This window comes from Diadema antillarum, unplaced genomic scaffold (assembly GCF_040938485.1).
Source record: "Diadema antillarum isolate AM-2024a unplaced genomic scaffold, OU_Dant_1.0 seq00000134_RagTag, whole genome shotgun sequence".
NCBI classification, from domain to species: Eukaryota; Metazoa; Echinodermata; class Echinoidea; order Diadematoida; family Diadematidae; genus Diadema; species Diadema antillarum.
In genome coordinates, this window is record NW_027271211.1 from 687 (window position 1) to 72,775 (window position 72,089).

Genomic DNA, 72,089 nt, shown 5'->3' on the forward strand with positions numbered 1-72,089 from the left:
TAGATTAAGCAAACCGTACTTTAATTGAAGACAACCCAACGTTTACTAACTATAAATCTCGCAACATAGGCCTACATATCAGAGCACTTCTGAAGCCCAGGTCTATCAGATGTTTACATACTGTAGCCTTTGAAAGTTCAAACATAATTGAGCATATGATGCCGACAATTTGAATAATTTCCTGAGATCTTTTCTTAAAGATTCTTTTGTATATTTTATTACCATTTAAACACCATTCATATTTACAGAAATCAAAATGAGTTCTGCCCTTCCTTTTCGTAGAGATAATTCTATTTATTTTGCTTACCTTTTTTCCATCTTTGTCAAGTTAATGGCTTCATATCTGGCCCCTACTAAGCACAATGACATGATAAGCAACGTTATTTTTGAACAACATTACAGGCTCATAAATACAGTTGTAAAATTCATTAAGGATCACGGCACTTCAGGTTTTATACATTCTTACCAACGTGTGAAAATGATTTGGTAAGGTACAATATCCGCTTCAGTACTCAATTCCAAGTAGGTCCTATTCACTGGAAAAAAAAAAGTGAAAATCTTTTCGTACTATTCTGGCAAATTGTTAGAATGTCTTGCCTTTTCTGTGGGATTGTTTAATTAGGGATTAAAGAATCCATTTTTCTGTTCGTGAGATGAATGTTGCATATCAATAAGATTGGCTGCGAATAAACTTGTCTTATTAATCTATTGATGTATGTTTGTTAACAGGTGAACTTTCTTGTGTTTTTTGCACATCTCCCATGAAAACAAAAAAGAAATCTGGTTAATAGGTCTGAACCATTAATCTAAAGCAATGTTCATTAGATTAAAGGAGGTACTTGCATATGGCAAAATATGGTAATCGACACCCGTTCCTTTTGTTTTTTCTGGAGGCAAACGAATTATACTAACTGAGCAAAATCACTGCCAATATGGAGAGGGTAAATGTGTTGCAATTCCTACGACTGAAACTCGTACAAGGCTGTTAACGAACTCGTTTGTTATCTAGATCTTTGGATAACTCATGCGGAGCTCGACGTGAGTCGTATCGCGCTCGGCATGGTGCACTCGTTCACGCCTACCAGAAGCGGATCTAGAGGGGGGGGGGGTTGCAACCCCCCCCCCCCCCCAAAAAAAAAAAAAAAAAAAAAAAATCCGGGGACCATTTTTTAAAAATCTTATCTTTTTTTTAAACTTGTAATTTTATTTTTTTCTATTTATGTATTTATTTTATTTATTATTATTATTATTATTAGTGGTGTTTTAGCAAGAAAATGCCATTTTCACACACAGATTTTCAAAAATTCTCCCCCCCCCCCTCGCTCGCTACGCTCCCTCCCATACTGCCCAACCCCCCCCCCCCCCCCCCTTTATAAAAAGCTAGATCCGCCCCTGCCTACGTCCATGGCCCTACAGACAGTGTTGCATCAAGGAGGTGGGAAGAGCACCTCCCTGGTTGCATGCAGCTGGTTGCCATCTGGTTGTGTGGCTACAATAGTAGTTCAACATCCGAAGCATGCATTACGGTCGATATTGCTCTACATGCATTGGCGTGCGAGAGAAGTACGCGAGCGCTGCTAGCACAGCAGTATGCTCTCGTCACGAGTCGGGCGTGCGAACGTCATGGCTCATGCATTACAGTTTGTAGCCTATAACCTAGGCGGGGATGCAGCTGGTCTGATGCGACGAGACTACGAACAGTGGATGCGCGCGAATACAGTGCCTATGATCCAGTTGTTTGTCGTTGTTGTTTTTTTAATCGGTGGCAGTCTTCTCGGAAAAAAAAAAAACTGCCACCGATCGTGGCGCCTAGCGGACGCGGTAGATGCGTCCACTGTTCGTAGTCTCGCCGCATCAGATGTATCGCTTGGCAAAGACAATCATCTCGCTGCATCATACGTTTAGCTTAACAGCAAATTACAAAGACAATAACTGCATTCTCCGCCTAGATTATAGGCTATGCAATAATCCATCATGCTGAAATCAATATCACCACATCCCTTTTTGTTTGTTTTTTGTTCCTACGTCTTCTTCTTGGGAGAATTTCAGGGGGGATATTTGTACAGGCCATCCCCCCCTCCTTCAAAAGTGGGGGGATATATCCCCCCCATCCCCCCGGGATTTACGCCCATGTATATATATACAGTCAAACCTGCCTTAGCGGCCACCTCTCTATAGCGGCCACCTGTTTATAGCGGCCACTGAAAAATCCCCCCGAGAGAAAAGCCATGTTAAAGACCCTGTGTATAGCGGCCACCTGTCTAACGCGGCCAGCGGCCACAACTTTTGTTTCCCGCGGTAGATTTTAACCTGTCTATAGCGGCCAAAAACCCGATGGAGCCGTAGCCGAGCTGATAATTCAGGGTGTTTTTCTGCTTTTTAGCCGTGCCAGTCATTTCTGGGCAACATTCAGTGATCGCCACCGTTGCATTCATCACTTATTCAGTCACAATAATGCACTAATTCATGACTGTGCACATGCTACATCTAGTGTACTGTGCAACAATTTCATAAACACCGGCATTGTTCTATGCATGATACACACGTGTGCATACGTACACACATAAATGTACATGGATATACAACAATGATACATGTACATGTAGGCAATGCACACAAAGTTGACCCGATTACCTGTCTATAGTGGCCACCTGTCTATAACGGCCACTTTTTCCGTATCCCTTGGGTGGCCGCTATAGACAGGTTTGACTGTATATATATGAGGGGTTTTCGTTCGGTTCCGTTCCCCACGCGGCGATAAGTTTTGCTCTTCGCTGGTACCACGTTCCCGACACGTTTGTTGATCTCATTCAATCTTACTACGCCGGATTGTACGCGCGCTTTTCGGTGAAGGATTGGACCTCGGACTGGCAGAAGTTTTCAATTGGCATTTTCATGGGTTGCACCTTGTCTCCTATTCTTTTTGTTTCGACTTTCAATCTTTTGAATGACTTTGTCAGCCAACTCTCGACGAAGCAATATCTCTTGAAGAAGAGGGGTTTTCGTGTTCCTGTCTTAAAGGAATACATGGATGATATAACCATCTGCACTTCTTCGGTGAATTCGGCGCAGGAGGTTTTGGACAAAGTGAATGAGTTTATGACATGGAGCCGTATGAAAATCAAGGCAGCGAAATCGCGATCGCTTGTATTGGTCCACGGGAAAGTTCGACAAGAAGAACCCTTTGTTGTGGACGGGCAGAGGATCCCTGGGATTCATAATACGCCAGTCAAATTCTTAGGACGCAAGATCAATGGAGATTTGAATGACAGGCAGGCTCGCTTGTCCATTGAGAACTCCCTTAGAACTTGGATGAAGCTGCTGGATAAAAGTGTGCTGTCTGGAATCATGAAAAGTTGGTGCTATAATCATCTTGTTCTACCTCGGATTCAGTGGCAACTGATGATATATGACATTGCGCTTTCACACGTTCAACGAATGGAGACTTTGGTGTCGAAGGTGCTTCGTAGGTGGCTTGGGGTCAGCTGTAATCTATCTTCTGTCGCGCTCTACTGTAAACAGTCGACTCTTCGCTTACCGTTGGACAGTCTTACGGGAATTCTGAAGAGAACGGCAGTTAATAGCTTACTCCAGCTTCGCGACAGCGCTGATGAGACGGTACAGAAGATGAAGCCTACGATTCGATGTGGGAGAAAGTGGAGTCCTGAGGAAGCTGTGGAGAGAGCGGAAAGCAGATTGCATTTTGAGGACATTGCAAGGGGACAAGTTGGGCGTCAAGGGGTAGGAGTTTCAAAATCCCGCCCATCGCTGGAGAAAATGAGCAAAATGGAGCGGCGGTGTGAAGTTGGCAAAATTGTGGCTATGGAGCATGATGACGAATATTTTGTGCGTGCAGTTCAGATGGGGGTGCAGGGGAGGTGGACTTCGTGGGAGAACGTCAAACATCGCGATCTAAAATGGAAGACTTTGTTTGATATGAGTCCAAAACTTCTACAATTCGTCATAGGCACGACATATGACACCGTCTCATCCCCTAAAAACCTTAAGAGATGGGGCCTCGCTGCGAGTGATGCCTGTGCCCTGTGTGGAGAGGAATGCACCACATCACACATCTTGGCTGGTTGCCCTTTGAGTCTACAACAGGGTCGGTATACTTGGCGGCATAATCGTGTGCTGAGAGTTATCCTTCATGGTCTTCAGGAAGAAGTGAGCGCCAGGTCGGAGAATCCAGTTTCTGGAAGCCCCTCCCACAACATACGTTTCGTACGCCAGGGAGAAACAGTAACCAGGAGTTCGGAAAGAAAGCATATGGGCCTACTGGCTGCAGCAAGTGATTGGAAGGTGAAAGCAGATTTGGACTCTAGACTTGTGTTTCCAGAGCAAATCGCTGTCACAGATTTGAGACCCGACATTGTACTTTACTCAGATGAGAGGAAATTGGTAGCCATGGTGGAACTCACAGTATGTGAGGAGGGAAACATGCAAAATGCTCACGAGCGAAAAGCAAGGAAGTATGAAGAACTCCAAGCATGCTGTGATGAAAATGGATGGGCTGCATCAGTGTGGCCGGTAGAGGTAGGGTGCAGAGGGTTTGCATCTCATGCTCTTCTACCTTCCCTCTATCGCCTGGGTGCTAGACGTTCAAAGGCAAAGGCTCTGGAAAAGGTAGCGTGTAGCGTAGCAGAGAAAGCCTCCTTCCATCTGTGGCTGCATAGACATTCACAGGTGTGGGGTATTCCCCATGCCTAAGCATTGTGACGTAACTATGGGATGCGCGGATGCTCCAGACCGCTTGTGTTGCCGATAGTGATACGCGATCTTTCACCATGGAGACGGTACTGTGAGCTGCGTGCATCATTTCGAATCAAACAGGTTAGTGAGAAGAGTCGTCTTGCCGGGATCGGTCATGTTTGCAAAAGCATGCCCGATTCTGAAACGATTCTTTCCTACCCTTTTCACATTCCGCTCCCCGGCAACTGATGAAGAGAGCGGTGTTTTGGGACTAACCTGTTTTTCAATTTCACTTGTTTTGTTTTGGCTAACTCCTGTCGGGGTGTCGCCGTTTATTTTGGCCATTGTTTCGGTATTTCATATTCCCTCCTGATCGTAAGTTTCAGTGACCGCCAGGAAAGACTGGATGACTATCAGGAACAGACTGATTGACAGCTAGGAAAGACTAGTGTGATTTATCATGGATACAGTTACTTCAGAGAATTTCATACCGGCTGGGAGGTCGCCCGGGTTAACAAGCTCCCATGTTTCGACGACTTTGGACCTGGATTTTGACTTAGACGACGATTTTGATTCAAGCGATCTGAAGCTTGCGACCGAAGAGGACACTTGTGAAATTTGTCACCGTCAATTCAAAGGGAGGAGAGGAGTCCGAATTCATCAGGGCAAGACAAATTGCGGTGAGTCTTTGAACCGTATCTTGTTTCATAACTTGAGTAAATCGGGGCAGAACGGGAACTTGGTAAACGAAAACCACAATGTTCATCGTATGCCGTCAGAGGCTCGAGATCGTTTTGTTTTGTCAAAGCAAGAAAGAAACCCTTCGATAAATTGGCCAAATATGAGTAATAATCATGAATGGGAGAACTTTGATGAGGAAGCAGAAAGAGTGGTGAAATCTCTCATGCATGGTTCCACCGAACAAAAGCTTAAGACTTATGAGAAGATGGTGCATGCTATTGCTGTGGAATACTTTGGTACAAAGGAAAAGGTCAAGCGTGTGATTAAACCGAACCGACGAGCTCTCCGGCTGAGAGAACTTCGTGAGGAGAAGAGGAGGCTCCAAAAGAGGTTGCGGACGGCACCGGATGAGGAGAAGGAAGGTTTAAAGGACCTGTGTGATAATCTGCATGTCGCGATTCTCAACCTACGTAAAGCGGATAGGGCTTGTAAGAGGAGACGAGAGAGAAGAGTGGGGAGAAGGAGCTTCATGACAGACCCTTTCCGTGCAGCCAAAAAGATTCTTGATCCGAGCCCGAAGATTGATCTTGACTGCTCGAGGCAGGAATTAAATAACCATCTTCAACAGACTTATTCATCGGACGCGTCAAATGTTTTTGAAGAATGGGATGGCGCAATCAAGCCTGACCCGCCTTCACAACCTTTCAGAGACACTGCCCCATCTTTCCGGGAGTTGAAAGTAATACTTGGGCGGACAAGAAATGCTTCTGCTCCGGGGCAAAACGGTCTTCCATACAGAATGTACAAGAAGTGCCCACGTCTTCTTCGCGTGATATGGAGTCTTATGTTAGTTGTATGGAGAACAAAGAAGATCCCTATCCAATGGAGAGTAGCAGAAGGTGTGTACATTCAAAAATCGGCGACTTCCAATGAAAAGACAATCACTGATTTCCGACCGATTTCTTTGCTTAATGTGGAAGCTAAGCTGTTTTTCGCAATTCAAGCCAAGAGATTAGAACATTATCTTCGAGCGAACGACTATCTAGATGTCTCCGTGCAGAAAGGAGGAATACGTGGCCATTGTGGCGTATGGGAGCACGTATCTACTCTGTGGGAAACCATCAAAGATGCCAAAACCTGTCAGAAGAACCTCGCCGTAATTTGGTTGGACCTTGCGAACGCGTTCGGTTCCGTTCCCCACGCGGCGATAAGTTTTGCTCTTCGCTGGTACCACGTTCCCGACACGTTTGTTGATCTCATTCAATCTTACTACGCCGGATTGTACGCGCGCTTTTCGGTGAAGGATTGGACCTCGGACTGGCAGAAGTTTTCAATTGGCATTTTCATGGGTTGCACCTTGTCTCCTATTCTTTTTGTTTCGACTTTCAATCTTTTGAATGACTTTGTCAGCCAACTCTCGACGAAGCAATATCTCTTGAAGAAGAGGGGTTTTCGTGTTCCTGTCTTAAAGGAATACATGGATGATATAACCATCTGCACTTCTTCGGTGAATTCGGCGCAGGAGGTTTTGGACAAAGTGAATGAGTTTATGACATGGAGCCGTATGAAAATCAAGGCAGCGAAATCGCGATCGCTTGTATTGGCCCACGGGAAAGTTCGACAAGAAGAACCCTTTGTTGTGGACGGGCAGAGGATCCCTGGGATTCATAATACGCCAGTCAAATTCTTAGGACGCAAGATCAATGGAGATTTGAATGACAGGCAGGCTCGCTTGTCCATTGAGAACTCCCTTAGAACTTGGATGAAGCTGCTGGATAAAAGTGTGCTGTCTGGAATCATGAAAAGTTGGTGCTATAATCATCTTGTTCTACCTCGGATTCAGTGGCAACTGATGATATATGACATTGCGCTTTCACACGTTCAACGAATGGAGACTTTGGTGTCGAAGGTGCTTCGTAGGTGGCTTGGGGTCAGCTGTAATCTATCTTCTGTCGCGCTCTACTGTAAACAGTCGACTCTTCGCTTACCGTTGGACAGTCTTACGGGAATTCTGAAGAGAACGGCAGTTAATAGCTTACTCCAGCTTCGCGACAGCGCTGATGAGACGGTACAGAAGATGAAGCCTACGATTCGATGTGGGAGAAAGTGGAGTCCTGAGGAAGCTGTGGAGAGAGCGGAAAGCAGATTGCATTTTGAGGACATTGCAAGGGGACAAGTTGGGCGTCAAGGGGTAGGAGTTTCAAAATCCCGCCCATCGCTGGAGAAAATGAGCAAAATGGAGCGGCGGTGTGAAGTTGGCAAAATTGTGGCTATGGAGCATGATGACGAATATTTTGTGCGTGCAGTTCAGATGGGGGTGCAGGGGAGGTGGACTTCGTGGGAGAACGTCAAACATCGCGATCTAAAATGGAAGACTTTGTTTGATATGAGTCCAAAACTTCTACAATTCGTCATAGGCACGACATATGACACCGTCTCATCCCCTAAAAACCTTAAGAGATGGGGCCTCGCTGCGAGTGATGCCTGTGCCCTGTGTGGAGAGGAATGCACCACATCACACATCTTGGCTGGTTGCCCTTTGAGTCTACAACAGGGTCGGTATACTTGGCGGCATAATCGTGTGCTGAGAGTTATCCTTCATGGTCTTCAGGAAGAAGTGAGCGCCAGGTCGGAGAATCCAGTTTCTGGAAGCCCCTCCCACAACATACGTTTCGTACGCCAGGGAGAAACAGTAACCAGGAGTTCGGAAAGAAAGCATATGGGCCTACTGGCTGCAGCAAGTGATTGGAAGGTGAAAGCAGATTTGGACTCTAGACTTGTGTTTCCAGAGCAAATCGCTGTCACAGATTTGAGACCCGACATTGTACTTTACTCAGATGAGAGGAAATTGGTAGCCATGGTGGAACTCACAGTATGTGAGGAGGGAAACATGCAAAATGCTCACGAGCGAAAAGCAAGGAAGTATGAAGAACTCCAAGCATGCTGTGATGAAAATGGATGGGCTGCATCAGTGTGGCCGGTAGAGGTAGGGTGCAGAGGGTTTGCATCTCATGCTCTTCTACCTTCCCTCTATCGCCTGGGTGCTAGACGTTCAAAGGCAAAGGCTCTGGAAAAGGTAGCGTGTAGCGTAGCAGAGAAAGCCTCCTTCCATCTGTTGCTGCATAGACATTCACAGGTGTGGGGTATTCCCCATGCCTAAGCATTGTGACGTAACTATGGGATGCGCGGATGCTCCAGACCGCTTGTGTTGCCGATAGTGATACGCGATCTTTCACCATGGAGACGGTACTGTGAGCTGCGTGCATCATTTCGAATCAAACAGGTTAGTGAGAAGAGTCGTCTTGCCGGGATCGGTCATGTTTGCAAAAGCATGCCCGATTCTGAAACGATTCTTTCCTACCCTTTTCACATTCCGCTCCCCGGCAACTGATGAAGAGAGCGGTGTTTTGGGACTAACCTGTTTTTCAATTTCACTTGTTTTGTTTTGGCTAACTCCTGTCGGGGTGTCGCCGTTTATTTTGGCCATTGTTTCGGTATTTCATATATATATATATGTGAATGCTTGGCGGTTATGATATTGTTATGAGTATTACTGCTGAATATAACAAAGCAAAACACTAAAGTAAAGTAAACGTATTAAAAACAATAACTGACTCATCAAATGTCAAAGGGCAAAGCACATGGAAAACCACTCTTTTTCCATCTTTACTTATTATCAATTTATTCAATAATCAACAGTTGCACATTTATCAAATAATTAGTAGTGGGATGATCACAATCTATTCATCACTGAATTATGGGTTACATACACTGTTCATCATCTCAAGTCGTCACTAGAGGTCATCAGTGAATCCAGCATCAACAATTTAATGGCAATTCATAAGCTGCCCCAACTTGTACGGGCAAGCAGTCTGACTTTGCACCATTCTACAACAATCAGTAAATACTGCCTAATTGTCAGATCACATTGACTCATTATGTGACATGTCTGGTGGTCTTACTGGCCAAAAATGCCCAACTGTGAGCCATACCACTTTGTCATGTCAGAATGCCTAACTTTAAGACTTTTACAAATGGGCAGGTTAAATGAAACTTCCCAATGAGCTAAAGACGCTTGTCCAATTAGCCAAGTCAAATTGTTCTGAGCTGCATCCAGTGATTGCTCATGTCACACTGCCTAACTTCAAGGCTCAGCACCTAACAAACTTGAGGCAAATATTCACCTGTTGTTGTCACCACGCCCCTCAACTTTCAAGTTGAAGCAGTCTGGAATGAGGCAACAAGATCTAAATAAGTGCATGCTGTTGTTGCAGTTTCATAGAGCCTGGAGAGAAAGCTGTAGAAGGTACATTCTATTACCTTGTCAACATTACAGGAGAAAATATCATTTAGGTACACTGGTGAGTTTTTCATGCATTGCACTTTAAACACTTGTACTGTGGGAAATATTTTACTTATCAACCTGCACCCAAGCCCATGATATGGACTCACAGTTTAATAGAATAGAAAAACAAGCAAGCATGCACTGCAATGCTAAAATATGATTGAAAGTTGACCATTGCAGCGCAGTAGATGGCCCCTGTACAAGGCATGTACATCATTTGTGCATAGGAAAGTTTAAAACTGTTACACAAGTACAGATACATACAAGATTTAAATCATAAACAGATAATACACATTCTGTAACTTCTATTTTCGATATTTTCATTCCTCTGAGTCCTCTCCATCTACTAACATCATAATTTTGATGATTTCTATCATACCTCAATCCCTGCATTCACACAAGGTCCTGCATTCACACTAGGACCTGCATTCACACTACTGTAGGTCCCACAAGACTTTCCCCTTCAAAATCACAGTCTGGACGCTCACCAGGAGAAGTCCTGGTGAGTGTTCACACTATGGTTTCGGGGGAGAAAGTCCTGCAGAAACTATAGTGAACGTCGGGAATGTTTAACATTTTAAATGATTTTCCTTATCATCTTTAAAGTCATCAGCAATTTCATAATTCTGCGACATCTGCGTTTCAAGTTGGGCAGCAACAGAGGAAATATTTTTTTTATACATTGTATTTGAAAAAAATGCATGTCTGTGCACAGATTCACAGCAAGGAGCAGATTACACTCCCACTCAAAAGAGAGGACCTTATTACGGAGTTTGCCTTTTGTAAGGGGCAACTGCAAATATTCATTCATGCTACACCTAAAACTACCTCTACTACATACATACATACTGATCCAAAACCCTCGTAAAATACAGACTGATAGATGTGAAAGTCTCATGGACCTGACATAACAAAGTATTTAATGCAACTGCTAGACAGAAGTCTGCTTGACATGTTCTAAAACTGAAGAAGTGACTTCTAGACATGACTAACATTCAATTCTACAAAGAGTGTCTACAGATTTCTTGTTCTTATTTGTTTGTTGGTATTGCTTGTTTTCATTATCTTTCATTCACATTTGTACATTTTTTTTTGTCATTGTTGTTGTTGTTTACAGTCAATTAGCCCACATTAGGAATAACTGTGCACTGAAATTAGGAATCCTACATAAACTGAAATTCTCAATTGACAGAACTGGATTCCAAAGAGAAGAAAAAATTACTGATCACAACGCTTGCCTTTAAAATCAGGAGTCAGCTCCAATGCAAACACCGCTTGACTGGGGCAGAGTGTGAGAGGAAAATAACACTTTTGGCAATAGCACGTCAAGAAATTTGGCGGGAAAGAGACTTCTGCAGTACACATACCATCACAGGTAATAATTGAAGACAACCACTTGAGACAAGGCTACTCCCAAAATAGTACCAAATGTTGCCCTGCTTCTTTCAGAGAACAAACCTGCACATGCAGGAGAGGATATCACACACTATAAAAAACAACACAAACCTATAACTGTTGTCCTTATTTGCATGCTCTTCTCTATTATAACGTCTATTCACTCGCAGATAACTGTTGGTAGAATAGCTCGTGTAACACTTTAGGTCAAACTGATTGAATAAACCTTGCAATGACAAATGAACACTCTTTGAACTGACGTCTCTTACCATATTTCCTTTGAATGTACAGAACATTTTTAAATCATCTGAGATAAGACTCCACGCATCTATATCTCATTCTGACCGTGAATCTCGGCTTTTAGATTTTTTATGACACAAGATGCATTTAATTCAAGACTTGTGGGGTGTTTCTTTTTGAGGCCCCCTCCTATGCGGCCCAAGTGAGAGTAACTACCTTTAACATCTTCAAGGGAAAAGCAATCCCACTGACTCACCTGTCATGTGACTGCCTATGTCACCTGACAGAGCAGTTTGCCTCATTTGTGTTGAAGGCAAACATCAGCTACCTCATGATTTTTCTAGGATTTTCTTTCCCTCGGAATCGACACTCTCTTAACTCCAATACCAAAGGACAATGCCTAATTATTGCAAGATCTTATAACCAATTTTTATTGATACAGAATGTATCAATTTCTCATAATTGAAAAAAAAAAACCACAAATTATCTTTTTCTCATACAAAATGCAATACAGAGCACTCCCATATAATGAACATGGTTATAACGAAATTCTCGTTACAACAAAGTAAAAATTCAGGTCTCAAAATTGCCATCTATAAATCTATATCTTTACGTACTGCACTGTTTGACAATAACAAAATGTTGATATAATGAAAGAAAACCACCGGTCCCAAGAAACTTTGTTATAACAGGAGTGCGCTGTAATGACATCACAATCACATGTCACATGACAAGACTGACCACAGGCACATACCAAAGTATGGCACACCATAAAGTGACTCATTAATATGTCCACAATCATAACTATTCCCAGATCTATGATTTTTCTATTTCTAACTACGTATCTAACATCAGGAACAATTTGTCTGACTGAAAGAACTTTCCATAAGACAATAAGATTTATAAAACAAATAGCATCATAGTTTCTACAGACCACATAGAGAAAATGGGATATCATAAAACTAAATGCATACCAAACAACATTTCCATTTCCTACACACTACAAATGAGAGTGCTGTCATGTTTTCCTAGATTTCACTTTCTTTCGCTGCCTTGAGGAATCGACGTCACCGGTGCCAGGGTCGGATCTACTGGCCCCACTGCCCTGCAGACCCTGCATTGACTGACCAAACTGGAGTAAGATTGGTAATATCTGGAAAGATGAAAACAGAAGAAATGTAGAACATAGTATCTGAACTGTCACCAAAAATCTCATCTACCTTTGCTCAATCCAAAGGAAAGGCAATACAAAACCTTTTTCATTCATCAGTATACAAATAATTTATGAGTTGTGAGTGCATAGGGCACGAATATCGCACGAGGCGCGAGATAAGCCACTGGGCTATTCAACAAGGCGCGTAGCGCCGCGTTGAATAGACCAGTGGCGAATCTCGCGCCGAGTGCGGTATTACGTGCCCCAATGCACGAACAAAATCATAAATTATTCGTTTTATACAACACCTTGTCCACAATCACAGTACTAAATTAGTGACCGCTAACTCAGGAAGGCCCAAAAATAAATGTAACAATTAGGCCGAGAATTGTAAACCACCCTGTGTACTGCTTTCAAACACTCGTCATGATTCGACCACACAGTCACAGGAATCACAAACTCCGCAGGGTCTATACCCATTCTACGCTAACGTTAGATCGAGTTAGGCCTGACTGTTAAGCCTACCTGAGATGTCGGTAGATCTAGTAGTAGGTCTAGACTTTCTCTATTTCCGAAAATGATTTTGTATAAAAACACAGAAAAATAATCAAATTACGGTTTCTCAACTTGAAATGAAGTCTTGATTTTGGGATCACTGTGGTCCACATAGCAGATCAGAGTCAAAACTAAAAACACAGCAGTAGGTAACTAGGTAGGCCGCAATACATGCAACTAGCTAGGTAAAGTAGCTGCGCGTACACGTTAACGTTGCAGTACTCCGCCGCGACTGGTCTGTTTACCGGCAGCGCATCGCAGCGCAGCCGGCCAGCACGTACAATGTAGTTTGCTGGCGCTTTGCTGCTGTGAGCCACAGAACTCTGTGAGCGGCCATGCATTAGTAGCCCCCCACGAAGCTGTGCTATAGTACCTTCGAGCCATGCAATAGGCCCATGCCAGGGGCCTATTGTATGGCTGTCACTCTCAATGAGTTTGGTAGGTATTTTCTATTGAATGTCATGTGACATGTTCTTGGCCAATCACAATTCGACATCATTCTGAGGTGTTGTACAATACACCATAACTTGACTTGCTCTTTTACTAATCACTCTATTTTACCAGCTCAAAACAGTACTAATGCTCTGAAAATACTAAATTTTATGAATAGTTGGTAGCTATGAATTTGTGGCTTACCTTGGCATGGTTGACTCCGACGGCGACCAGGGCCACGATGAGGGGCAGTGCTATGTACGATCCCTGCATCACCTCCTGCTCAACAGCTATTTTCTGATGGTAAAAGGGGGAAAAGATACACAATGGAGTATCATCAACACTGTTCAACATCAGACGATAAAACACCTGACTGTAAACCACTTGACTTGATAACACCTGACTGTACAACACCTAACTGTATAACACCTGACCTTAAAACATGCCCATTTTCATTGTGGCTACTACTAGAAGACTGAATAATCGGTGTTCGTTATTGTTGATGAAGGGTTAATCAGTTGCAAAGATTGTTCTTTCCTGAAGTAAACAAACAAACTAACAAACAGGAATACTCCCATGGAAAAATAACGGTTGGTATGTATGAATTCACCAGTCCTTTACAACCTTATGATCATTGCATAAAATATGTCAAATACAGCGTGCTCCTATCATACCAATAACGGGTCTAACAAAATTTTGTTACAACGAAGTAAAAATTTGAGTCTCAAAATTATCATCTATACATCTTGATAATCTTTTATTTGTTATGATATAGCCAAATTTCAATATAGCAAAAGAAAACTGCTGGTTCAGAGGATTTTGTTATAATAGGAGTTGCTTGTACAGGAATTCTTGTTTTTTTCACACCAGGGTTATCATCATGAAGTGTTTCGTCAGTTACACCTTGTACCATTATCTCAACCAAACATGAAAGTAGTGCAGCAGCATGACAGAAAGAATGCTTACCTCTGGGTTAAAGGGAAGAGTCACATGTTTGTGGTAGCCAGAGCTGGTAAAGCTGGCCTCGGGCAGTGTGTAGTCATAGCTGGACCTGGGCAGTGAGGACTCCAACTTGATGATGTATCTCTGTGTGAAAGTTGACCATCAATGATGTGTATCATAAGAGCTAAGTCAAGCATGCATTTTGCTGCATATCACTCCCAGTGAGGGATACTCAGTGGAATGTCCTATTATTTTCATACTTCAGATTTCTTCTCCATGAGTTGTAAATGTCCATTATTGTTACACTATAGATTTCTTCCCCAGAGTTACATACGTGTAATATGTCCATTATCTTTATACTATAGTTTTCTTTCACATGAGTAATACATGCCTGTAAGATACATAATCGCGGAATGAGAGTCGCCTTGTACACGCTGTACCTAGTTGGCTGAGAGAGGGCGTTACACCAAGGAAACGAATATGGTCAAAAAGTTTAAATCTAAGCTGTGTCGTTGAGCTGTTTTTGTTATCATTTTTGGACAAGCCAATGTCATTGAATGGTTCATTCAGTGATTGTTTAGCTCGACAACAACTCGTCTCATAACTGGCTCGTAATTTGAGTAACATCGTCCAATTGTCGCAGCTACACCTTGCGTCCTACACTCACTATTATTTTCATAGTTGCCACACCTTCTAAAGCACCTCCCTGATCCTCTTACCATGCCATCCTTGGGCACAGGTGAGAACTGGAAGAAAGTGCTACCATCCAGAGGGAGGGTGTGTAGGGGTGCATCCAGGTCCTCTTCACTGTACAGAGACACCTTGGTGGTAGAGAAAGGGGGATCAAAGTTTGGGTAAAGTTTTGGGAAACCAACAAGAAGTGAATAAAAATGACAATGCTACTTCTACTGTGAACTCCCGTTTTAACAAACATGGTTACAACAAAACTCTCAACACACTGACGTACAAACTAAGCCCCAAAATTATCAGCTACATGTACATGTAGGTATATTTACGTACTCTATTGTTCAGCTTATAACAAAAATCTCAATTCTCATGTGTATAAATTTGAAATAATTCAATATCTCTCCATCAATAACTATTTTTTCATGTTTGATAACTTTGGTCCTTTTCCTTTCCTCATCTGTCCACATCACTCTCCCAATGAATTATTATTATCATTATTATAATCATCTATTTGGCCATACATTCATAATTGCAAGAAACATAGTCATACAGACAATGAATCAATACACATACATAAATACTTAGTGGCGGAGACATACAAATACACTGTAGGATTGCATAGGAGTGACACATGGGCCAGGGATCACAAATGTCAAATTCTTCATGATTGCTCAGAGGCCATGTGAGCCCTCATGTGTCACTCCCTAAAACAATAATATGTGTACTTCAGCCTCCTTCACCCATAGATTCTACCTTCAGTGTAGCCAGGTACTCATGAGGGGTCACAATGTTTCCACCGATCTCAAACTGGTTCAGGTGTCTGAAGACTATGATTCTCACATCTTTGATTACATCCTGGCCAACCTGGGAACAGTTGAGAACAACAGATGAATTACATCTTTGCTCATTACTCAAGTACTGTGTACACCATATATTTAGCGAGTCTAATTTTTCATGAATCAGGACTTTTCCGACAATGTCAGTGGTTAAGTGGCTAACTTCGCGATTGTTGAGTACGGCACTGGACGGAGAAATCTATGTGTGCACGTCACATTCATGTCGGGATCAGAGTTAATATTTTCACACGTTTTTACATATGCAAATAGCACCAGACTCGCAAAATTTGCGAAAATAAAGACCTATATTCAGCGTAAATAGTATTGATGGTAAAAAAAAAATTGTAAATTTTGTTTTGTTTTTTGAATCCTGAAGGGGTGAACATGTTGAATACACAACTGTGTTTCATATCAGGTAAGCTTTGTTGAAAATAATTAATGGCTCAAATCGGAGATATGTTCAAGTAGCAAACACCCATACAGCTAAATATTAAACCATTGGCAGGTTCATAATGCACACATTGGTCCCTTTAAACATCTATGGGGGAGGGGGAGGGACATTGAAGACTGTATTTAAAATCAGTACACAGGATTAAGTGTGTTCAATGACTATCATAATTTTACAATGCATAACAGGTTCCTTATGTGGATTCAATTTTTGTTCCTAGCCATATGACATTCAGAAATGGAAAATTTCATACAGAACAAATATGAATAGGCCTACATGGATATGCTGGGTGATAAACTGAAAAGCAATGGAATGTAATGTTCATTTTTAATATCAAAGGATTTTAAGAGTGTCTGAGGTGCCTAACATGTAAAGTGGTATTGTGCATCAGAATAACAAAGGTATTTCCAAGTATATTAAACAAAAACCATTTGAAAAACTTAACAATAACACAAGGGTAAATCAAGATGAGGAAATCCTCAAGGTGGCCAGAAGAAGGCACACCTCACCACACTCACTCTGATGACCTGTGAGGTCGGGGCAGCTCTCTCTATGTGGCTGTTCTTATCACTCTGTTTTAGCTGCAGCTTGTATTCACAGTTGGGCTGAAACATGAAGCACACAGAAGAAGACAAATACAGATGATTAAAACAGCTTCCAGCAATAGCCTAAGGGCATACTATCAAATATTATATACCTCATATCGTCAGCTGAGAATGATAAGGGCGTTAAGTTGCCACTAAACCCATAGTGTTCACAACCCCTTAACACCCTTCTCATTCTCAACAGACGATATATAGAATCCTCTCATCTGATTGGTTAAAAGTGGAGTTATGAAAATAGCTGTGCCCCATTTTTTATTTACTGTGCCCGGGGCCGGGGCACAGTAAATCAACTGTGCCCTGTAAATAGGTTTGGAGACAGTCGCGACCCCGTACACATAGATCGCTCATACAGGTGTATGTACGCACCAATGATACGACCGCCGCGCATTCGATCAGCGTGCTGTAAAAGAGACTAGCGGTCACTGTGCCCTGTAAATAGGTTTGGAGACAGTCTCAACCCTGTACACATAGATGATCACTCATATGTACAAAATGTACGCACCAATGATACGACCGTCGCGCTGTCGATCAGTGTTGATTTCAAATGCTGTAAAAGACACTAGAATATATATTTTTGGTATCTATATTTCGGAATCTATATTTTCAGTATATACAACAAATAATGACAGCTTGATATTCGGGGCACAGTTAAAATTATGTAGGCCCTCGGTGATGTGAAAACCATAACTATGCCCTCTGCTTCGCTTCGGGCATAGTTATGGTTTTCACATCACCTTGGGCCCATAATTTTAACTGTGCCCCTCATAGCAGTCATTATTTGTATACTGTGGAACCAGAAATATTCGCTGCATGAAATTTTTGCAAATTGGAGCTGACTGCCTGTTTCACGGCATAAAATTTTCCTGAATCACCTCTGGAATTCAATGCATATATTGTAGACAAGAACTTTTGCATGCATTTTGATTTTGCAAATCTTAGCTTCTTGTGAAATATCATGCATGTGAAAATTTATGGTATTAAATTTATGCTATCACATCAAAATACATTTAGGTGTGTATTTATCTGTTCCACAAACAAATTAAAGCACCAAACAGGTATACCATGATTGTCATTTTATGTGTTACAATCAATTATACAAGAGCAAGGTAAACAGTGTCTAATATAAAATCTAACAACAATTAAGTATCATGAGAGATAAGATTCAGAATTCTGTGAAAACAATGGCTGGTGTATTGGTCATTCTCCACTTTTACACCGGTTTCTTTAATAGTTCCAGGACAAAGGATTCCATAACAATCATAGTCTATTCTCAGACCAGGTCTGACATACATCCACAAATTTTGCACTTGAACCAATTCATGTGTTTGTTGAAACTTCATCGCATTGCATGTTGGTATGTTACTCAGGAAGGGAAAGAGCTAACATGAGTAGATTCAACATCCTTGCTTCAAAGCTGAAAGAAAGTTTTTGAGACAGACAAAAAAAAATTGGATTGTTTAAAGGAACAGGTCAAATGAACAGTAACTGCAGCAACACCTGTGACCTTTGACCTATCCACAATGCATCAGAGTTTAGTAACACACCTGGAGACCCCTAATCCTGAAGTTCCCTTCCTCGTCGGACACACCCTCTTCCACAACCTTCCCACAATCCTCGGCTGACAGGGCTTCTACAGCGATGCCTGGTTCCGGCTCTCCATTCAGAGATGTGACTGAACCAAAGCAACTGGAGAGGGGAGGGTGAAAGAAGACAAACTTTAGGACATGATGAAGAACATTGAGCACATTCTACACTTATGACTCAGGTATTTTCCTGAACTGAAGATAGATTTAAGTACTAATGTCATGACTTCTGTTGTAAAAGCATTACTTCAGCTTTATTGAAAGAGTGCACTGCAAAGCACCCAATAATTATGACATCATTCTACTAACTTACAAATTGTTTTTGACTGCAGGCTGTGTGGTAAGGGCTGATTGGAAAAAAAAATCCAAAGCATCTGTAGCTTTTTGAGTAATTTAAAGTCTATCATAACACAACAATATGGCAAAGCTGCTGATACATAAATGTGATCGTCAATATTCTTTGACTTAAAAGTGTTTCATATTCCATCTCCATGTAATGAATTTGAGAGCATAAACTCTGTTCCAGAAATTGCAAATCACATTAGTGGCAGAAATATATGTAATATGGATCTCTTTACCATGATATACTGAGCACACATCACAAAGCAATGAAAGAAACGTGAGGATACAGTGTAATATAGCCATAGGATGGGCTAATGAACAGTCAAAGCTTAAAGCAATGGCCAACCTGAATGCCACTCGGTGACCTTTGACCTTGATGTCCACAAACGACCCCTCCTTGACCTCAATCATCTGAGTGGTGGGCTCAAACTCAAACTCCTTCATCAGCGCTCGCAGGAAGTAGGTGTCTGGTCCGAGGTCGCCGAAGGTCAGCACGCCATCATCCTTGGTCAGGTTGTTGCTACGGAAACTGCCTCCACTCAGGGAGAGCAGCACGCCAGACAGGGCCTTATCCCCTTCATCAGTCACCTGGACTCGGATAATGGTAGGTATCACAACAAACTGGAGTGAACATGATTCATTTTATCTCAAAGGTTTACCGGTTATTATTGCTAATTCATGCTAAATTTCTAAGCAGTTATGAAGTTGACTACATTTGTAGGTCAATTTGAGAGAATATTTATTCATCATTCTTATGATTAGACATCAACCAAGTTGTTGAAACATGAAGCAGCTGTGATTTGAACTCACATATTTCCTATAAAAAGGTCAAATATTTAGACCAATTAAACTGCTGTATCTGAAGAAGGCGGTATGCTTTCACAGACTGCATATTTACCCCACTGCATACAGGAATTGGTTCTGTCTTGCATTGTATCTCCAGGCATTTTTGCCTGTCCTTCTAATCAAAACTTACTAAAAATACATTTATAAGAAAGGGAGCAGGGGGTCACGCAACAGATACGACAAGATCTACAATGTAAAGAGTTGGCATGATGTCAGCTTTCAAAAGCACTGTAATGCAGGAAACATGCCTGTACATGTGATGCTTTGTATTGCACCAGAATCGACTGAATGCCACAGAAACCCTTTCTTTATCCAACATCAATTTGTAATAGTTCCTGTGAGATTGGCAATGATCATTACAACACATCAGCCATCCGATGACATATTCTCTTCTTGTTATTGTGAGTCCTTTATGTGCTCAGGTACTATGCTTAACTATGGCAAACTTTTTCATCAACATTCAGAACTCCATCCAATCTTTAACCTAGTTGTAGGGTTAACAAGCCAAGCCCACTGAGGTGTATCAATGTGCCTCAGTCTAACAGGAAGGCCATGGTAACACAATAGGGAGTAGGGGGATTAGCTAATCTCTATTCATCAGCAATTAGTTTCCAGACCTCTGTGCCAACCAGCAAAGAAAGCACTCCAGCATGCATGCCAATCGGCGAACAAGACATAGTAAGGGTTAAAGCATGTACAGCTCCAGGACTTTTCCTTTTTTTGGGGGGGGGGGGGGGGGGGAGGGCGTTGGTGGAGGGGGGATTTGAGTAACTTCTGACCTCAATCCTAATCTTGCCCAGCTTGAATGCCTGGAAGTACCCCAGCTTGCCCTCCTCCTGAGTCAAGATGTAGCCTGCCAGTGAGGCCTCTACCTTGTAGTCTGTAGTATCCTCCAGGGGACCCACTCTGGAAGGAAGAAACAAGATGCCTTCAATGCAACACATTAACACCTTCAAAGTTTGGTATCTTTTTCTGTTAACTCTTTCTGTGTCATGGTGTAAACCCCTTGTGTGCCACATTATTGTGAAACAGCAATGCAGCCATGCTTTGGGAAAACATACTGTTTTTCAAATCTATGTAACTTCAACAGATATTTGTTACCTTAGACATGTAACATAGAAAAAATGCCAAGCTTGGTTTGATGATAATTGTATATAACAAACTTATGGGAGGGAGACAAACTGAAGAAACTTAAAAACCTGAGCCTTTCCCCCTCTGAATAATATCTTTCTTTCAAACTTATGATTATTTTCATTCAAATGCTACATTTTTACAAAGGCAGAACTTGTACCCACAAAACAGTGAAACTCCAAATACAGTAGGGAACACCGCTTCAATCACCACATTAATGGCATGTTACATGTGACTGGAATTGAATTGCGAGAAACACTTTTATTGTACTGTGGCATTTGGCGAATTATCAGTAAGTTGTGGCAATTTTGTGTGTTTGAGCAGAATATGCAAACTCGGCATGCTGAGTTGGGCATGCGACCGTGGCACAAAAAAAGAGTTAAAGCATACTGTAAAACATGTTATTTTAGCGACATGAAATTTTCGCGAATTGGAACCAACGGCCTTTTTCACGGCATGACATTTTTCGCAAAGTGCCTCTGGCATTCAATGCATATAGCGAAGACAAGAGCCTTTGCATGCATTTTCATTTCTTGAATCTTGGCTCTCGCGAAATTTGCAAAATTAAAATGCATGTGAACATTCCTAGTTTTACAGTAACTGAATGACACCATTGCAACTAACTAGACAATCATGTCTTTCTCTATTTCAAAGACATATTTCTTTATTTCTAGTGAAGAAAAACATGCCTAATTATATCATGAAACACAGTAGCCAGCACTGCCCTTGACAGATGTTTGGTAGAAAGCATATTCCCTTCGATGCCAACATACTGTAAAACACGATATTTTCGCGGCATGAAATTTTCGCGAATGGGAGCCGACGGACTTATTTGCAGCATGAAATTTTTGCGAATCAATGCATATAGTGTAGACAAGATCTTTAGCGTGCATTTTAATTTTGCAAAACTCAGCTCTCGCAAAATTTGTGAAATTAAAATGCACGCGAACATTCCTATTTTTACAGTAGTGCATTCAGGATCACTCTTGGACACATAATGGACATAGAGGGCCAGCAACAAACCTGTACTGGCCATTTTCATCGGTCACTTCGGTGATTGCTTGCCCCGTTGCCTGCTCTTCCTTCTCGCTTGTCGGGGTGATTGTCACTTTCACACCAGAGAGGGCAGGCTGCACGCGACCAGTGATGAATACTCCCGGGCGACCTTCGAACTCCGCCACCAGCCCTGGACAGGTGTCACCTGCTCAAGAATGATATGTGAAAGTCCATGGATTTTAACAAGATGTGAAGTGTAGCACAAAGCGTGGTGCGTTCATTAACCGTTGTAGCTTATGTAACATCCTCCCTCAATTTACTGTGAAAGTGGATATTTTTGCGCGAGTAATTTCATGCGCTCAGCCAGGCAAGATGAATTTCGCATGCCTTTTTCGCAGGAAAATTTCCACATTGCAAAAATTTTCACTTTTACAGTACACTTTTGAACCACAAAGACGAGTCTGGAATTATACATAACAAGCTGGCTTTACAAGTTTCGAAGGTTCTCAGAAACAGTGATATACAGCTTTACGTAGCATACGCATATTAGATGGGGTAAAAATATCAAAAGGAGAGTTCTGTATTATCAACCATTCTGTTTGTCTATTCTTACTCTTTTCATTACTGCCATCATGAAAATTGTACGGAATTGCACTTTGACAAACTGAAACTGATTTAGTATGAAACAACGAAAAGCTGCCATGTGAGACGTTGGGCTCGAACAAACCATGTTATCTACCTTCTAAATGCAATATGACAAATTATGAAGTAATATTTAAACAAAATACAAATACAACATTATCTCTGAATTATTCATAATCTAACTCATAGGATATATCAGCAGTGGCAAACACTGCCCTATGTTTTGTTTTCTGAAGCACACACAAGAAAACATATTGACAGACAGAAGACAGACAGACAGACAGACACATGCATAAATAACCACTCTTAACAATATGGGCAAACTTCACCTAGCAGGGCATGTTTAGTTTGAAGCTATTTGTCTAAAGCACTTCAAAAACTTAGGTTCTGGAAGGCCAAATGCTTTTTGCAAGGTTCTTTACTAAAATATGATGAATAAATCAAATATCATCAAAACAGCCAACATAAAAAATGAATGTAAATATATGACGTACAATAAAATAAACTGGTCACGACACAAATAGACAATACAAAGAAATTTTGAGGTCAAGAGTTAGGTCATAAATGCAAAAGAGAAAGCCTGTGACCTTTGACCTGTGGCTTACCAGACTCCACGGTGACCTTGATGGTTGATGGGTAGAAGAGGAACTCCCCCGACGACGGCTTGAACTCCAGAACCTCACCATTCCTTCAATGTTATAAGAGATACAATGTTGTCCATTACAAGACATTGATAATGATGATGATTATTTGTGTATTCATTAGTTCCTTTAACCAGTTTCACATAATTTACAGTTGTTCTTGAACAATTATGAAGTCAAGTTCTATAAATGTTCATAGATATGAAAATGTTTGAACTCTCATGTGCATGTGACAAACTATGGCCATTTGTATAAAAAATCTTCAGATCATTAAGTAATTAGTACTAATTCCAAGATGTGAGGCAATATAAATCCCATTTCGTTAAATGCTCATCATCCAACTTTCAAACTGAGGCATACCACTTAACCTTTTGTGTGCTTTGAGTGCCAGCTGGCTCAGAAAACCCTAAAGCATTGTACACACTGTCCAAAGTACCTGGCACAGAAAGGGTTAAATGGCTCCCCAAGTACATGTACATTGTAACTCACCTTGCCCAGTGGGTCACTTCATACACCTGTGGTCCCATTAGGGATGGTGCAGGCTTAGACTCCTTGGTGTCATTTTCACTCTTCTTGGCGGGAGGCTTAGACTCCTCCTCCAGCTGTTTGATTGATTTCAGGGGTCCCAGGGTCACGTCTTGCTCAAGGGCATCCCCAGAACTATATTGAGCAAAGCACAAATATGACATTAGTAAAATAAAGCCTGGTCAATCTACAGTGTACTGCATGCAATATAAAGGATGACAACCAAGTCTAAAAGAAATTTTCAGATGACCACAGCACAGAACTGGCAATACAGTATTGATGAAATTTACAACTTCTGTAGTGCTAGACTCTTCCTCTAGCTGTTTCGATAGACCTATGAGAGCACCGTTTTCATATCTTGATTAAGCATGACAAAGAATAGCAGACAAGAAATGAGACTGGCTGGGTGGAAGAGATTACCGATGACAAACAAGTCAGAGTAATTAAAAAATTTGAACTCCTGACACACTCAAATACTTAGTAGCAACAAATTTTCCATCATTTACATTTTACATTTACCATTTATATTTATCATAGCTTCTGCTTATTTGTCTGGTTAGCACCCCAAGTTTAAGGATCACATCTTTCTATAAACCATAACCCAAGAACTCTGCTAGGAATGTTAATAAGCAAAAACTAGTATAATAATTGTGATTAGGAGACAGCATTAACACTGCACCATGTACTGTAAAACTGGATATTTTTGCGTGACTAATTTTTCACGCTCAGCCGGTCAAGAAGAATTTCACATGTTTTTAATTCTGCGGAAATCAAGACATCAACAACTGTTACATATGGCAAGCAAAATATTTGCATGCTTTTATTTTCATGCTAGTTTCTGGTTGTGCGAAATGCGCGTAAATTTCCACTTTCACAGTTAAGTCACAGGCCAATAGAAATGTCAACATTGTAAGACTTTTTAACTAGATGTATCCTGACATTTCCACTGAATGATCAAGCTCAACAGGACAAACGGAGAGAAAATAAGGAAGGGATGGAACAAGTGAGAAACAATAAGGAAAAAGAAACACGGATAAAAAAGAAGAAAGAGAGAGAAGAGAGGAAGAGCAAGGTGACAGGGAGGGTAAGAGATGGTGAGAAAGGAAAAGAAGGGTGAGAGAAAGAGAGGGATAGATTGAAAGGGAAAGAAGGAAAGGAAGAAAAGAGAGTCACACAGTGCATGTCATACCTGATGGTAACCTGTATGTCTGTGGCTGGCTCCTTGGTGGAGATTCTGGCACTAACTTTATGTTTCACTGCTGTCAGCGTCAACATTGAAGGTGAGGCTCTGAAGAGATACAATGTAGATAAACACACCAAGCAGTTAGCCCCACATGGTAGACAAAATGATCTTAAATGTATTACTCTCAAGTTGTTATCTATCATATTACACTCGCCAATTCCTTACAGTGCAATTCCCTACCATGCTGAAGTTCATTTTGATTTATAAAGAGAGTACCTAGAAATAGATGAATAGAGTGATAGAAGTCTCATCAAACCGGGACACAGAGAATGTTATTGAATGTTAACATTTCATGTCATTTAATCGAGTAGTTATATTGATCACAGTGTAATGTGCAAATTGGCTGAGGGGTTTTAAAGGTTCACATGTTTTCATTTTAAAAACAAGCAAGCAAGCAAACAAACAAACAAACAGCAATATCAGTAATATCAATATACAACATGCACACATGAAAACTTGTTAATATCATCATCTCACACACCTTCCATTGTGTACAAACTTCAATTCAATTGCCCCTTTTTTTAATCAAAGAAAATGAAAATGAAATGAAATAGAAAATTGTTTCCCTTGTATCAAGTTATTGTAGTTTTGTAAATACCCAGCTAGGGGTTTTAGGGGAAAAGATGTTTGATGTTGCTATGTTACTGCCAAGTTTATGAAATATTTTGTGCACAAACAAATGAAAAAATTGAGAGACAATGACATCATCACTTGTACTCTTTTGTATATGTCATGACAATATCGCTGTATTGTAAACAGATGGAAAACTTCAAAATCTCATAACTTTCCGATCACATTTCTAATCTTAAAATCTTCAATTTGCCTTAAAGTCAACTCTAACACACAGTTGCATAATCATGCCTTGATCCAAGAAACTCAATGCCAGGTCCCTAGGGAACAAGGAGATTACATTCAACTGGAAAGACAATCTGAAGAAAAATGTCATTCCTTGCTACCTCACTAAATTATGCACAAAAATATATGAATAGACCTTCTTAAGTCAGCTAATCCAGTGCCATTTCTAGATGAAAGTTAATGGACATTGACACTGCTTGGAGAAGAAGACAGTCATTGGCACGCTATTTAGGACCAGGGCCCTGTTCCATAAAGCTGTTCGTAAAGTTACGAACAACTTACGAGCGACTGGTGATAATTTCTGATGTGCTATACTTATCAGAATTTCCATAATTCTGCACAAGAACTGATCACCAGTCGCTCGTAAGTTGTTCGTAACTTTACGAACAGCTTTATGAAACACCCCCCGGTTCGTTCAACTTACGTCTTGAAACTGTACTCTTCTTTGTCAAACTGGTGGCAGGACCTCGGTACAAGTCGGTATGAGCCAGGCTTCTCCAGGCAGAACTGGTTCGCTCCCTTGCTCAGTGTGAACGAGCCCTTGTGTGCTGGCGAGGCATCCAGAGCGTAATCCTTTGTTTGAAAATAAACAGAATATCATACAACTCCCTTGCTCAGTGTGAACACAGCCTTTTTAGCACGAATGAGGTACATGGGTAAATTCCTTTGAGCAGAAGCCAACAGCACATCATACAGTACGGAAATGTAATAAACATCACACATGTGGTAAATATCATATCCTTCAAACAAAGAAGGGTAGGAGTTATGTGTCTTCATAGCACAACTAAACAAAAAAAAAAAAACGTAAAGGAGAAAAAGCTAATACATTTTTTCTACTTAAAACATGCACAAACATACATAACCGAAACAAAAATACTCAAAGTCTCCAATGTATGATTGTGTACAATTTGCGTGACAGTACTTTTATACAGATTACAAAGTGTATCTGTCAGACTGCACTCACAATGGTCATCACATTACAAATGTTCCAATAGTCATACCAACGTGCTTACAGAGTTGTATGGGTAGTATTGTAGCTATACTAATATGGGCAGTTGAAGTACATGCCACTGATTAGCAAATTTTACGATTAATATCAATTTCTGGTTCAGATTGACAAAATACAGTGTATGTATGAATTGCAGAAAAACATCCGATAACTAAGGATAGATTGCAATTACACTTGGAATTGTTCATGACAACTTCATATTTTGGGATTTTCAGAGTCATTCTTTTTCATACTGAATTTCAGCAAAAGTGTTCACCATTTCTAAACTTTCTTCCTTGCTGTGTTGATTTCCCTGAAAACTACTAAGTAAGAGACTTACAAGTTGAATTGGGTGGGACACATGGCAGTGTAGAACATAGCCACTCTGCTGGAACACAAGACCACCAATGTCCTGATCGACGACCTCGATGTCAAGCGACGTCGACGCCCAACACCAATTGGCCTGCACTGCACTGACTGCAGGTCAAAACAGGGATAAAGATCACAAGATTGACCAATGCGAGAAAGATGGTAAGATTACTCTGTGCAACCAATGTGACTAAGTAAGAGGTCAAGGGTCAATTATAGTCACATGCCCTGATATGGTGCTTGTCAAACAGGCGAAACAACATTTGCTCCTGCGACAAATACTCTGGCCTTATTTTCTCCAAGGACCTAGGGTTAAGGTTAGGGTTGTGATACCGTTTAAGGTTTAGCTTGATGAGAGGATTAGGATTAAAGTTAGGGTTGGGTTTGTGTGTAGAATTTATGTTAGGATAAGCATGCAGATTTCATGGGAACAATTGTTGCAGGAGCTAATGTCACGGAACCGGCCAACTGACTTTCCCTCACCCTTTCTCTTGCCCTGTGTAAATGTTGCAGAAGGTGCAATATCTTATTTGTGAAATAAGTATAAATTTCAAAGACTTTTCTGCTTTCATACCGTTCCTATTTTTCTATTTGGTTTTCCTTTTTTTTTAAATAAAACAAATTGTGGACAGTTCAGGTATTTTATGATATCCTGTCTTAGTTGTCCCTCTGTTCAAGTGTGTCTGCTTGTAAGTAGGCATCCAAATAGGACATACCCAGTCAAATCTCAAAATGTAAATAATTCCAGTTTGGATGGTTTGGCACTTGCTTCCTTTTGTCACAGTAGGACAGCCTAGCAGGTGGTGGTGGTGACCAACTGCATTGATAATGTCAAATGGACACTCACCTGCATATTTGCCCGGCAGGATGTCCTTGATGACGAAGGAGGCTTGTTTGGTTTGCTGAGAGATGGGAACCGATTTTCTGAATCCCCGTCCCTCCTTGGACTCGATTGTCAGCTGAAGCGTGCCGCAGATATCTGTCGAGGGATATCAGACGGTGAATGTCATTTCAGTTAAAGTAATTATGCAATGCAACAGCATGTTGACCTGTGTCGATTTATGATACCCTCAACATCACTTATGTGGCCTAATGAATATTTAGGTATGTGCCACATGCTTTTGAATAATTGTTCTCAGATTTTTTTTTTTTCAAATGATTTCTTCAGATTATTTAGATATATCCACAAAAACAAAGATTTTGTCAATGAGATCATCTGTCAACCACAGCTAATTAATCCATCCATCCATCCATCAATCAATCAATAGCCGATCTACTATGTAACTATTCAACTTTCTTTCTCTCCTAGACAGAAGAATCAAACCAAATCAATGTACTTCTGACAATTTACGTTAAAAACAAAGAAATGTTATTTTCTTATTGCTAAAATAGTTCTTTCTTTAATAATTGGGGATATGCTTGAATACCTCCTACGTCTAACCAGTCTCATGCACTTTGTTTTTGTTTGTTTGTTTGTTTGTTTTTTTATTCTGCTAAGTTTGAACAGCAAAGTAAGCAATGACACTGGACAGCCAACATACCAATGCACTTCACAGTTCCTCGTATGGTGGCTTTGAATTGTGAAAAGTTGACGTCCAGGATTGGTGAGGAGACGACAGTGATTTTCTGGCTCTCCGGATTAATCAGAAGACCGGCTGCTTTTTCGGCTTCTGACAAGACAGGCTGTGGATTCATCGCAAGAGATGGAAAATAAATGTAGGTAGATGAATGGAAGATAAATCTTTGCCTATCTGGCAGAAGGGCCCTAAGGCCTGAGTGCTTGAAAAATCACAAATAGATGGTGGCTACATCACATAAAAGAGCTTTCAAACTCTATCAAACTATGTCACAAACCAAAACTCAATTTTGGGGTGAAATTTCAGGCTATAAGGCCCTCCTGCCAGGCAGGTCACAAAACATTTGTTTTTGAACCTTGAAAGTAAGATTAAACCTGTGTTCACACGAAGGCCCATGTTGCAAGGACAGTCAGGAGAGATCCTATCTTTCTTACAACCGACTGTTTACACTATTATAACGACTGTTCCCAAGCTGCAGAAGGTGTTGTGGTGTGGGCCGTGTATGGCATTTGACAGCAGAGTTTGTGCATGTGCACATCAAATTTTGATGAATGCAGCTGGATGCTATCAGTCACAAACCTAAGCTCACTCTCCCCTCCAAATCTTATTCCCAGACCAAATGACTTTCTTGGGGACACTGGAAGAAGTTCCATTGAGCATCCACATTATGGTTTTAGAGGGATTTGGGATCTGGTGTGAACAAAGGGTGTGAGATTCAGAGGACAACAAGCATCTTGGACCTAAATTTTAACAACAAAATGCTTGAATTTGAAGTTCTCTTTGCCTTTAACAACAAACAAGGTCACTCAAAGCACCTGGTCCCACTCACTAACATCTTGGTTGGTAGTTTCAATCATACATGGTTTGCAGCAAGGGCTTGATAATTTTGGTTGGATGTTTGTGACACATCACAGAACTGTGAGAAAACTTGCCAAATAAATCACATAGACTAGCCTGCAAGCATTTATTGCTTTATTAGCAGCCACGTAAAACAGAACATGATCACAACACAAATTCCCATAACTTGCTGTGTAACAGTGAGTATTATTTCTAAAAAGACCTGCCATTTTACCTTCATGACATAAGAACCAGGCGCGACGCTAAAGCAGAATGCTCCATCGTCATCAGTGGTGGCAGTCTCGGGCTGTTTGTTGCCCTCTTTGGACAGGGAGACTTTACGGTACCCGCCAGCTGATGTCTCCACGCGCCCACAGAGACTGAATCTGCAAACCAACATGACACAGGCATCAGTAGTGAGAACATGTGGAAGAACAGAAACCAGTCTACAATTGTATATCACTTTAACAGCAAAGTGAAGTGTGGATAGACAGGTTCTATGACATTTGCTCCTGTGACAATTGCTCCCATGAAATTTCTGCGCACTAAGTCAATAATAAATTCTACCCACAAACGTAACTCTATCCCTAATCCTAGTCTTCATATCAAACTAAACCTAAAACCCTATCACAACCCTAACCCGAATCCTTGGAGAAAATAAGACTGAAGCAATTGTCGCAGGAGCAAATGTTGTGTTACTGGATAGACACGGTTCCAATGACATAATCAAGTCATGCTGGGGGGCAAACACTGCACATGGGGGCTCCCATACGCATTGGCAAGCGCATAAGCATTACGCACTGCAGTTTTAGAATTTGCGCTAGCCAAAAATAGCACGAAATGTGAAAAAAGGAATGTATCACGAAAATTTGTGAATTTGCAGTACAGTAAATCATTGATATTGTAATACTGATACACCACATGTAAGACATACATGCATAAACATTATCTGCTGTAATACATTTATACTTCTGGCATATAAATGAGTGTAATTCATTGATGGCTACATCAGTTTTACTGTAATGGAAATGCAAGGCACTGGCTTACTTTGATGCCACAATGTCAGGAAGCTTTGGCGTATTGGGTGTGACCTTTACACTCAGGGGGTCAAAGGTCATGTGCTCCTTGCTGACTTGCAGGGTGTATGTGCCAGACTTAATCTTCTCCAGCTGGAAGGTCCCATCTTCTTTGGTCATGACTTCCGCCTTGCCTTGTATCTTGACCTTTGCCCCTTCAACTCCCTTGCCCTGTAGATGTTCAGAATTAAATATGTTGTTGGGGGCAAAACATGAATGGTGAAAGAAATCTTATACATGCACTGATAACACAAAAGATATCACAACTTTCTTTGTCCCTTTTACCGACCAATCAACAGAACTCATGTGTCACAGTAACCAGCTCCATCATACCAGACCACAATATCCTGGAGATCCACTCTTGAATGTTGAAAGCATGCATTTTCATTATTATTATTATTATTATTTTTTTTTTTTTTGCCATTTTGGAACTGTTCTCATTTCATTATTATCATATTTGTACAATCACCATTTCACATGAAAATTGTTAATGTCTATGACCATTTCAAGGTGATTTACTTGTGTGCAGTTATTTTGGCAGAATTTACATTCCAGTGAAAAGTTAGAAGGTCATCTGAAATATAATTCTTTTTCAAACTCCCTTACTGCCTGTGAAAAAAAGGATCTTGCCACCTGAAGCCTGACAAAACATTATCCTGAAAAGGAGATATGATTGGTTATTCTTTATCACATCAAATCCGAGTGTGACTCACCCCTGCTGCTTCCAGAACATGGCCGATGACAGAAAAGCCTGCTACCTGAAATAAAGTCTGCCGATAGAAGAGAAGAAAAACAAAGTTTGTTCTCATCATATCCACAAATAAGCTGATGGCATGGAAATGACTTGAAAAGCATTCATACAAAAATCAATCATGTAAGAATTGATGACATTATTCTGTGTTTGTAGAGATTTAATAAAAATGACCAAGTATAATCACATGAACATGGTTGAATGAACCCACTAGACAACTGTCTGAGAACATCACAGACAAGGATCAGCTACATGTACCTTGAGGAATAAAAGTTGAGTATAAGAAATATCAAGAAAAAAATCATTAACAAAGCACTTGAGTTCTATGCAAACAAAATTACTCACATGTACATTCAACAGGATTAATTGAGGTTCTCTTGGAATGCCATTGTAATATGGCATTCTAGTGTTCTGTATAAACAATGCTATTGACAAATCAGTCCAATGTGTGTGTCTGTGTAAGGTATTTCTAGTTTTAAGAATTAGTCTGCAACACTCAATCACTAAATAAAAGCCTGTAAGTTAGTGGCGACTGAATTCCTCATGGATACTTGGTGTGTTTACACCATTTAGCTTGAATCAACAACGAAACACCCATAGATGTTAAAGTAACTAATGAAGTGACAATCGCATGCTAACTTGAAACATGTTAATGAATCCCAAACACTCACTGGCAGGTGTAGGGTGTTGTGTGTCACGGTAAACTGCAGGGACGGTGGTACGACATCAAACGTGGTGTGCTCTCCCTTGTAGAAAGGAACCTAGAACAAGAAGGTCCCAAAATTGTGTTTAGCATTCTGCCAAATGATGGCTGATTATCCACACAGCAAAGTTTACTTGACAGTGTCAGGGTCACTTTCTATCCTCATATATGTACAAGCTGTATTCATTCTGGTGAAAATCCAATATATTTCATGCCTTTATTTCTGTTTTGTTTTTAATGTTGCTATGGTTACCCTAAGGAAGAAGAGCAAGTTTGGACACTGTTAATGTTATAACAAACTCACTTAGCATAACATGAAATATTTTGTCATGTTTAATCTTTGTCACACAATAAGATATCAATCCACAATCTTTTCTTCTTCTTTTTTAACCAAAGAAATAGCAAACATTTCATTTATGTTGTCAATGCAAATTCCTTTTAGAATAATTGATGTTTTAAAAGTAAGGGAAATGAACATAATGAAATTTACCTCAAGGAACTGGGCAAAAAAAAAAATCATGTTAAGAAATCCACATTCATCAGTATTTGTCTCACACATGTGTCTGCTGCAACAGACTATAAAGACTGTAAATAACTACAATATTATTATTTGAAATCAAGTAATCTGAAGTAATAAGTCCTCCTCTAACATCTTATCTCATTCACAAGACCATAATTTTCAAATAATCCATAATGCCATGACACCATCACAAGTATGTTGTTGTTGCTGTTGTTTTGTGTTTAGTGGAGTTTTCCATTCTCCTTAGAATATTCACACAAAACACTGCTCTATACATTTTCTTTCCTTCTCTTTTTCTTTTTTTCCCCACACAAAACAGTAAAAATATTGTACCATGAGTTTGAGTAAACCATACATTAGTCTCTTTTCAGCCTGAAGATAGAGAGTCAATTCTGGCACAACCACACACAAGGGCTTACCACGTCATAGGTTCCACTGGCCAGACCAGGGAACACAAACTGACCATTGGCATCAGACTGGACATGACACAAAGGGGACTTGTCCTGTGATTGGTAGCCTGTCACACCAGTCTTCTCACACTGCACGTCCTGAGAGTGGGAACAAATTTAGTTTTTACACCACTTCAAAGAGCAACAACACAGAGCAAGAAATATTACAGGAGAAAAGCATCTCAGATTAAAGGGTGAAATCATGCTCATAAATCAAGGCAAATTAAACACTTCAAATGTGGTACCAATTATGAGGGTACAATAGAAATATCTATGTACAACTGATACTGGTATATACTCTAATATGGCATGCTTTGGAAACTTCAACCCTGTAAACTGATGTTTATGTCACTGCTGTATCATTCCTTCTTTGCTACACTGTAGCTGCAACATAATCCAATACACAATGCCTCCCTATCCTTTTGGATGTGGAAGCATAAACACTGCTTTCTGTTTTTACTCTGCATGAGAAGGAAGAAGTGTATATATCATGCTATCTACACTACAAGATATTCATATAAGTAATAAAAAAAACCAACTGCATGAGAGCAGAAAGGAATAATTGACCAGTTGGAGCATGACAAGGTCTAGAGAGAGAATAGAGAGCTTTAGATTTTAGACGTGCGGACGTTCAAAGGAAAAAAACATGATCTGAGCTTGCGCAGTAGCACGCGTAAAGTCAATCTATTTTTAGCTTGCATCGCCTGAGTTGTTTACTACGCGTACTGGGCTATTTTCACGTCCGCACAGTTTGCGACGTAGAGAGCTTCTTCATGCACTGATCATATGGGGGCGCGATTTTATTTTTTATACGTTGCGTCCCAGCGTAATCTAAAGCTACTTTTCCACACGACGCAGGGAGAGGAGAACGTCTAGCGCAAGCGTCGGCTCAAACGTCCGCGTGTCAAAATCTAAAGCTCCCTAATAAAAATCCAGCCTGATATCAATGTACTGTACACACAAATTTCAAGAAACAAACTCTAGACAGAGTCAGACCCACCTTTGCCTTGACTGTGTCTGAGAAGAGGATGAAATAGACATCTTTGATCGTTTCGCCTTCGCTCATCACTTTGCCCCGGACGTCGTAGCCCGAAACAAAGATGGGGGACTCCACAGTGGCCGTATCCTTGGTGACGGTGTGTTCAACGCTCGCCTGATTTAGACAGCCAGACATTTAGGTGAAAGAGACAATTCACTACTAACACTGGCAATGCTTAAAGAGAGTTTTAATAGCAAATGTAATCTGAAGACTACCGGTACTGCAATTCATTATAATGATACACACAATCACTGTGGTGCATACAGGTGTAATCCCTCAAACATTTCCTTAAATTTGTTGTTGTTGTCTATTCAGTGAAATGAGGTTTACATCATAAATAGCAGCGACCGAAAGTGGGAGACTGCAACGACAAAGGCCATGAAATCAATCACAGATTACTTACACTCTGGAATATACTTTCCTTCCGAACATCTCACTTCCTTCCCAATATCTCACTGATGTAAATAGTATTGCTGACTATCAACAAGGCTAGTGTATTGACCATGCAATATTCTCAGTAGAAGTTAACAATTCCGATCAAAAATGGTATTATGACATGAAATCACTCACTTACTTGCAACATGCCTTTGATGTAAGGGATCAGGCACATGCTAATGCCATGACTCTTTGAAAATTAAAGCATATCTATATGTCTAAAGATCTGTTGGTCATGGTTTCTTTCTATATGAAGGAGTACACGTACTGTACAATCATGCTGCTTTCACCTGCCTTTATATCATACATTCATTCATTCATTCATTTCATTTCATTTATTTCCACATTAAAAACAACAATCATTACATTTCAAGTCATAGTATAAACATATTCATTGTGGGGGACCAATTAAAGCCTTTCAGGCTTGTTGGGAATAGGCCCCATAGTAAATACAAGACTTTCTCAACTTACAATATATAGATACAAAATATATAGAACACAAATGGTGCACAATCAAAGCAGGATGATGAAGGAAAAAGAAGAGAGTAAAATACTGGCAGAATATACAAAACCATGTTGCTATTACATACGGAAAGTGCCTCTAAAATTGTTTCTGAACTGCTGTAATGATTTGTAGGTTTTCAGTTCTTTTGGTAAAGTATTCCACAAAATGGGACCTTGATAAAAAATTGTTGACTTGGCTAATTCGGTTCGATAAAGGGGAGGATGAAAATTTTGTTGGTTTCTTGTACATACAGTGCACTCCCGTCATAACGAAATGCTCGGGACTGGCAGTTTTCTTTCGTTATAACGAAATTTCGTTACAACCGAACAAATACAATATATAACGAAAACAAGGAAACCATGCATATCATTATGTTTGTTGAATACTCATCATACACTAGAAAGCTATGTGTAATGAGATAGTGCCTTTCTAATTCCGTTTGAATATTACATACAAAAGAGAGCATAAAGTTGTTTGTATTGTCACACAGGTATAGAAAATGACGGTTTAGGATTTGGTTACAGTTCGCTATTCAAAACGTTCGTTTCTTACTGAAGTTCGTTACTCCGAAGGCTCCTCATTCCGAAGTTCCGCCATTCCCGGGATTCCAAAGATTTATTCATTTGAAGCTTCGCTCTTCCGAAGATTAGTTACTCCGTAAGTTCATAATTTAGATATAAATACATTTTGTTCGTTTTCCGAAGGTTCGTTGATCGGAAAATAAAATGAGGTTCGTCATTCCGAAGGTTTGTAAATAAAAAATTATAAAGGTTCACTATTTCGAAAGTTCGTTGTTCCGAAGGTTCTTTTTTATCTGGAAATGAAATAAGGTTTGTTATTCCGAAGAAGGTTTGTTAATAAAAAAAAAATGTCGCTACAGCGACTGGTTATACCCCCGCCAAACAACATTTCATAAGCTTTGGTCAAAACAACATTTCATAAGCTTTGGTCAAAAAACTGAGGAAGTAGTTAAATCCGCAAGATCTTTCCTTGATCTTCTGCCATTAATATGCCGTTACCATGGCAACGTACTTTCGGGTACTGTCGAAAAATGCGTCTTGCACATCTACAACCAAAGGCACACATCTGTACCAAGTTTCATGGAAATTGGGCAAAAACTGAGGAAGTAGTTTGCAACACAAAATTTTCCATCATTTTGGCTCATAATATGTGTGCTGTTACCATGGCAACATACTTTTTGTCACTGTCAAGAAATGTGTCATGCTGACCTATATCCTAAGACAAACATTCAATATGAATTCCATGAGAATTGGAAGAACACTGATGAAGCAGTTTTGCCATGAAGCATTTTGCCCTATATTTTACCAATAACATGCCGTTACCATGGCAACGCACTTTTTGCCACTGCGGAAATATGTGTCTTGCACATTAACATATTCAGATGAACATCTGTACCTAATTTCATAAAAATTGATCAAAAACTGTGGGAGGAGTTCGCGACGCAAGATTTGTACCCATTTTTGCCCATAATATGCCGTTACCATGGCAACGTACTATTGGGTACTGTCAAAAAATATGTCTTGCACATCTACAACCCAAGGCACACATCTGTGCCAAGTTTTATGGGAATCGGTTGAAAACTGAGGAAGTAGTTCGCGACGCAAGATTTGCAATGGACCGACCGCCCGACCGCCCGACCGTCCGCTGATTCCTATATACCCCCTTCAAACTTCGTTTGGCGGGGGTATAATAAGAAAGGTTAGTTGTTTTGAAGGTTCGGTTATCTTAAGATGATTATAAGGTTTGCAATTCCTAAGTTTTGTTAGTGGACTCATCTTTTTCACTTTTGGAGTAACGAAATTTTTTTAAAAAAAATGTTCCAATTAACGAATGTTTGGAATTCCTATCATTTTCGGACTAATGAACAGTATTAATAAGAACCCTATTTCATTGTCAGATTAACGAACCTTATTAATAACGAACCTTGGGAATAACACGAAAATGTTTGTAATTTCATTCCGTACTAACAGACATTTTATTTGTATCAGAATCTGTGTGTTTTGTAATAAAGAACCTTCGAAACAATAAAACGAACCTTATTTAATTTCAGATTATTGTATTACAATAACGCAAGTTCCCCTCCGAAACTGTGCGTGACACATGGAGCGAACACACAGTGATGGGAAGCGTTTGCCCATGCAGAGACGCTATAAATGCTTTTTCCGCTACATATTTTTGAAAGCGATCCGAATTTCGTTATAACGGAGCACATTTCTTTTGTTTTTCTTTGTCAGTGGCGCTCGGAAAAGACTTCGTTGTAACGAAAAATTCGCTATAACCGTGTTCATTATAGGCGAATTTTATACCATAGGCTTTAATGGCGATAATTTTGGGACCAGAAGTTTTACTTCGTTATAACGAAATTTCGTTATAACCGTGTTCATTGTAACAGGAGTGCACTGTATCATCTCTTTTCAGATTCACCAAAAAAGGTACATGTATATATTGTTCTGGACAGGACCTAGATATTTCATGTTTTAGTCAGTACATTCAGACATTTGTCAAGAGCATTTACTTATGAATGAGTATATCCTTCTAAGGACAACACTCATCTAAGAAAATAATTTACAAGTGCACAGAGACTAGGGCCTCCAGTCATACAATCCTTCAGCGAAGGTTATCAATATGTATTTCGGAAAATTGGGATTGGATTGGTATTCAAATTGGAGTCCGAGGCTAATGTCGAAATTTCTTGAGAGTAAAAGCCCTGCGACATTACTTGTAAGTAGATGTTGCAATTACCATGGCAACAGTTTTACAATGAATGCTGAATACTGCACCTGTTGAAAGGTCCAGCTTGGATGTGACGCTGTGATGACAAAGTCTCCGGGTAGAACATTTGGTATACTGTACCTGTTGGCGTGATATTGTCATATTGTTAATATCACTGTGAAACATTTTACTCCTCTGAAAATGAACACAGCCTCAAAGGTGGATAAGATGCAACCCATATCAAAACATTATTAGTGTGAGAAAAACAACAACAAACCTACAACTAATGCAGAGGAACCAAAAACGTGTACATTTTTAAAAATGACAGAATGGGGGTAGAATAGTCATTCAAGAGGTGGAACGCCACAAGTCATATTAGTTCTTCCATGTTTGCACTCAAAATGATGAAAGGTTAGGCCAGTGCACTACAAGAAACATCAAATTCTGGAGCATACATGAGTGTACGCTTGCGTCATAAAGAAAAGCTCTCCATGAATTCTCAATTGCCTATAACAAAGAATACTTTTATTTGAAAGTGAGGAATGAAAAAGCCGATGTTATTTTATTTTCTTGACTCTGTCTTGACTTACAATGTGAAGATGTTTATGAAGAACAATTTTAACACTTACACTCCTCCTTGTTTTGTCCTTGTTTCAATGGCAGCTGCATCTTTGTTTCCCTTTGACTTCAGTGAGATTAGAACTCCTTCTGGGCCCTCTGTCTGGCCTTTGCTCAAGACCTTTCAAGAACAAGATTATTTGTGTGACGAGGAACATTTCATAAAACTGTTAAATTCAAAATTAATGAATGCTAGCCTTGCATCAAGTTGTTTTCCTTGCACCTGATTGACAAATTGCCCTTCATCGACATAAACAAACATCTATTATTCAGTGTTTTCTAAGTAGCCAGTAGCAGAACCTGCTACTATGAGGGGTCAGAACCATCATTCAGTGGAAACTTGGTAGTCTAGTGGATATGAAGCCTGTCTAGCGATCAGGATGTTGATGGTTTCAAGGCTAACCCAAGTATGTATGCCCATGATTTTTTATCATGGCTAATTCTAAAACACTGAACAATCAGTGTTTATTTACGTTGCTGAAGGGCAACTTGTCAATCACTTGCAATAAACTATCAAATGCTCTGCTTTGGCAGAGTGAGGGTGTAACAGTCATTCACTTGATATGAAGGAAATTTACATTTTTTTTTCTCTTGTGGAAGACAGCACAACACTTGATGGGCTTTTCAAATAGCTCTTAAGCTTTATGGAAGAGAACATCAAATATCTTACAAACACACAATGACAGAATATAAACAGGAAAACAAAGAATAATGACAATGAACACAAGATGTAACATTCATTCATGAAGACAGAGGAAGCTGAATATTTCAAATGTTCAGTGTATGCTTTCAGTCTACATTCTATTCTGTATTGGTTGACAGAAATACACTTATTCGTCTGAACTGGTAGGTGGCAATCTTTTCTTTTCATCATACTTTACATGACTGGAAAGACAGACAAAAGAAAACCCACAAAACAGTCAGATCAAGTGCAGAGGAGTTTGTGGAGGGATCTCCAGCTCACCTTTCCTGATACCATGTATCCCCGGAAGAAGAAGTTGATGTCTTTACTCTGGCTACAAGGGTCAGTCTCACCGTCCACTCTCAGATCCACACTCATGGGGTCTGTCGAGCACAACAAGAAAATTCACAGTCAGGATTCCACTGTAACTACAAATATGCAGAACAGTGATGGCTGCTTTTAACATTCATTGCTGCCATTTAATAAACAGATTAGATAAAATAAATTAAGTTAAATATAGAGTGTGTGAAATACTGTAAAACGAGGAATTTTCGCGTGCACTTTAATTTCGCGAATTTCGCTAGCGCCAAGATTCGCGAAATTAAAATGCACGCGAAAGTTCTTGTTTACACTGTATGCATTGAATGCCAGTGGCACTTCGCGAAAATTTCATGCCACGAAAAAGGCTGTCAGCTCCAATTCGCGAAAATTTCATGCCGCGAATATATTATGTTTTACAGTACTATCGACGTATACATGAAGGAAGATACTGTATACACCACATGCACTATTTCACAAAGTAGGACTTGTGAGACAAGTTAATGAATGGTTCTTCTTCACGATCAAGAACCATGGAAAAGTAAATATTTTTTTTGCAAAGCAATGCTCCTCTATTTCCACTTTGGAGTGCATATACAATGTACATTACATAACTTGTGTTATGGGAGGCATTATCTCATTGCATTGAAAAATTCATTACACATCAGTGGACTTATACTTTTTGTAAAATAAAACTTAGGAGAATGCATGGCATAAAGAGTTATGCTTATATATAAATCTCAAGCCTGCAACACTGGACTGTCTCAAATTCATCTCAATATTATTTTGTCAAAACAATGCCATATATGATCTACATATCCACACAAATTCTTCTGGTTCTTGCTAATGTGAAAACAAGCTTGAGGTTTACAAAAGGAAAGGCAATCTAACACACAATGCCTAAAATATCCTCGGGATGAGAAGCATGAAGGCCCAAGGGTGGAATTTGAAAGTTGATTCCTTACCAAAACTCCATCCAGAAGGTGGTTCCAACTTGAGCACAAAGTCCCCCTTATCGTAGACTGGAATCATGAAGTAGCCATTATTGGGGGCACAGTCAGTCTGATATTTCAAGGCACCTTGTTTTGTGTAAAGCTTCACCTGCATGCAATTATCATATGGAAATGGAAAAAAAATATATTCTTACATATGTCTGCTTTATCAGAAGTCATATAAAATCTATTACTTTACTCCTGAAATATTTCTCAAGCATTTTCAAACTCCAGTATCTAGTCATGAGCTTAAACAAATGTATCTTTATATTTTGTTCATTTATTCTATCTCTTTTTTAAAGTAGAGCTGCAAACAATTTTACGTCAGTCAAGATAAGAGGAAACTTTTGCCAACATGTTTTTTTATTTTTGTTTCTAAAATAGGAAATCTGAGTCATTCTAGCTGTTTTTCAGTTTGAAGCATTTTCCAAGAGCTTTCTTTCCCCCAAAAATAATATGGAACGGGGTGTAGTGATATTAGTAAAATAGCCATCACCAACCAGCGTCATTTGGCGCTCGCTTACACAAATTACAGGTTCATTATTTTGCACACACAGCTTGCCAGAAATTTTGCACTGTGCTGCACACCGAGCTATGATGAGGGTGGATAGATATCCTTTCTTCAGTAATGTAATCTGGTAACATTACTCCAACAGTAGATTTTTCCATAACAGAGATTTTAACTTCTTGTCGTTGGCAGTGGATCCGTAAGCACAGGAATGGTAAATTTGATCGCTTTTATCATTGCCATGCCAATTTATGCTTCTTTTCTTCATCAATTCTGTTAAATTATTTATTTATCCCACAATCAGCAGCTGAGAGAAGTCTTAAAATGAGATTTTCATGATATTTTTTTTTAAATCAACATTTTCTTTTTTACTGCCATGGTCAAGCATACAATTTGAATTCTGCATAAAAACTGGAACTTATCGGACAAGATTTTGGCAAATTTCTCTGCATCAGCACCTCTCTGTATAGCTGTAGCAGCAACTTTTCGTTGACATACCAGGTCAGAGCAGCTATGCATGCACTTAACTGCATGTAGCTGCATACATGCAAGCATACGATGAAACGATGAACGTCATGTGTGCCAAACTACCAAACCTTAATTTATAATTATCATATTATGCCACTCATATATGTACCGACTCAGTGAGTCGGTATTAAAAGGAGGATTATCAGGAAAATCGGGGTATAAATGCAGTAATACAAGTCGCCAATAATTCGACCACAACACCGTCCAAAATGAACAATGCACATAGATTTCGTCATGTACATGTAGATCTACATGATGATAGTTTGATACCACTAATGCATGATATGGAGCTCAGTCAAGCCAACGTAACATTGTCATGACATTACACTGCACTGCCAAGCTGCCTACAATTAGGCCACAATTAACAACAATTACACGAAATCAAGTTGATGGGACTACGATATGTCGCAAAAGGTATTTGTGTGACAAGAACGAACCTCAATCTTTGCAAAATTGATTTGTATCTCAGATTTGATGAATCCTCCACATGTAACGAAGTCCTGCGCCTCTATCAGGAGCGAAAATGATGCTAAGAACCAAGATAGTAAGACGAAAAGGCGGGTGATCTTCGCCATTTCGGACTCCTTTCCAATCACACGTGAGACGCCGACATACAGTACACCACCCACACCATCCATACGCACACGATAACCAAAGATCCTATGCCATAGATAGGCTATGGTATGGTCCCCATATCAGGGTACGCGTTAGAACGCTCTCTACGGCTGCAGTATGCAAAAAGCGCACAACTAACTTTACTGTGGCTGATAAACTGGGAGCTCATTAGGTCATTAATAATCACATCGAAAATGACAGCCATGATGTTGCTCGAGACTGTTCCAAAAACAAATATCGACTCAAATTTGTCACTGTATGCCCCTCATGTATGTCATTCAATTAATCAAGCAAAGCAATCGATCAATCATTCAATCAAACACAATTTGATTTCAAGGAGGTACGAATTTCCCTCCCTTTCTCTGCATGTCTATAATACCTATCTTTTTATCTTTTATATTTATGATCAGTTTTACTTGATTAACATTAGGTGTGTCACCAGTCTGTGTCTCCAAGTGCAAATTAAGCAGGTTTAGTCAGAATATTTTGTGTAGAATCCAATAAAGCTCATCCGGATGCATTTTATGTTTTATTTATCATCAAGTTATGTGTAAATATGTAATATTTCCTCTGTTTTAATTGTTTATTCTGTTGTAATATCAAAACGTTACATACGATTTCTGCACATCAAATGATCTTTCCCGAAATCATGAGCATTTATATTGGTGAAAGCATCGCGAATATGGCGATGCTGAGAGAAGACTAAATCATCAATAAAATAGAATGAATTTTATGGTTCCAAGAAAGACGACCAGTATCAATCACTAACTCTGCTTAAAGGGGATGGCTAGTAACTGATCAGTGGAAATCAGTGGGAATGCTGGGGGATGATTGTTCCAATCCTTGTGGGATTCATTTAAGAGTACATTACATATCTATTGTTATGCGAAAATTGCTTCAGAATGGTCTCATATTCAAGTAATGTGCAGTTCAATGTTTGTAGGTTATGCCTATACAATGTCGGGGCGATCGTTAACGGCCCGTTAATGATCATTGCCCCGACAACATGCAAACATTGAACTGCACATTAATTGAATATGAAACCATTCTGAAGCAAATAATTTTCACACAACAATAGATATCACTCTTAAATGAATCCCACAAGGATTGGAACAATCATCCCCCAGCATTCCCACTGATTCCCACTGATCAGTTACCAGCCACCCCCTTTAAAATGTGTGGCATTTTACCCACCTCCTTTATTCCTCAGTATTTTTCGTATATATATGATTATGGAAATGTTTGTCGATATACTATGTAGGCCTACATGAATTTGATCATCTATAACGTTTCCAAATTTCTATATCGACAAAAATATGCACGGTATTCCTCAGGTCTAAAATTTAAAGATCCATGAGTATGAATGCTGTTGAAATGAAAACATTCTCGTATAAAGTGTTTTCTACCGAGGAGGTACCAAGCATCTAGTGCCTAGCTCTTTGCACGATGTCCTTTTTGACTTTTGTAGTTCCTGTTCATAATGAGCTGATGGTGCCCCGTTCACTAGAATCCTTGGACACAACAACAACAACAACAACAACAACAACAACAACAACAACAACAACAACAACAACAACAACAACAACAACAACAACAACAACAACAACAACAACAACAACAACAACAGCAACAGCAGCAGCAGCAGCAGCAAAGAGTGACCGGTGTCGCAGCGTCCTTAGACGCCACTTTTTTGTGCTCTGCTGCCACCACTTGACAGAATTTATGCAATCGTCAGTATGCGTCGTCGTGCTTCACCTTATTATGTGTACACATTCTCCAAGAATATAAATGCACAGCGTGTGATTTAGAACCACAATATACGATAAAATACAGGCATAATTTTAGAAATATCAACGTCCTTCTGATATAAGAAAGTCTCATGGCGTTCTTGATTAGGGCACATGCTGGCGCCAGATTGGCAGACCTTTGCAAGGTAACAATAAACTTTCGTTTGATAAGCCAACTCCACTATAAAAACGGGATTGTTAGATTGAAACACTGGTTTCATTTTATAGGTTTTATGAACAGGGACATTTATGAAGGTAAAAATATCCTTTATGCGAGAAATACGTACGAACTCATGAACTTAATTCAATGTTTCTGGTCCAGTTGATATTATGTCTTTACACTAGTAGTTAGAATTAAGAAGGTAGTGAAATGGCTTAATTGATCAATGCACCAAGTAGTCAGAATTCGATTTTAATTTATAAGAACAAATTGCCATATGACGTCATTAAATTGATAAACTGTGAGACTAACTTTAATATTGATGTCAGACACGAAATGCATGTACGTTGGTGCAATTGATGTCTCCATCAGAAAAAAAAAAACCCGACACTTCAATCCGAAGTCATGTGACTGAAGGCTTGGATATACGCTACATGACGTTCATCATGTGCTAAATTCCTAAAGCTTATCTTTTCAAGGGTCGTGTATGATACGTGAAAGTGCAGTAAAAAGAGGAAAAAAAAAAACATACCTAGGTGATTTGTCCTAGGTACAGCAAAAATGTTAGAGGCGCGTTCTAACGTCAGACGAAATGTGTAATTAATTGCAGAGCCACTTGCAGTCGTGATAATGAAACTTAACCTGACCAATGCCAAACGTTGGTGTGATAACAACGCACCGCGAAGTTGCGATATTCATGCGGGCTTGTAAGGAGCCTACGAACTGGTACTAATAGTACATAACGACACAGTCACGTGCTCAATGAGATAATGTTCACATAATGCACAACAACTGCACCCAACAGTCTGTCAGTCCTGCCTACTAAAAAAAAAAGAAAAAAAATGTACACACGGACTTGCCGCAAAACAAGGAAAAAACATTTTTCAAGCAAGAGCATGATTGTTATCATACACGCAAGGACCTACTTGGGCAACTACTGGAAACCCTGAAATTTCATCATATCGCGATGACAAATCTTATTAGATAAGGCAAGTTTCTGAATTTATTTCAGGCATACTGAATCAGGTCAAGTTCATGACTTTCAAATGACTTTGATTGATTGCGTCTATTATTGAAATTCCCAAATAAACAGGTGTTGTTGTTTGATTTTATTTCCGAAACTGTAAAATCATACTCGAACAGCAGATAGCATGATATTGGGCATGACATAATTCACTATCATATAAATCAAAGGGGAAAAAACCCTCATCTTTTGAACAATGCATTCTTTGTTTGAATTATGTATGTCGTGATTATTAATTTGTAATATGCAGTAGCGTTATCATTATAGTAGCTGCGCACTATGATATCTTTTATTATTATTATTATCATTATCATTATTAAAAGGAGAATTATCAATGCATGATGAAAAGTAAATTGACATGTAGCAAATTATGTAAATTGCAACGGTGGATACAAGTAGCCCTTTTCAGATCTAATGTACCGTTTTGTTCTTCCATTGGGTCCATGATTTAGATAGCCCATATACGATTAAGATGTCTGTCAGTTGCAGTAAACACATTTTGCAATAGTATTCACTCAATGTCCCCCTTGAGATCACTTAATACAGCCCCCACCCCCGCCATCCAATCTCTGCGTACTTATCATACAATTATGATTGTTGTTTAAATACAAGGTGATATGCAGAACATGACGCAAAAGGAGCAGACAATTCATTTTGATAAATCTGAAGCTAATTGTACACAGTACATAGATTAGTTCGAAATCCAGAAGTCCGTGTAAAACTTTTATAGTGCAGTGACCTTGCTATTACATTCAGATCCTAATGAAAACAAAACTAGCACAAAAGTCTATAAAATCTCACTCATCATTTGTTTTGGTTAATTTTGTCTGAAGTAATCCGAGCTATTTTCACAAAGACAAACACCATGATCGTGTGAAGTATCTTGTCATGAATCCCACAGACAGACGCTCCTTATGACGTCACAGGAAGAAGTGGTCACACCAAACTTTGGTTAAAGTTATTCTTGGCTCGCAGGCACATAGGCGTTTGACCTATACTTAAGCCTATTTCAAAAATACCTTTCGGTTTAAGTACATGACTACGAATAATCCAATATACATATAAATGCATATATATGTATATATATATATATATATATATATATATATATATATATAAATGCGTCATGGCTAATCTAATAATAAATCAACAAAACAATTCATCGAGTGAAAAGTCCGAATATGAATCTTGAAGTTTTTAATGTTCACCTTTTGGAATTATGATTACAAGTTAGAGCGCAAGGTTTTTGAGAGAAAATCGTGCAAAGTAAGACCCCCCCCCCCCCCCCCAAAAAAAAAAAAAAAAACCAATGTAGTTGTAGTTTAGTTTTTCTGTGAATCATAATACGATTTGTCTCTATGTCATATAATACTCGTATATAGTCTTGCAGAAGCTGTGATGGGGATATTTTGTGCGTAATTCCCGATTTCTAAATAAGATTAGAAGACCACAAGTTTCAAGTATTTTGTTTTTCTTGGACACATTTTTCATTAGCTAGGACGTTTTGTGGTAAACCTATAATGTTCCAAAGATATAAGATTTGCAGAGTCACAGGGTCAAATATTTCAAATAAGAATTCAAGAAATGGAATTAATTGTGTTTACATGAGTACAAAGCAAACAACGATTGTTTCTCAATTAATGATGATAATGATGATACTCAAAGTATAGCGACAATACGAAATCATAACAATGATGATTTGAAGCAATAATACCTGTAACATTAATGGTGTTACTATATACTACTACTACTACTACTACTACTACTACTACTACTACTACTACACTACTACTACTTTATACTACTACTACTACAGCTCCCGATTAAAAGGCTTTATATGTAGCGTTTAGTGCACGTTTTCTGTAATCTGTAGAAAATTGGAACTATAAGTCCTACGAGGTATACAAAATAATGCAACCAATTATAATCAGATTGAATAACATAAACTAAGAAGAGAAAATGAGACAATATGAAGTTGTAAGAGATTAACAAAACATTTATCATAGTTATCAAACAAGTGCATTTTAAGCAGATTTCGTCACATAAACGTTTGCATAAGTGGAAAAAAAACTAAACGCTCTATGAAAGATCATAATTTGATATAAAAATTCAGCTAAGTGTTCAGTTTCGGCCAATATAATTTTCTGTCACAGATTGCTCTTCACCAACCAGTTTCTTCCTTTCCTGTAGGAGGAGTGTTGTTGATAGGATGAAGTTTAGAACAAATCTCGTTCTTCATCCCAATATATTATAAAATCTGATTAACTTTTATTCACATTGTGATAAATTATCGAATATTTTCTAACTTTTGTATATTTTTGTATGTGGTTAATTTTCTTCGATTCTGATCTTGATTTCTTGTGTAGATATTTGTTCATGCTGCTATCATTTTGTATACATTTTGAGTTCTTTTCCTTCATTGTAACATTTGTAAAATATTCGTTTTGCTGCAAATGTTTACGGCCTTGCTGAAAATCAGCTCATAAACAACTGAAATTAGGTTTTTATCCGCGATTAAATGAATCAAATATGCAAACAAACAAAGGTAAAACTTTGTGTCTTTGAACCAACTCGTCCTTTAAGTGAAGACGGGTGGGGTGCATGAGACACGCAGAGCAGCCATGTTCTCAGGGGAGGGAAGGAGCGGGTTCCGCTTGGCCCCTGATTGAAAGTTTCCTCCTAGATTTCTACGCGCTGACTCACGCCTTGAATGTATACATACAAGCTTCAATACAGACCATCATCAGATTAAGATGGTCGAAACGATCGCACTATGGCGTGCCATAGACTGCGCGTCACCAAACGCTATCCTCAATACGACGGGACTGCGTAAATCCATTTTAGATTTTAGAGTTCTTACTATCACTTCACAAATATACTGCTGATGTCTTAGTTGCTATGGCAGATTCACTTTGAAATTTGATAGCAACTATCATCATGAATCAAGCTGCGCATTGGGCTCAAGATTGTGAGATCGTCTGAATTAGATTAGATGATTCACAGTAAAAGTGAATAAAGTTACTACCGCGAATACATTTCAGTGAAACCATCAAATACAAGACAAAACTAGAAAACAATTATGATAGTATAGTACAGTGTTGTAGTTGTCATAATAGTGATATGAATATAAAAAATGACAATCACTATGATGATAATACACGTGATAATGATGATAAGTAATGATAATGAATATAAAAGTAATCAAATCTAATTATGCTGATGGACAATATATCATTAAGGTATTTATATTTATCAATGCATCATTACATTATAATTACCATTATTATTATTATTATTATTATTATTATTATTATTATTATTATCATTATCATAATGATAGTTATTATGATCATCACCTATTATACATGTAGTATAGTATGCAGTAATAGTAGTAGTAGTAGTAGTATAGTACACGTAATAGCAGCTGGTATACCTACACTGCCTTGCTGCGTGTTATATAATGACTTGGGGAAAGTCAATGGTTGAACATCAGATGCCATTGTGAAAAACAGTCAGACACTTGACTCAACAAAATTGTGATAAGTAAACATATTTATTCATGGCCAAAGTCTACATTGTTGGCTTCCAACGCATCTTATAGATTTATGTGTTATGTTCTGCTTGACTTTTTTTTTTCTTCCAAATTATGGCATTGTGGTGTGTGTCATTATTCTGTCAAGTACGCTATCATAGTATTGTTGTTGTTGTTCATTTTCCATCTGTGAAGATGGCTGGATAGCCCATATTCAGCTACATTAAGCTGGTCTTCCATGGGGTCCAGTTGGATATGGGGTAGGACCACTTCACCGGGTTAGACACCCTGCTCTTTGCGATGAATGAATGAAGCGGGATCTTTTACGTGCATGAGCTGTGACTCTCTCATACACGGGACCTCCATTTTATGTCCTATCCGAGGGACAGAGTGTTTTGCCTCTTGCTAGAGGGGACGGTATGTTTACACGCAACATTGCTCAGTCCAGACTCGGGTTCGAACCCGGGCCGCGTGATCGTGAGGCAGACGCGCTACCGACTGAGCCAACTCACCGCCCTATATAAACATTGTATATAAACATTGTATGACTGGGAATGTTTTGACCGGAAGATAAGCGAATGAGTTTGAAATAGAATAGACAGGACAACACAAACCAAATTAAATTCATTAGATAACGTTGATATTGTTTTTAGCTTACGGCGCATCGAAAGGAACAAGAATCTGGTGGCACGTTAAAAGAACAGGACAAACTAAATTAAGCCATAAAACAGAACATAACAAAAACACAAAGCGACGCAATAATTGCATTTACAATTAGGCCCGCAGGCATACGGGAGATTCAAACACGCGTGCCGGTTCGACTCTGGCGGGAATTCCCCAGAAATGACTGGCAATTTTACGGGCATTGTTTCAAAATTGCTTCAAAAACAATTCCAATTATATCACGTTTATACGTGTTGTGCTAACATGTGACGGAACACAGGTGAAATTTTCACTCATCTACAAAATAAGCTGTGCTGTCATGGCAACAGTTTGTCTTCCAACAACAGGACACGTAAGCCCTTGTAGGGACATACAGAGCGGTTTTAAATAACACATTGTGCAATGAACGTGAGTGACGAAAACAGCTATATGCAAAACACAGATCAATATAATATAAAACCGCATGATTGATAATATAGTGATGATGAAAGAAACATTAATTATTGCTTTAATTGTACTAGAACTCATTACATCATGGGGCATCTGAAACTAATCGTCCAAAATCAATGATGAAATTTGATAAATTATTGTGTGTGTGTGTGTGTGTGTGTGTGTGTGTGTGTGTGTGATTCAAATTGGCAAAATGTTTGAGTTCGTTTTGAATACATGATGTTATTGTGTTCACTGTCACCTGCATGTGCGAAGACTGTGAAATTCAATTTTTTTTTTTGAAGGATGGCTCGTTATTGGATCTTACGCTATCATTATATAATAAGCTATAGAATCGGTGACAGACATTTTATGTTTTGATCATTATTTTTTATTCACAGTTCAGTACACCGCTCACAACACGCGCATATTGCACATAGACACGCACGTTGCAATAATCCATGAGTACTAAGTACAACATGCCAGAGGGAAATTATTATCGGCAAGGAAATGGCGTCTTCATATAGGCTACATGACAGTATTGGAAGAAAAAAAAAAGAAATCTCTGCTGACAGATAGTTGATGTGTTCCTTAATATGACGTGGGTCTTTTGCTTTGACTCCATGCCAACGCCGAAGAAAAAAAAAATGAATAAATGTCTTATACTTAGACAACCAATTTATGAATGACATGTCGCAGTGTTAAGAGCGAAATACTTATTTTTTAAATACTTTTCAAGGTCAGTCACCCCTAACTGATGTATCTACTCCCCTGTGACCATCACAACCCTTGACATCCTGTTTTGCTTCCGCTTAGAAAACTGAACTTTTGTATCAATTAAAAGCATTATGATACACTATCGCTCTGATGTTATCACGCAATAAACTTCTTACTTGATTTAGTCTCACACATCAATTGATTGTAACGCAGAGTTTAAAGGGATCGTATAATTTTGGTTGAGACCTAATTTCAGGTTTCTAACATTTTTTTGGTGAGATAATGAGAAACCTCTTATGAAATGTGAAAGAGCATGTAATTCCATGAGGAATTTGATGAAAATTGGTTTTGAAATGGCTGAGATATCCAAAACAGAGCGATTTTAATAAAGTGTGGGACCCATTTGTTGTTATGATCGCTTTGTTTTACTTTGTTTTTGGATGTTTCAGTCATTTCAAACCCGATTTTCATCAAATAAACTGTGAATTCCTCTTAAAATGGTATGCTCTGTACTATTTCATAAGTGTTTTCTTGGTGTCGCGCAAAAAAGTTAAAAGCCCAATTCTCATCTCCACCAATGCTGTATCATCCCTTTAATGTTCAGTATTGAAAGGACTATGGGTATTATGTACCATCCAAAGTCGCGCTGCTCGCTCCCGTTGGCGGCCTTCGCTGCGTGTATAGTCGCTTCACGGACGCCATTTTAAAACCATACACACTTTCTCAAATGAAACAACTGTTGAATGAATGTGCTTCCGTTCTTGAATATTATCACTTCGTGCCACTCGGAACTCCTGGTAAGAATGAGTATTGTCCTTTGAACGACTTCCGCTCAAGCCTTCCAGTGTAACGATCCCACCCTGATAATGTTCTAAAAGTACAATGTTACAGATGATCACTCAATCTTCGAGAGGCTAGTCAAGGCAGTTTACTCTCTTCTGTTGTTACTGTTGTAAGTTGTGTATCTGTGTGTATGCAATGTTTGTGTACTGTTTGGTTGTGCGAAAGTGCTCAGATTGTCATTTCATCTCATTTCATTTCATATCTTATTATTTACGCAGGGCACATAAAATGCTTCAGTCGGGGACTAAAAACGATAATTTACTCGTAAATACTTTCGCGAATACTCTGTTCCTCTACCTCATTCTACTTAAACACAGCACAATGTGTTTATATACCAAGCATTCACCTCTTATATCATAATATGACATGATTAATTGTCAGATCTAATCATTTATGGTAATAATTCTTGTAATAATTTAGTGTGCATTTTATGAATACTTTTTCACATTTATAATCATTGTTCGAATGTAATACTAATTGTTACAATTTATTTTGACTGCCCTACACAAGACATAAATCATTTAACCATTGTAAGGATAAAGAGAGTTGAGTTTAGCTGAACAGAACCGAATTTTTTACTCTTTATTGAACAAAGGGAGTTTGATACACACTGTGAGACACATTAAAATGACGGTAAGTTTTTTTTTTTTTTCAGGCTAATGTGCTTGGACACCCTTTACACGTTATACACACACCTATATATGCAGCTTGATCAGCAGAGTCACTCTTCAATTTTGTGTTTGCTGAATGAGAGAGTAAGAGAAAAGTTATGAATAGACTGACGGAAGTAAAATAGAAAAAAAAGTTTGAGGAAGAGAGGGATTGAGAGAGAGTGAGAGAGAGAGGGGGGGGGGGGGAAAGAAAAAGTAAGAGAGGAAGAGGGAAAGAGAGAGCAGAAAGTTTGGAACACACGAGTAAACATTCATACATACTGATAAGCACAGGTACATGTGTACACAAATACAGCTGTATAGACACGAAGGCGTACATGAACATGTATGTATGTCCCCCATCAAAACCTCACCTCTTATATGGGAGACTATCGTAAATAGATAATGAAAACTGATCATTCTTACGTCTAAATTGACTTTTTTGAAACATATAATATGCACGGTAAAGTTTTTACTCAAGTTTGCAATTTAAAAAAAACTCCAGAAAATCTTGCATCTGAAACAGCTTTCTGTTTCCAACTAATTTAGGTTTAGTTTATTCCACTCTTTCGCTCTTTGAAAAGTTGCATCTTGAATACATTTGATCGGATTTCAGGGGATGCCAAAATGGAGGAAATGAAACGTTGTCAGTTTGAACTTAAAGGCAAAGATCTTCCTATAGAGAGGCAAAATATTGAGTTGGCAGTTCGTCAACCAACAACATCTCTGGTTTGAAGGACATGATATGGCATCCCGTACGGCATGTATAGACGGTACATCTGTAGCCGTAAAGCCTATGCAGGGTTTACGGCGTGCCCCATGTGACGCTAGGTGAGTGAGTGTGAGTCGACTGTGGCACGCTAATCCAATGGGGTAACAACGCCCTCCTGTAACGCCCAATTAAAACAATTCCAACTTGGCTACCATGGCAACCGGGCGTGACGTCAGTCACGGGGAAGGGTTTTCGTTAATTTTACCAGCGCGACGTCCGCCAATGCTGAGCACAGGAACGAAAGCGCTTTATACGGCACTGCATGAACGTTTCGACTGTTAAATGTTTTCTTATTTTAGAACACTGATGTTACCCTCTAAATCGTGTTAGGGCATCAAAAGTGATGAAATAAAACGAGTACAGATAAGCAAAATTATTGCATTAAAAAGTTACAATGTAGTTCCTTTAATCCGTATTTCATGAAAGGTCAAATGTATCATGTAAATCACTGCCTAAGTAGTGCAACTACACTAAACCGACACTAGAACAGAACTCTTCAATGCTTTCCTATGGTGTACATTGCATATTTGCTGTTACACAATCATGTTCTTATGTATTTTCTTGACGACTTAGAGTAAATATCATTTAATCTGTTACAATCTCTATATGCTTCATTACATTACATAACGACATAAACTACGAAATTATCTAATATTGAGAGAATGGGGGCAATCTTTAAATCTCCCTGTTTTGTTTTAAAATGTATCTAACACAGCAGTGCTAAATGATAAAAACATGAAATATAAAAATTGACAATGAGTGATATCATTGTGACAGTATAGATCATGCCTACATAGGAAAACCGCCCCCTGATCCAGCTGAAAAAAAAGTTTAACATCTTATATTGGCATCCTTATCATTCCTTTTTGATAAGTTTCAAATTGTGATACCAAAAAAAAGCAACAATCAAACAATGGACCGCTCTTGTTTAACATATAAAATAGTATATTATTCTTATAATAAATAAATAAATAAATAAATATATATATATATATATATATATATATATATATATATATATATAAACATGTTGCGAATTCACGTATTGGCTCCAATTTAACGAAGAATAAACCGGTAATGCAATATTTCGCCAATATAGAGTTTATTAAGCAACTCAAATTTTCGGTGGCTTCCATCCACCTTCTTCAGGAGTCTCGACGCGGAATTTTTTTTCCGACGCGGAATTTTTTTTTACTCGACGCGGAATTTTTTTCCCGCGTCGAGACTCCTGAAGAAGGTGGATGGAAGCCACCGAAAATTTGAGTTGCTCAATAAACTCTATATTGGCGAAATATTGCATTACCAGTTTATTCTTCGTTATATATATATATATATATATATATATATATATATATATATATATACATGTATATATGACATAAAATGGAGGTCCCGTGTATGAGAGAGTTGCAACTCATGCACGTAAAAGATCCTGCTTCATTCATTCATCGCAAAGAGCAGTGCTCTTTAACCCGGTGAAGTGGTCCCACCTCACATCCAACTGGAATATACATGGATGTGTTTTACATGTGTGTGTGTTTTTGTGTCCACACTATACCGATTATCAAAATCATTGTGCTCGAAATTCAAATAAAAACAGAATAATGATATACTTTTCCCACAGTTCGTCCCATGTGTTTGATCAAATTAAGATCAATACCTTCCATTCAATTATTTATCGCTTGTTCTGGGATTGATAAGCTTTATTTTTTGTATGTAATGTGTATTACCCCTTTCAGGAATTAAAGAGTCTTCCGAATGTCCGTGAACTTCGCAACAGTGCCGATATAATTTTCATTAGTGGTCAGTCGTGGAAAAAGAAAGTACCGTGACAAAACAAAAGCCAATTACCGCAAAGAATGTCCACATCTGATTTGTCTGACATTACTCGCTTGAGTATTACGTTGTTTGTAAGTTTGGGTGTTTTCATCAGGGTCGTTACTATGCTTAGAAGATGAGGTTAGCTACCGGAAGGCATACAATTAGACCTGTCTCGATTACGCAATTACGAAATATGTCACGTGTTGTTTAAGAACATCGATAAATTATCATAGTTTAGAGGTCAACAAGTGTGACTATGTTTTGTTGTTATTTTATTTCAAACCTCATATTCATACTCTGGTGATGTATAGAATTCTTTGCTACATAACCTTATCAAGATAAATCAAACATGATGCAAATGGTGATGCTGTTCAGTTCAAAGACATGGAAACCACTGCCAAACTTATTATTAATGAATTAGCGAACTTATGAATTTAAATGAGAACAATTAAGTACAGTTATGATGACTGTGTAATCCCGCGAGGCACAGTGAAAGGACATAAACAAGAAAAATGAGTAAACAAAGAAACAGAGAAAAGAGAAACCAGATTTGAAGATTGTTATGATTCACTATAAAGAGAATACTCGTTAATGTTTCAGCTGTAAAAAAAACACGCATCTAACATGTCTAAAGAGTTAAAAATAAAAAAGCATTATATGTTTTATATAATGTATGTATCATACAATATCATATTATGTTGTATATAAGATACTTGATTATCATAAGTTTTTTCCATCATCAAAGAGATGATACAAGCCTTGAATTTCTCTGCAGAGGTTCTCACTCTCCGTTGTTTGACTAATTAGCTCCGTGACTAATTTTCCTGGTATAGGACGATGGTTGCGTTGACGCAGGACCGTGCTAACGTTCAAACTGTCGATCAAAGAAACCACGTTGGTATGCAAACTAATCTCCCCGCCTTGCTGACGAGGCTATAGACGCTCGCTAATATACCCCCAATAAGATAGTTTTACCGTTAGACGTGAATCTATCGTGGCTTTGTAAGAAGAAGAAAAAAAGTTCACGCCATGACTGTGCCTCAGAGTGTGAGTAAGAATAACTTAAAGGAGACCTCCGGATGATTTTCAGATTTTTACATTTGAACAACTATAAATTAGTTATATTGAGGACAGAGTTTCAGAATTTGTGATAATTGGGATGAAGAATAAGAATATTTTCAAAATTTAGAACAAATTGCAATGAAGAAGGGTGATGACATGGCAGAGTCACCACAAGAATGCATGAGTTGGGGCTCAAGAAAGCAGAACAAAGGAAGAAGGCATGCATAGATTATACACAGGTGAACTCGCAAGCAAGCGGTATTGTAATGGATTACATTGCTACATTTCTGAAATATGTGAACCTCCTATGTCATCATCCTTGTTCAGTGTAATTTGTTTGAGGTTTTTCAAAGTATTGTTTCTCTGCTCGAGAACCACAATAAATTCTACAAATCTATATATGGAGTTGTTGATTTATGTACTGCATGATGTGAAATTATGAAAATCGTCTGGAATGTCCCTTTAATAAGACACTTTATGAAAACTCAGGTTGAACAGGGAAAGGAATTGTCAGAGATATGCTGTGATAGAGAGGATGCTGAAGCAGATTTCATGACAAGCGATGAATACTTTGCAGAAATGACGTTAAGAAGTAAATAAAAAAAAAGGAAAAAAGTGATCCACTAAGTGATTCATACTTCGGGAGGAATATTGATGAAATGTGTGTTTTTTTTTTTAGCTCATTCGTTATTAGTCATTCACAATTTATTTGGTTTGGTAGAAAACTTAAAAAATCAAATTTCAATGAAGTACAGATACAAGTGCATAATGTAAATATTGAACTTTACGCATTGATGTTTTATAACATAGCTGCAGCTGCATAATTATGTTAATTCGGTTATAATAAGCAGTGATAGCGCCCTCAACGTGCTACACACAGTCAACTTTTGTGTCTGATGTGTCTGCAAAACCATAAAATAATCTAATATTCGCTGCAAATAATCGCAACATGGCTTACAGACGTAGAACTGCAACTCAGAGAAAACTACTAATATTAAATAAAACATTAATTTTCTGGTATTTTAACTTTTTTGAATAACTTATCCCATTTGTTTATTTCTACTTTAAAAAGAAGAGGGATGTGTTCTTGCAACCAAGATTAGAACTTGGGTATCAACTTTGGTTTGAGGTCTGTTAGAGCTCTTCATCTAAAACCCTGTACCGTCTTTCTTTGTATTTTGTTAACCGATGTCTCATTAAGCATGATTTTCAGTAAATTGGAGATTTCAGGCTGTATCCCCCGTTGCAAAATCAAGTTTACAGATTTCAAGCAGAATGATTTCATTGAAGTTACATACAAAGCAAGCCCACCGAACAGAAAACATTCTTTTAAACATAACCAGGGGCGGATCCAGGAATTCTGTATAGGGGGGCGCAACTAATATTTCTGATGCCACTTCCGGTTTTCATTTCATTTTGCTTCTTTTTATTTCTTTTGTCTTTTTTGCGTCCCCCCCCCCCCGGATCCGCCACTGATAACCGTATAATTTACATTAGGTTTTTAAGATTACTGGAGACAATATGGCAGAAACGAGGAAATCCAGCATTGTTGAATCATCGACGGCTCTTGTCCAACCGAAGAATGGTGGTTCGTTAAAGGGAAAGAACATACCAGTTCGACTTCACTTGTGGTGTGCGAAGGAAGAACAAAACTAGTATTAGTGTTGACAGGAAGGCGCGTAAATGAAACGTAAAATAATCCCTTGTTACTGACCTGCATAAGGACCAACAGAGTTACCTTTACCGCCTTCTCGCCCCCCCCCCATCCGAAATAAAAAAAGAACCATGAAAAAGCGACAAAACGCCTGACAACAGCAACAACATAAAAACCCCAAACAACAACAAAGTTCCATCCTGTTTCTCACGACTAGCTAGACATGTTGTAAGAGCATCGTCTCGATGTTGAAAGTTGTGTCTCGCCGAGTGGCTTTCCCAGACACTTTGTGTTTTAGCGGGAGTCTGCCACGCAGCCATTGTTTATTGTCACATGACCCTGTCGTAACCTCTGAACAACACGTAATATCGGTTGAAGAGCATTGCCAAAGGGAAGGGGCATCTATATGTTTGCCATGTCGAGTCAATCCCAAGACATATCTAAGTATACACTGCGAGATGAATATTGAGAGAAAGCCCCCTCTCCCCCCCCCAAAAAAAAAGGGGGGGGGGGGAGAAAAAACACAGATTGAGAGAAGAACGGAGAGTTCGCAAAAAATTCTCATTTTCTCCAGGACCTATTTAAGTTTCATTATTATAATGTGTGGATGCATTAACCTACATGTAAGAATTTCACTTCAATAATGACATAAAAGTATAATATGATTAATTTCCCTAAAATATGTGAACTTTTGTCTATTCATTTTTCATAACTGCCAATTTATCAACTTTACATAATCAACATCATACCAATGGTCTTTAGGTGTTTTGCAATTTAACTAATCAATTATTGTATGCTTGTATTATCTAATTAAGTAAATCAAATCAAGTTATGAAGTTACCACATTATACCTACTTAAGTGTATGTTATGGGTACACATCCATGACATATTGAGTGAGTATATATTTATATTCACGCACAAAATGTGATATATATGCCTATATGTAAGATTGTAAGTAATATATTTGATTCTATATATCGTCTGATGTGAATAGACAAAATCAGAGGTAGATATAGACACATTTACATTAGACATGAAACACCGTATGGAACGTAGAATGACCGGAATCTTTATCCTGATGAAATCTTCTAGTAATTCACAGGAATCATTATTTTTTAACTTTACAGGATCACTTCATTTATATGGATGAAGCTTGTCCTGTATTGTCGGCCAATCTTTGACTCGCCACACAATGTTTATAAGTATGTTCATATATAGGTTATTTCATCATTATTACTGATATGACATTATATTAATTATCGCTGGTTATTATCACCTTCGTATTCACTGGCGTATCAAAGAGGGGTAGCAAGCAGGGCTTTTCTCTTTCAATTCATGGCAAATTTTAATCATTAAAGTCGCGATTCATTTCGAAAAGCGAAACAAAGGAAAGATATAACTCCGCTGCTTCTTGGAAAGTATTAAAGAATATGCACTTTCAACCTCTGCACAATGATCTTATCGTTGCATTCATTTTTTTTTTCATGGCGTAAAAACAGTATAGCGAACTGTTTATGAATCATCGACAAACTTGGTGAAATCGCAGAAAGATAAGAAGATTAATCGTTGCGTTTGGCATCAAATCAAACAACAATACGCTTGTCGATGGGCAAAAGATAAAAGAAAAGGCAAAAAAGTTGTTTTTTCCGAGGTTCGTTAGCACGCACCATCTTACTTTTTCGGATTAATGACCCTTATTTAATTTTTTTTTTTTTGGATTAACGATTGTTCGGAATAACGAAACTTATTTCATTTTCCGAATTACTAACCTCCTGAATAACGTCACAAATTTTCGGATTAACGAACCTCTAGGTATACGGAATCTGTGTGTTTTGGAATCACAAACCTTCGGAATAACGAACCTATCACATTCTTTGGATTCAGCGAACCTTCGGAATAACGAACGTCACACGCAAGATAACAGGATGAAATGCCGTCTGGAACTTTGATTAGAAATCAACATTTCTTCGTGGTTCACCTTTGGTCTAAATTCTAGATACAAATGAACTACAGACTGCCCTCGACCAGACAGAAAACAAACGGGTCTGATGTCACGGCAGCTGTTGTTCTAGTTAATTTAAATGCGCAAGAGAGAAAGAACCACGTCAGCTAACGTATTTTGGTGGACACACGCTGAGCGCGCTTTCCTGTACCGCAGGCATAACTTCCCAGCATACCTATTCTTAGCATTTCAAAGGAAATTACGTGTTCGTCGAGGTCCAGCGTGGAACGAGTGGAATTACCACGTATATACAAGGTGGATTTGACTAACTTGTCTGGCGCGAAGGAAACGCTTCACAACCTCAATGTCCTCATCTTTATGAATGAAATTTCTGATCTTGTTTTGGAATCACAAAGTTAATGTTGTGTAGTTGAATGAACAAACCTCACTCGGGGAAGTTTGCATTCATTTGCCATTATGCATTTGATATAGGATATGTTTGGCCTTAATCCGATCTTTCGTAGTTCCTCTTTTACATTATGTTAATGTACTCTCATGGTGTAAGAGTGATGTAGTACTTGTTAACTAGTAATTTATGGTTGAAGAGTCCACGAATTATGAAGTCCAAGAAGATGAAAATCATAAGAAAAATGTTACTGCAACACAGAGGAGCAATTATATTTTGCAATTAAGAGACAAAAATTCGTTTTACAAATTCAAAATCAAGAAAACTTGCTTGATAGGACCTTTAAAACCTGATTCATGCGTGCCATTACTGATATCTAAATTCCCAAATGTGTTTAATGTGAAGTCTGTTTTTTTTTTGGGGGGGGGGGGTCGTTGCATGTCGAACTTTATTTGGTAAACAATGACATCGTGAACGATTTATTTACCGTATACAAAACAAGGTTGAGAAAGAATAGAATTTGCGAGTGATCTGGAAGAGACAGAAATATAAGGTATTAAATTTAAAAAAAAAGGAATAACAAATCAATATCATATATAAAATAATGTAGTATCGATAATGTCTTACGAAATGAGAAAAAACAGAATTAACACCATGCGACAACATTGTGACGGTCAACGTCAAGTTGTAGCAAATCTGGCAGCATCCGATTTGGCTTTGAATATTTCGTGTGTTGCTTTGTAATGATATTCTGAACACTGACAATAATACAGTTGCAACATATTAATGGAGAGGGGAATTATGCAGTTAGACCAATACAACATGCAGTGAATGCTGATCCAGTGTTTGTCCAGTAATGAAGAACAAAACTTGTGTGGCTCACAAATCTATTATAACCTCAGCGAGTACAGTGACTAATTGATATGAAATATATGATATTCATATATCATACACACACTACATCTTTTATATATAATAACAACAATAGGGGGTATTCATAATGCCCTTTACCACTCAGTCAGAGTTCTCAAAGGGCAGGAAAAATCTCTCACACAGTATAAAAGAAAGATAGAAATATATATAAATAAATATATATATTTATATATATATATATGAGTGTGTGTGTGTGTGTGTAGATAACATATATGTTATTTGTGTGTTACATATGTTTTATATGTTACTAAAAATCATAAGGTATCATATATATGTAAATAACATAATTATGTAAACATATAATTTATATGTAATATATATATATGTATTTATATATATATATATATATATATATATATATATATATAGTTATGTATGTATACAGAAAAAGCTATGACGTATGTCTTGTCACGCACTCATACAGTGTATAATGTGTATAAAACAGTCATGAGAAATGTATTGACCTGCTATTATAGCAATAGTTTCGGTGAAATAAAAATACACTGCAGTTGATTAGGCGTACAATGACTGTCATGTTGAAACGGCATTCGGAATCACGCGCCATCTTTTATGACATATAGGCTTATATAAAGTATATATATGAATATATATATATATATATAGTGTGTGTGTGTGTGTGTTCGCGCGCGCGCTATTTGTTTGTTTATGTGTATGGTTTTTTTTTTGCTGTTGTTCTTTTAATATAATAGAAATTCCATTTTCTGTTTTTCTTTTTAGTGCTTGGCTAATATACAATTGCATATGTATTTTTTTTTTAGTTAAAAAGAAATTGACCGGATTATTCATCCTATGTTTTTTTCCTCCTGCTTGATTTCTGCCTTAAAATGAATTGAATGATTATTCTTGTTTTCATGGAATATGTTTCATACATGCATGAACATTTATGACAAATGTTATGTATATGATATGTATTTTTTAAAAACTGTTATATTTTTAAAGGAAATGGAATTTAAAAAAAGATCACTGAAAACAAAAAAGTACTTGTCTCCTTGATAACTTCTGAGGGCCGGATGTAAGCATGTAGGATGAATATTCGTTTTCATGGTAGACAATCCCGATCAAAATGTTCGTTTGTGATTCATATAAATATAAAGAATTTTGCAGACCCTTAAAACTTGGTGGAGGAAGAGTTGATTTGATGTGATGGTTAAAAGACTGAAAATAATCTCCCTGCAAACTGTGCCTTTAGTTCGAAGGCACAAAAGCAAGGGCACAAAAGCAAGCGATTCTTATCATTATTTATGTAACTATATATATAGTGATCTACAAAACATAGAATGTAATGTCAAGTAGAAAAGTAAGAATCGAATTTTGTTGATTTAGGTGGAAGATCCCCACAAATTCAATTTAACTCAATTCAAATTCATTAAAATTTGCGACAAAAATATTACACACATTTCATTTTATAATAGATACTACTGAAAACAAGTCAATTTGACTAAACAGAGTATACAACAATTGTGAAACCTTACATATCATAGTAATAATACACTGAATACTGAAATGATCAAAGTGAAGTAAACCATCTAAAAGAAAGAAAAAATCACAGGTAGAAATAGGAAAGCCACTGACTCTATGAGTGGTTTCATTTTCGACTACCGGAAGTTGAATAATGAATCACGGTAATCTGATGTGAAGTGTGATCCTCTTTGGATGTATACATTATGTATAGGAAAAAGACCTGGGCCCTGTTTCATAAAGCTGTTTGTAAAGTTACGCACTACTTGACAAACGACTGGAATATGGCAAGCCAAGTGAGTTTCCTAACTATTGTTAATCTCAATAGCTAAAGTTGAAATTTGCGGATGATAATGATTATTCTTACATGTTGACACACGTTTTCGGTTGAAAGTGTATTTTTGCCCTTATGAAATATTGACATACAGTCGTATACTTTGTTAAGACGTAAGGAAAAAAAGATTGGGCAAACATATTGGCACTTCATATTCCAGTCGTTCGTAATGTCATGCGTAACTTTACGAACAGCTTTATGAAACAGGGCCCTGGAAGCAGAAGAAAAAAACTAGAGAAGCAGTCTTCTAGCGTTAGCTATTCCTGAATGCCAGATGTTGTCACCTGTCAATGTTGAGTTGTTTAAAATAGCTTTTTATCTCTTTCAAACTCTACCCGACGTTCAAGTAAATGGCGACGAGTATAGCATCGAACAGATTTAAAGGGGTGGTATAGTATTGACTGAGGTGAGGATTCATCTTTTAACTTTTTGCGAGATACTTAGATACCACTTTATGAAATGTAAAAGAGCATGCAATTCTAAGAGGAATTATTTGATGAAAATCAGTACTGAAATGGCTGAGATATCAAAAAAAAAGTAAAACAAACCAATCCTAATGAAAGGTGGGTCCCATCATTTATTAGGATCGTTTTGTTTGGGATTATCTCAGCCATTTCAAAACCCATTGTCAGCAAATAAACTTTGAATTCTTCTTAGATTTGTATGCTCTTTTATATTTCATAAGAGGTTTCTTATTACATGTATCTCGAATAATTGTCATAAAGACTTAGAACCCTGAAGACCCATCATAACCGAAACTGTACCATCCCTTTAACGGTATACCGTTATAACGGATTCACCAGACTGCTCCGCAGTATGGAAGAATTTTACAGAATTTTACAATTTACAATCTACAATATCTTCGATGTCATGATACATCTGGGCCCCGTTGCAAGAAAGTTGCAATCAATTGCAAATAATTGCTAATTTTGAAACAACCATTCTGATTGGCTCAGGGTCTGCCCTATTAAGAAGACATGCATGCAACAATGATTTTGATTGGCCAGTGACAATCAGTTGCAAGTTGCGTTTGAACGCAAAGTTTCTAGCAACGGGGCCCAGAACTGATATGTTAAAATGACGCATAGGATTTGAGCGAATCTTCCTAAATCTCCTGTGTTTTTTATTACTATATTCTGTGTGTATCGAAATGTTGAAGTGTGTTATAATTACCCAATGATTTTAACTTGGAAGGTTACAAAGTCAAATAAGCCTATGGATAATTTTAGCCCAAGTGATGTACTGAAATACAAGTCAATAAAGAAATAATAACTGCGAGGCAATGAAATTATTGTTAATGTGATTTGCCATGTGATTGTAAACAACATCACTGTTTCGTGGAAAAACGTAAAAGTTTAAAGTTCAACCAATTTCATGGTTTGGGTGAAACTTGAATGAGCCATTTACTGTTTTGTTTGTTCTGACTTCACTCATCGTGTTAAGTCGGTTTGAGACAAGGGGCGGAGTTTCCCTGTAACGGTATGAAACAACTGAATTTAGATTTCAACGAGCGACATCTCGTCACGGTCACTGTGTACCTATAATCTATGGAGATTGCTAAGCGCAAGTAAATCAAGCGCGCAGTTCACGAAAACTTTTGACTACATGTGCGTGACGTTGGTTCGCCGCCGTCTACTGATTCTCCCCCTGCCATTTTGACAGCGTTCACTTCCCCCATTACGTCATACTCTTTTAATATCGTCTGACGGCAGAGCTTGTTATTTGCCCTGACAGTTTCGTGTTGTGATGCAACTTTTTATCGTTGAGTCAAACATGAACTCAGGGAATATATGAGAGTCAAGGGAATAATCTCATTTGACATTATTTTCGATAAAGTCGCTTGTTATGCCGTTATTTATCTTGATAACTGAATTAAGTCCAGTGGCTTTTTTGGCGCACACTAGGTGAACTTTAGTTGGCATTTGATTATTTTGGGAAATGCGTAAACACAGCGCACTACGTCCTACAGATTATTTTTCTGAATTATGGCGTAATGTAGTCTGGAGCTCTTTGGGAAGAAGTGCCACTTACAACCTCTAGTGTGCCAGTTTCCTTCACTTTTGTTTTTATCTAAGTGGTAATACTTTTCTTTGTAAGATACAGGAAGTTCAGATCAGATGCGCCAAGTAATCAATATTTGATATATGAGATAGCATGTATTAAAGATGAACCACAACAATATTACGGTTACAATAAGGGCACGAAAGTAAAAACAATAACAAAAAACACCAAACAACGTCATCACGGCATCCAGAGTTGAGTGAAATTATCGATATTATCATGATTATTATCATTATTGATGTAACCGTTTTCACATTGACATAATCATGATTATCTTTCAGATGTTTTTAGAATGAGTTCAGTGATCTGCCTCAGCACTTTTTATCTCTTTTCACAAAGGTCGACTCGATAAACAGCTCGCACAGTGAATTACTTGAACTGTAACATGAGGATAGGGTATGGACAATTTAACGATGAACTGATCTCGAGGTAGTTGAAAGTCAATATAATAAGTCAAGAAGATTAATACAAAGATGATAGATATCACGATTCTTGTTGAGCATCACCAAACATGTTTAAGAGACTATTTTTGTAATGACCCTATTATATCTATCTAATTGTTTGCATGAATGCATATGTATGCATCCCAAGTCTCAAGTAGCCTATTCATAATAGTGAATTGCAAGAAGAAATAAAAAATGGTGTTTATATCCCACACCTGTACCTTTTGGCGTTTGTTTACTGGCTTGTTTGAAAGCTACTTTTTTCTGAACTTTAAAATTGTTTCCATCAAACGATCAACCTTGATGAAAGGACCACACACCTTACATTCAGATATCTAAAATGAATGAGATGTTAAAAACCATTAATAATTGAGGAAAAGAAATGAGTGGCACGAAAAAAGAAAGAAAAATGAGATTATGGAGATTAATTGAGTGATGAACGATCGTAAAGTTACCTTTAAGATGTTAGCTCTTGGCTTTTATCAAGCCTTTTGTGTTTCTGTACCGTGTTAGTTTCTTCGTAAGTATACAAAAGGCCATTTCAAGTTCGTTTTGCCTTTGATTAAGAAAGTTGAATCGAGAAAGTAGAATGACAGAAATTTCAGACAATAAAAGAGGAACACAATTAAAAACGGCGTCACCTGCGATGAAGATACCAAGTTCCCCTTTCTTGATTTTTTTTTTTTACTCCATTAGTTCATTCAGGTCAACTCGAACTTTGAGCGGCAAGTCACTCTGAAGTTTGTACACTAGTAGACACAGGCTGCACATTCCCACATTTAAACACCGATTTGTCGGGATTTTAGGAATCACTACATCCTCGAGATCACTTTACTAGTGTCCGAGATAAAAAGAGATTTAAAGATATTCCTTCAGCGCAAAACAGCTAAACAGGCGGCTCACTAAAATGGACTTGTCCATTTTGTGTGTGAGGTTGTGTATGTATTTGTCAGTGTGTGTGCTTTCGGGGATTTTTTTATAAGTCTGATAGAATTTGCCATGCCTTTGTTACACCGAAAGCTGCATTTTTACGTTATTTATATGTATTCAGTTATAGGGCCTATACTTCCTGAAAATCAGCCGATTAAGTTAGTTCATTTACGTATGCGTTATGTACTCTCTCACACACATTTGTTTCCATATTATTTCACATACAACTTGACATTGTTATTAACAAATTCAGTTAATTGTAAGTAGGCCCTAATTACAAACACATGCAGTCAGATGTAAAAAAATAATAATTTAAGAGCAGTGTCTGCGCTCGGCTATCGCAAAGTCCATGACACTGATACAAGTTTGTGTGGGACTAGCATAAAACCTTTAAGACGTCCATTTAATTTTTTGATGCGAAGAAGATCAAAAGTCCAAAGTTCATACGTAATTAAGTACCACTTATGACGTTGCCCTCGCAGCGCACCACGCCCTACAACATGGCGAGTGACACATGAATCTGTGTGGCTAAAGCTTGACCGCATATTATCTACTCTCAGTGCTGGATAAAATACCATAAGTTCAAAGGGATGGACGGTAAGTTGGACGTACGAACTAAAAAAAAAAATCAGCTGATTAACAGAATGATGCCAAACACGGGTGATGTTTGTTATTCTGAAGGTTCGTTAATCCGAAATTTTTGATAAGGTTCTTTATTCTGAAACACGCAAATTCCCTCCACCCATGATTATGCTGGTTAATGCGAACATTGATTTTGTAGCGTTATTCCAAATGTCCGAAACTAAGAAATGTGCATACTAATGAACGTTCGGAATAACGAATCCTATTTCATTTTCGAATTTACGAATTGTCGGAACAACGAATCTTCGGAATAACGAAGTTTAAGTCCGAAAAATAAATGTAGCTGAGGTAAAAGTATGCCTGATTGGTCACTATAGGGCTTAAGAATAGATTCCATGATGACTGCACTTTACTGTTTATGACGTACATGACGAAAATATGGTAACGGGCATATAGTGAAGAAGCAGTAAATCTGTAACGAGTTCGAAGAGTTCTACAAACATAGTTGTGTCATTTACAATGAAAATAGACAACGTGAAATGGCACCCTTTGTCAATTGATGATAGCATCAGGCCTGCATATATGTCTTACATTTTATTTTGATTTCATGGCAAAGATTACAGAAATAATTCTTTCTGAGTTGTTACATGATTTCTGGATTTTTTTTTTCACAATAACATTCGTTGCTCGAAAAAAGTAAATACAGTTCTTGATATTTCACGTTTAATGTAATTTTGCTACTATTTCTTTCACTATGTATCTGCTTTTATACCACATCTATTGTCAAAAAAGAAAGAAAGAAGAAATCTTCTTAACACCTTAAAATACAGAAATGCATAACGTTTGAATGGATTGTCAGATTTTCCTCCAACTTTCAATGATGTGTTCTACTAATATCACTGCATTCACTTAATTCACATACATATTTGAGTAAACTTCCCCTTTAAAACTTTCGTTGAAGTCTGTGCGGTTGAACACGTCACATCTATTCTACGGTGACAAAGCAACATCAAATTCACAGAGAAAAGATCACTCGTCTAAAGACAGCCAGAAGATGACTAAGCAAAGACGATACTAATTGTGAAATCGTTGACATAAACTTTTATTCCTCATTCTTGAGGTATAATTTTGCGCTCGATACTCTGACGAAAAATTGCTCATGCATATTATCTGTTTGTCTGCTTTTTTTGGTACCGTCTTCGAGGAAGAATTAGTGGAAACTATATACTAGTACTTTTTTTTTTAAAATTTCTAATTCCGTTTTCAGTCACACGCCTGTTTAGAAACAAATACGTAAATCATGTTAAAGGGGTCATAATACACTGTAAAAACATCGGTGTTAGATTTAACACCACGGGTGTTAAATCTAACACCGATCAAACTTCAATAAAGGACCACACCCACAGGTGTTAAAAATGCACTGTGATGGTGTTGAAAAGTGTTCACCTGACACTTCGTGGTGTTAATTTGACACTGTACCTGGTGTTATTTTGACACTGTACTGGTGTTAATTCAAAAATGACACCACATGGTGTTGATTTGATATTTGCTGGTGTTAATATCAATGGTTTAACACCCGTCCAGCTTCAATAAGGGACCACACCAGCTGGTGTTACTTTGGTGTAAATTTATTTTCACATTTTTTCAAAAATCTAGTATTTTAATGTAAAATTCTTGATCGTCTTGTTTAAATAAAAAATCAACAAGAAGTGCAGTTACTAAGAAACTCTTCAAAAAACAGTTTAAAATTTGGAAATGACACCCGTAGGTGTTAATTTAACACCATAAATGAGCACCGAAAATTTAACACCAGCTCGGTGTTCACTATTTAACACCGGACTTTTTGCAGTGTAGTTTTGGGTAAGAACAAACTTCAGGTTTCTAAAAATTTGTGGTGAGATGATGAGAAAAAAAAAATTATGAAATGTGACAAAGCATGTAATTCCAAGAGGGATTCAACGTTTATTTGATGATAATTGGTTTGGAAATGGCTGAGATATCCAGAACAGACCAATCCCAATAGAAGGTGGCACCCGCCTTTTATTAGGATCGCTTTGCTTTACTTTGTTTTTGATATCTCAGCCATTTCGAAACAAATTTTCGTCAAATAAACTTTGAATTCCTCTTAGATGCATGCTCTGTAAAATTCCGTAAGTGGTTTCTCAGCATCTTGCAACAAGTTCCAAGCTCAATCATTATCCCAGCCAATACTATACCATCCCTTTAACACTCTCAGATCACATCTAACTCGTTTAAAGCAGCTTGCTTATACATCCGCGTTATTTGAAACGGACAAAATTTCTTCATGATCTCAATAAATAGACGGTAAAACACGTATTGAAACACAGCCAGCCTGTCTACAATGCTGCCAAAAAACATCAAAACAGCTTCCCCTCCCCACTGGCTCTGTGAATATGTAATTCCTTCGTACAGGTCAAATCACTTACAAGCTAGCTGTTTGGAAAATGTTCATGAATCCCCCTGCTTAACGTGGTCCTCACACACATAAGGTTGTTGCCAAGACCAAGACCTGTGCTACATTAAACTGTAATTATATAATTCACGAAAGATATCAACGGTAACTCAGTAACGCATTCGTTAGTGAACAAACTTAAATTCAACTGCAATTAATTCCAATACAGTACCCAAAAATAAATTCTGTGCATACAGGCAGCAATACGCTATTAGTGGGGAAAATTTTCCGTAGTTGCGAGCTCATGCCGTCTTCGTCCATGGCGTGAGATCGCGGGTCGTTTAAGCCGGAGCTTCCGCAATGCGAATACCTTCCTACTACTGTCTTACGTTACCTTGATCCGTTGTCTGTGTGTATTATACCATGGACCTACGTAGGTCCATGGACACATGTAAACAAGAAACTATCATAAAATAGTTTGTCGCTTTTATACCTTAGAAATACACATAGAGGTCCTACGGTATATATAATACTATAGTGTAAATATATATGTAACCGTGTAGTGATGTAAATGTATTTATGGGGGGAGGGGACCTAAGTCATACTCCTAATGATTGCTGTTTCCTTTCATTTTTACTTACTTTGTTTACTTATGGTAACAGTATGTACCATTGCTACTTTAGTATACGTTATGTCCCTTCATTTTCCGTATTACTTTGTATAGATAGGCCTGTTCATTGTTCGCTTTGATGTGTGTAATGTTTCACTGTTATATTGTTTTGCTATTGTTACTTATACTCTGTTAATTGTTCATCTCACAGTGTCAAACTGTATCATACTGCATTTTAGAAAATAGACATAAGACTTGCATGTAACAAATGCCCAGTTTGGTTAATGTTTCAGTTAGATACTTATGCAATAACACATTCTTATGAGAGACTATTTTTAGAGGTTGGCAATTAGATATTTTTACAAACTATAAGCCCCGTTTTTTAAAAGGTCCCCTCCGTTTCCAACAACTTCGTTTCGGAATTGATGTACAGCATAATATAACTATATCTCAGTTCACAGTTTCTTTGCTTTTTATTACATTGTTGTAATGGTTTCGTGACATTATGTGTATTCAAGTCTTTCATTATATCTACATTTTGTTGAAGATGAAATAGATAACTTGAACTTGAAATGGAACACATGAAGAATAACAACGATGTAAATTCTTGATATCATAGCTGCGTAAAGCACACGGGAGGGGATTGAAGAGAGGCACTCCAAACGTGATGATATTTCCCTTTAAATAAGAGAGCGAGCGAGATTTGAGGTTGGATAAAAGAAGGGCATACATGGCTCTTCGTGCCGTGACAAAGCTTTACGTTGACAGGTGTTACGACCAATCTGTTAAGTCTCTGCCATGCTTCCAATTGTGCGTGACACATGTGCACCACGCTGTCACACTCACCAGTCAGTATAGAATATGAAAGTCCGGGCTGACTGACTTTGCGATACATAACAGAATATAATATACCAAAAGTGACGTCATCGACATAGAATAGAAAAATATGGAATCATAAGCCAGAGTTGCGTTTGTGACAATAAATTTGGCATTTTGTATTTGTAGATACATACATTAACAAACAAACAAACAAACAAACAAACAAACAAACAAACAAACAAACAGACACACACACAAGCACAATGAGATCTGGTTGATTTCACTCAATCTCCCTGTATATATCATTTGGCCCATGAATTTCCAAAGATGCACGGTCATATATACGTATATTATCGTCATAATGACATAGACACTGGCTTGTTGGAGTGCAACGAAAGATCCCCATCTCTCTTTTTCCCTTTTCACTTGATGTCAGAGCAAAAAATCAGGAATCAAGTACACTATAATTATGTGAGGATCGATATATTCACAAGATGATGCAGGAAACTTTCATCAGTTGAGGAGATCGTAGACATCACTTGGCCTGAAGAAGTCCACAGGAGTGGACTAAAGCTAGCCAGCAAGTCAGTAAAGGTAATTGTTAGAAGCCTTGATATCCTATTGTATTCACAAGATATATGACTGCCATAATAAACCAGTTCGTAATTGCTACCGACGTATTTCTAAAGACCACGCGAGATTATATCTCCAATAAAAAGTCGTAGACAGGTTTGAATTCGTTCCACTGACTTTCTCTATTCAAAATCAAAGCTACACCATATGCAACAATTAAAAGTGATTCCAAATCGCAATTTGTCATTATAGTAATCACAAACCGATTGATTGACATTATTGTGTGGAACATTAAACGATAAACGTTTATGCCATAATGACCAATCGATGTATCTAGCTTCAGTTCCAGCCATACTAGTTATTTTTTGTTTTTGTTTTTGTTTTTTAAACAGATTCTGTCAAGACATACCTCGTTGATTATACATCCGCAAACAAGACCATGATTTTCCTGTCGGTTGTTCGTTTGTTGGTTGGTTAGCTTAATTGTCTGTCCATTTGTTAGAAGTATCACTTTACAGAAAAAAGATGAACAGACTTTCATGAAGTTTTCAGGATGTGTCTGTCGTGGTAGAAAGAACAGGTTTTAGGTGATGATAGGATAATGATCCGGATCTAAGATTTATACAATTCTGTCACGTCTGTGATGTTGGTGAGTTCTTGTATGGCACTGTATAGTGTTTGTGGCCAAGACCCCTGCCGGTCTTAGCGGAAATCCTGATGCTTCTATCTCTACAGTATTATCATTGAGCGGCAATTTCTAGTAAGTGAAATGCAAGTTATACAATTGATGATATTGCGTGGATACATACACACACAAAGAGACACATACACTGCACACCTTATGTATAAACGCATGTTTGTATGTATGCATTACAAAAATATACACGTGTACATAATATGAATCACCATACAGAAGATGAAATTAATATTTGAGCGTCAAAGTATTTCCCTGACCAAGTGCTACGGCCGAAAATTAAAAGCAGTAACAACAACACACAACCGGTTTTTATATCTTCCTCTCTTGTGAAGGGTAAATAAGTAATACACTGTAGTTTATGCACATGCACCTACACACACACGTACGCTTAAACACACTGTCTATCTATCTATCTATCTATCTATCTATCTATCTATCTATCTATCTAGCTAGCTAGCTAGCTAGCTAGCTAGCTATCTATCTATCTTTATAATCAAGTATATACCTACCTAATCATTTGTCTGTCTATGTCGTTCCATCTATACGATCTATCTATCGCTATCAATTAAACAATTGGGATGCTATGTGTTTTTGTCATCAATCTTTAATTTTTGTTTTTAGTTTGTGAAAAAAAAAGTGCGCAGGAAGGAAATATTTTTGTTAATTGTGTCCAAATGATGGGAATGTTTTGTTA

The 72,089-nt window shown here is 38.2% G+C and overlaps 3 protein-coding genes across 3 annotated transcripts; 2 read left to right on the plus strand and 1 right to left on the minus strand.

The window, feature by feature from the left end:
* The first annotated feature begins 3,438 nt into the window (after positions 1 to 3,438).
* On the plus strand, positions 3,439 to 4,710 carry LOC139727497 (uncharacterized). The gene has a single exon (XM_071638470.1). It carries the CDS (start codon positions 3,439 to 3,441, stop codon positions 4,708 to 4,710), a length of 1,272 nt encoding a protein of 423 aa, XP_071494571.1.
* Positions 4,711 to 5,533: 823 nt separating this feature from the next.
* LOC139727499 (uncharacterized) lies at positions 5,534 to 8,533 on the plus strand. The gene has a single exon (XM_071638473.1). It carries the CDS (start codon positions 5,534 to 5,536, stop codon positions 8,531 to 8,533), a length of 3,000 nt encoding a protein of 999 aa, XP_071494574.1.
* A 2,019-nt stretch (positions 8,534 to 10,552) lies between these two features.
* LOC139727500 (BOS complex subunit NOMO1-like) lies at positions 10,553 to 42,018 on the minus strand. Its single transcript, XM_071638474.1, has 28 exons — positions 41,881 to 42,018; positions 40,381 to 40,516; positions 39,380 to 39,480; positions 38,427 to 38,536; positions 37,866 to 37,938; positions 34,086 to 34,238; positions 33,056 to 33,184; positions 32,085 to 32,174; positions 31,376 to 31,432; positions 30,634 to 30,833; positions 29,822 to 29,972; positions 28,714 to 28,855; positions 28,020 to 28,151; positions 27,144 to 27,280; positions 26,240 to 26,388; positions 24,907 to 25,005; positions 23,682 to 23,852; positions 23,157 to 23,239; positions 21,937 to 22,114; positions 20,562 to 20,688; positions 19,283 to 19,524; positions 18,556 to 18,697; positions 16,925 to 17,011; positions 15,876 to 15,986; positions 15,155 to 15,256; positions 14,460 to 14,579; positions 13,698 to 13,790; positions 10,553 to 12,506 (listed from the first exon to the last, which is right to left on the minus strand). The coding sequence occupies exons 1-28, from the start codon at positions 42,016 to 42,018 to the stop codon at positions 12,372 to 12,374; spliced, it is 3,588 nt and encodes a 1,195-aa protein (XP_071494575.1). The 3' UTR covers positions 10,553 to 12,371.
* Positions 42,019 to 72,089: the final 30,071 nt, after the last annotated feature.

Bases quoted from the DNA above. Each gene is read 5' to 3' on its own strand.
- LOC139727497 (XM_071638470.1), top strand. From the start codon at position 3,439: ATGGAGACTTTGGTGTCGAAGGTGCTTCGTAGGTGGCTTGGGGTCAGC.
- LOC139727499 (XM_071638473.1), top strand. From the start codon at position 5,534: ATGAGTAATAATCATGAATGGGAGAACTTTGATGAGGAAGCAGAAAGA.
- LOC139727500 (XM_071638474.1), bottom strand. From the start codon at position 42,018: ATGGCGAAGATCACCCGCCTTTTCGTCTTACTATCTTGGTTCTTAGCA. The intron at 39,481-40,380 runs GTAAGGAATCAA...TGTGCTCGACAG, and splicing joins ACCTTCTGGATGGAGTTTTG to ACCCCATGAGTGTGGATCTG. The intron at 15,257-15,875 runs GTAGAATCTATG...TCTACCACCAAG, and splicing joins AGTACCTGGCTACACTGAAG to GTGTCTCTGTACAGTGAAGA.